This window comes from Mercenaria mercenaria, chromosome 8 (genome assembly GCF_021730395.1).
Source record: "Mercenaria mercenaria strain notata chromosome 8, MADL_Memer_1, whole genome shotgun sequence".
Lineage (NCBI taxonomy): Eukaryota > Metazoa > Mollusca > Bivalvia > Venerida > Veneridae > Mercenaria > Mercenaria mercenaria.
In genome coordinates this window covers 45,958,581-46,025,995 of record NC_069368.1, presented here as the reverse complement: position 1 = coordinate 46,025,995, position 67,415 = coordinate 45,958,581, and the positions used below count along the sequence as shown (strand labels likewise).

Here is a 67,415-nt window from a genome sequence, read left to right as displayed (position 1 = left end):
ATTTATGCCTTAAGTTTTACTTTCTAATTATATAATAATAATAATGATTATATATTATCACGAATTGTCAAGCCAGTCGGATTTATCAAACACTTGGTGCTCTTGATAGATGGGTATCATAAATAATGGAAAAGCGCCAGTTTTTGGACCATATCATTAGGCTACCAATGCCGTGGGTGTACTGATATATTTTACTTTCCCTTATATATCATCTCGACGATCATGCTTGTAAATTTCTTTTAATCAAATATCTTCTGTCATGCAATTTTGTAATATAACATCGGAAGAAAGAGCAAAGTGTCTGCGCCCCCTTTTAAAATTCGATCACGCCCTGGCTTAGTGCACGGCTTCCGCGTACACCGCTACAATACCAGAATGATACCCACGATTCGTCGGACAGATAAGAATCTAGCCACAGTGGTAGCAGCTGCTTTAAAGGTAGGATTAATTGAATATAACGTATAATTTTGTTCAGTTATTTTTTTTTCTCATTAATTGTTCTTCATTTGTTTTAGTAAATGTCAGAACGGATCATGACTGTTCGCCCAAAGAACACATCTTTGCGCATTCGGAGTTTATTTGCCTACAAAGAATACATCTTTGTGCACTTGGAGTTTGTTTGCCTACAAAGAATACATCTTTGTGTATTTGGAGTTTGTTTGCCTACAAAGAATAGACTTTGTGTATTTGGGGCTTATTTGCATACACAGAATACATCTTTGTGCATTTGCTTATAGAAAGATAATTTTCAAAACTGTGTTGGAACCGAATATGGCTGACTACCCTACTGTGTTCCTTCTTTGTGTCTGTTACTTCTTTGTTGTTATTGCTTTCGTTTGTGTTAATGTGTACATGTGCCGTATATACCGTTTCATGTGTCTTTATTTCCACGTAGAGTGCTGTGTGTGCGACTGCGTCCTTTGAATGTGCATTTATCTGTTGGTCTTTTGTCCTTGTTTTTTTTTAAACAAAATAACACTATTGATTAGGTGGAAGATGATGGGGTTTTTTTTGTATTGATGTGTCCGACGTTTGACTCTGCGAGTAGCTGTCTTTTGTAGGACAGGGCAATCGTTCTCCCCTCTCCCCCACCCTCCCCGCATTAATGGACGATTAAGGTAGTTATGCAATAGTTATGCACGTTTGATAAATCGAAAGTAATGATGTAAAGTCATTTATCCGGAAGACATACATTAAAGCCTAAGGTCGGTTTACAAAAAGCAAAATATTTTTATGATTTAATGATAACCTGTGAGTAAAAGATTGGAACGGCACCGTTCCTATCTTTCTGGAAAGAAAATAAGATAATATCATGATAACCGTCTACATTACATACTACCAATTCAATTCCTTCTTTATTTCATATTTTGAGACTTTATTTCCATTACTTTAGAGCATTTCAATGATATGAAAACAATATATGGTCATTTAGTATGACATGTCTTCTTATAAAAAAAGAGAAAACTATTGACATGTTATGTGCTACATATAAGAAAAATAATCTGTTCTGAAAAACATCACCCTCTAAAAATGCTTCCATGAAAATAGCCGTTTAACAATTACGCGAATGTAGAAATTTTCTCAAAGAATGAAACTAATACCTGGAAATTCACAATGAAAATGGTCTAGATCTTTTCTCAATACAATTAGCAATAAAACTAGGCCAAAATATAACTGCCACATCCCCATATGACTCATTATACCAGATTTCATCAACAGCTTAGAACTACATTTTGGTCTACTGCACATGTTACACTGAGTAGTCACTTCCTGTTTGGTATTATCAGTCCTTCAAATGCCATTTGGACAAGTTATGCATAGCCAAGGGTGCCGTAACTGACATCTGTAACAGACAATACTTCTTTCTTAGCTACATAAAATCTGAATTTCTTTACAGTAATGACGTAGCAAAACCTCAAAACGAAATTACTTTATTGGACAAATGATAAAAAAAATGCAAATGATTCATAAGTGTTTTGGAAAAAAATATTGCATATAAAAACTTTTAAAATAAACAGAGTAACATCAAGTGGCATAAAATTAAACGTGTTACAAATACATATAAATAAGGTGCTCAAAAGAACATTAGAAAACACTGAAGTGATCTCAAACTATAAATTTATGTAAAATGAGACGACCCAAAGTAGGATTGTGTCGTATTTTGGAATAAAATGTGCCAAACAACTACAGTTAAATGAGCTGTGCCATGGGAAAACCAACATAGTGGGTATGCGACTAGCATGGATCCAGACCAGACTGCGCGGATCCATGCTGTTCGCTAATAGTTTCTCCAATTCCAATAGGCTTTAAAAGCGAACAGCATGGGGCCTGACCAGACTGCGCGGATGCGCAGGCTGGTCTGGATCCATGCTGGTCGCAAACCCACTGTGTTGGTTTTCTCATGGCGCGGCTCAAATCATGTTGTTCCGCTGCGCATCCTTACAAGCTCGGCGACTGTAGGAATGAGTTAACCGTTCTTCTATTCATCTGCCCCTCATCGCTGACATTCAGCAAGTTTGAACCTTTCATTGAATAAATTTGAATGCTTTAAAGTCTAACGGTTGATGCAGATTTTGAGTGGAGTCTTTCAACGAGTATTTACAAGGAAGATATGGTGTTTATTTTTAGTTCTTAATATAATGTTTTCTGACCTTGTTGCCCAGCCCATTTGCTTTTTTTTCTGTATTCAAATACATTCAGATATAATTTAAACATATATTAGGAGGAGTTCTTGCCATCAAACGTACAGTTTTGCGTAATGAACGCACCCCTTTCCGTGAATGAATAATTGTTGAATTTATGCCGTGGGTGTAATTTACTTTTACTTAAAGGTGGTCAGTCACATGTAAGCAGAATTTTTGACATTTTTTGGTTTAGAGATTTATTTAAAAAACAAAAAAGCCACAGTATAGTGTTAAATCCCTGTTATAAATGTATGTTTTATATTTCTGTTATAAATATTATAAGTGTTTCTATTAATTTATTTGCAGTATAATTACCAGTTTTACAAATGCATTTCGTTTCCAATCTCGCGCAACCAAGATAAGAAAAGGGAGGTAATAATAACCTTTCAAACTTTCATTTGTAATGATTTTCAGTTAAATATGCAATTGTGGATGCTAATCTTTAACAGAGTGAATACAGTAGGCCTTATATTTCTATCAATCCTTAGACAAAGTGTTTTTTTTTCAAATTTATAATGATGCTAAAATAACTCTATCTTGGTTGGGCAACCAGAATAAGAAAGTCAAAACACCCCAAGTGAAATTTTAAGTTGCATTTAGTACAAAGTGAACGTAAATAAGAGAAAGAGGTCACATGTTAACATTTCGAATAAAAACATCACTTGACCAAAATCGGAACAACTTCCTTTAAAGAAAAAGTACTGATTTCAAATCCAGGAATAAAACTCCTACAGTATTCCTGTTATTGATACTATACGTATGTTTAAGCTTTTATTGTAGCCAAACAGGAAAAAAAATCACATTGCGGTGTTGGATACACACCTCAACATGCAGTTTGATTTCCCTTCTAGCAACTCCGTTACTAGTATTCTGAAAGATTACAGAATTTAGTCATTTATTTATGAGAACGGAACTCGGAATACGATCATTTAAATGTAAGTGTTTCTTTGAAGATGGAAGGAAAAAAACTGACTCTGAAATAATTCGTATACTATATAGGTTGGAGCAGATGTTTGGTAGAATAATTATGTTGAATTTCATTTACTCGAGAGTCTGAATATTATTTTCATTTATTTTTTGCTGGTATGCTAGATGTACTAACTTTTGCTCTAGTGTCATAGAAACTTTTGCCATGTTCAAGACTGAACATCATGACACTGCATAATTCTGTAGGCTGGAAAAGTGCTTGCACATGACAGTGGCATAATTCTGGTGGCTGGAAAAGTGCTTGCACATGACAATGGTATAATTCTGGTGGCTGGAAAAGTGCTTGCATAACAATTATAAAGTCATTTAAGTGAAGTTAGAACGAACGTGCAAATAATTACATAGCCTATTAGACACCGACACTTGAAACAACAGGTAAATAAAACAAAAAGTCATTGAATCATATAACATATATCATAATATTAAAGAGAGGTGTATAAATTACAACGTTAGATTTACAAGTATATATATGTTCGTGTGGAGTTGAATATTTTCGTGTTGCAGTAAAACTACATCAAGATATGTCTTTTATTCCACCATAAGATGAGAAATATAAATACAATTTACATACAATGAACAAATGCATATGTAAACACCAATAAGAACAAATACATACAACACAGATATAAACAAAAAAATATTTTTATAGTTATTTGACAATTTCCCCTGAATAGATGGACCTACACAGACACCCTATGTGGAAAAGCGAAAAGTTAAGGGAATCTTTAGGCCTGTAGAGTTACGCATTACTCTATTATTCTAATGTAGAAAAAATCTATGTCGAAAGCGAAAGGCATAGAGGGTCTGTATGGACTGTCATAATTATAACATGTAGTAAAAAAATATCACATGGTCTCTCATATATCTCTTATTGTTTCTTAGTATCCCTCATATCACACCCCCCCACCCTCCCCCAACACACACACACACACACACACACACCCACACACGCACACACACACATACGCAAGAAAAGAATGGAAACAATTACATTGCTTACATTCCTCACACTAACTTATATCTCATAATTATATTCTTAGATTCCGTTATACGCCCGCTATCTCCCCCACCCCCCTCCGTTTATCCCCACTCCCTTTACATGTCTCGAACTAACTTATATCTTAAGCACCCCACCCCTAGGCACTTCTCATTACTACACCCACTCCTGCAAAAAATACGTTTCTCGCACTTATATCATTTAATAATGATATCTTAGTAGACATTTTCGAATAGTCGAGTAGTCGGGGGCCCTGTCCTTCCATTTGTATTATTTTCAGTTTGTGTCCAATGAAAAAAAAAAGAAAAATTTCAGCCTTCGCTATTAATGTTAAACGTGCAGATGATATGTCGTACCAGATTTCAAGAGCTCTCTTTATTTTATTAAGATAAATAAAAAGCTTTTTGCATTGTCAACAGTAAATATTTCAAAGTAAATACAAGTAAGCACATGATGTCGTTAGAAGCAGTTGAAGTAGTTTGAACACATTCGACTTACAAGTAACAATGGATAACACGAAATGTACTGAATGTCAACAAACAGAACGGATATAACATCGAATGTAGACAGACCTTGGCTACCATAGTATATGGTGAACCTTTCTAAACATATATTTTCTTCCGCTTAAGTAGAGTTCTAGGGACCCGCCTACAAATGTAAAATATCATTTAAGCAACTATGAATGTTAAACATCATTTAGTCAACAATGAATGAAAAATATCTATAAATGAGAGCACTTTGAAGTATTTAGATATTGAATAAGAAGACTCGCCTACGAATGTAAAATATCATTTAGGCTACTATGAATGTTAAATATCATTTAGTCAACAATGAATGTAAAATATCTATAAATGAGGGCACTCTGAAGTATTAAGATACTGAATAAAAGACTCGCCTACGAATGTAAAATATCATTTAGGCAACTATGAATGTTAAATATTTCATTTAGTCAACTATGAATGTAAAATATCTATGAATGAGAACATTTTGAAGTATTAAGATACTGAATAAAATGACCAATAATCAAATTTGATATATAATTATATTCATATTCAACAACAACGTAATGCCAGCCAGAAAATCTTCGATAAGCTGTGGAACGTAGGTATAAACTGTTGTAAATTTCCCTTTTATAATACGAATGGGGCTCGGACACAATTTGCAGACCTGAAAAAATGCAAGAAAAAGTTTTCTTATATAACTTTTTTCGAAGTACTTATCCTATCCTTTTGCCAGTTTATTGCCGCTTTTTTATTATAGAAAGTGAAAAATTTATGACTCAATTATCAAGAGCAGGTACTTCGGAAGAAATTTTTTTTTTTGTAAAATAAACAAGGAAGTCTTGTGAATGTTTTAATTTTTAACTTGTAAATGTTTTAATGTTTAGCTTACCTGAGCGCAAAGTGCTCAACGTGAGCTATTTTATGTTGTGTCCCCATCGTCTGTCGCCGTACTTTTGTCAACAATTTGATTGTTTATACTTCTATAGGACATACTTTTGGCCTAACCTTAATGAAACTTGGTCAGAATGTTGTCCTCAAGAAATTCTCGAAAGAATTTGTTACTTGGGCATCTGGGGTGGGTTGGGAGGGAAACTTTGTCACTAGGTTAGTGTTACACCTTTGTAATTCTCTTGGTGTCACATTTTCTACATCACCTTCGTTGTCACTTTGTCAGAATGTTTATCTCTAATAAATCTAGGCCAGATTCGAAACTAAATTGAGGTGAAAAACAAGGTCACTGGATGAAACATAGAGAAACAACAGTGTAGAAGCCCCATTTTTTCTACCCGATCATCATAAATCTTTGTCAGAATGATTTTCTTTACGAAATAAAGCTCAGACTAAAATGTGTGTAATATGAGGTTTTTTAACTATACAACTAAGAATCATTATAGAAATACCTCAATTTCTTTTTGAGCATAATAAAACCTTGTCTAAATGGTTGTCTAGGCAACGTTCAAATGTAGGATACCTGAGGCAAAAAAACTACTAGTAGGTTAAATAGTAGAAAGAGTGTGTTAACACACCAGAAGCCATATTTTCTGCTTGATCTGGGATGTTTTCTCTATAAAATCTATATCAAGAATTTAACTGGATTATTTAGGTCAAAAACTAAAACAAAATTATGGACAGACCTTGTTAGCACTGAGAAAGCCATATTTTCTACCTGATGAGATTTTGTTAGAATGCTTGCCTGTTCAAAATGTTGAACAAATTTGCAACTGGGTCACATGGGTGAACAACTAGGTCACTATGTCAGACTATTTAAAACTTTGTTAATGATTAACTTGATTTACATAAAACACGGTCAAAATGTTTGTCCCTATGAAATTTAGTTTAAACAATATCACAGAAATGTTCTTCGATGGCCCTATATCAAGTTCGTTCAAATGTTTCAAGTTTGTCGATAATCCAGTTTGTCGAAGACATAGCCAAAAGAGAGGGCAGTCATTTTTGCATATATATGTATATTGTATTTTCTATATGGCTTTTAAAGGTGGATAATCAGATTTTGGCCATGTAACGGATTTGTTCGAAACTTTAGCATCTGATCATTTACACTCATTTCTGTTCACTTAACACTTAATACAAATTAGATTTTCACTGGAGGTATTTTTAAAATTTCATTTTCCTATCCTGGTTGCACAACCAAGAAAGAGTTTTTTTATCATAAGTATAAATTTGATAAACATACTTTGCCTAAGGAAATGTATAAATATTAGACATATTGTAATATATTTGTAAAATATTTGCATTAAAAATTATGTATTTAGATGGAACATTAGAAACGCAAGTTTGAAAAATTATTATTACCTCCCTTGCCTATTTTGGTTGCGCAACCAAGATAGATTGGAAATAAATGAATTCAGAAGCTACACACAGCTTTAAAACTTGCATTTTGGTTCAGATTGTTCAATAGTTGATATGTCTATAAAATGCAAATGTAAAAATAGACATTGTATCGAAATAAAAAGAAATACCCAGCTTTTTAAAGGGGAGTAATTACAAAATTTTATAAAAGTAATAAAATATACATTTCAAATAGGAATCTAACTCTATGTAATCGGTCTTTTTGTTCCTTAAATAATTCTCTACCAGAATATACAAAAAGTAAAAAATGTCATTAAATGTTGATTAAATGTGATTGACATACTAATGTACAAAATGATTTCACAGATATTTTCCATGCTTGTTCAAGCATTTTGTGAAACTCGGGTGAGCGATTTAACGTCACCATGGTCCTCTAGTTACGGCGAGGCAAATATTCCAGTCCGCGAAACGTTTACAAGTATTTTAGATATATCATATCAATAAAGACAGTTTGTCTTTTATTGAAATAAAGACTTTTTATCATGATACCAGTAGTATGAAAAAATTTAGAGAATTTGTGCTAACAAGCATTTTCAGAGGGACGTATTCAGAAAAAAAATCGTCATTTAGACACAATAATTTAAGTGTTTAATTCATTGTAAGAAAATAGTCTACTGACTTGTGTCGCTTTACTTTCCGGAGCTTCATTTGAAGTAACGATGGAAAACACGAGTTTAAACGGAATAAAATTCTTAAAGGTAACGCTAATAATATACGTATAATAAGTTATTTTCTATACGAACAATCTTTTGCTACTTTCCGTATAAGACCTGGATACCCCGTCCATGCTACACTAGATGTCCGGGCACATGACTGGCTCTCGCCATTTATGGTGAGCATTATTTTATAAAGACAAAAATACAGCTGAAAATCGGTATCTCAAATTCCAAGGGATCAAACGTTTTACCTCAAGATAACCGAAATTCGACTTAACAGAACAGACTCAATCAAACAGAGTCTGCTATTAGTTTGCTTGGTTGCATTCTATGCTTCCAAAGGATATTTTTACAGATTCTATTAAAAGTGAAATTTTGTGCAAGTATTTTCGGAATGGGGTATGGAAATGTCTTCGAGATAGCAGGAATTATTTTGATAAGATAATAAAAAGTCCTATCAAAACAGAATATGACCTGACTATTTTGAGAAACATCCCATGTTTGGTGTTAAGCCATTTTACAGCTGGATGCTATTGCTTTCTTCTTAAACTGTGTCTGGTGGTGGTGGCGGCGGCGCGTGCGCTCATGTATGTATAATAAGTGTGTGCATGCGCACAGCGGGTGAGCACATATACACAACACCACAACCAAATGTTACACTAGGTGTTCTATTTTCACAGGAAGGCACACCGTAGCCTTTCATTAACCTTAGAACATTACTTTATTTGCATTTGACTCCTAAAAGATAAAAGGTAAGTGTAGATTTCGCTGAAGCACAGAGCACTCCAAACAGAGCCATAAAGCTATGCATCGCAAAGTAGGCTCACAACAAAAAGAAGCTGTAACGGAAAAATATAGTAGACGGGTTGCTTAAAAAATTCAACAACAAGTACATTTTAGATATATGCAAAATACAAAAAATGGGGGTGGGGTGTTAGTGGAAGGTGGATGTTAGTGGAAGGTTGAGCAAAGATGAATATTCAACATGGAAAGTCAGGTACGCAGTATTTCTACAACGTCGCAGACACGCACGTACAAAAGATAAACAGACAAGTAAGAAAAACAACATCGTGGGGCACCACCAATGACAAACACGCACATATACACATGCACACACACATAAGCAGGAAACAACAACAGTCGGGCACCGTTTAAGGATGGCTGGGTGGGCATGATAACTTACTCATGGTAAAAGGAGAGAGAGATGGCAAATGCAAGGAAGCGGACAACATAAACAACACCAAGTACGAGATAGACAGAAAACAAGTTGAAAAACGGGTACCGCCTTGGAACGGTCAGTAACCTATAAAAAGGAAACTTGGGATTTAAACGTGTTTAGGGCATGCCGACCTCGCACTTGCCCTATTTTCAACAAGTTAGATAAGACAGTGTAAAAAAGTCGCTCCCGCTGAGAAAGGCTCTAACATTAGTGACAAAATACCAGATTATATATAGAATGTTTTACTGACCAAAATGTACATTATACACATTTTGGTCAGTAAAACATTCTAACGCAGTTTAGATATATTTAAAGCTGACAATATACAAGGTTTCTTAGGTCATTATAATTACGTATGATATAATCTGGAATACCGGAACATTTTATACAGTTAGCCTATAAAGGCTATAATCATTATATCAGTAGATGCTAAGTACCAACAAAATGACATACTAAACTTGTTTTCCCTATATTACAGGTAAACATGTAAAAAGGGGTAAATACATGTGAGAGCGGTGCTTCTATGTGATAATTTCTTTTGGAGAAGATAGATAACCGCGGGCTGAAGCCCTCGGGCTATTATTACCTTGTCAATGTCATGAGCACTCGACAGCACCGCTCTCCCATTCATTAACCTACATGTAATACTTGATAGGTAAGAAATTTTATTGAAAGCCCACATGTTATTCTTAATATAGAAACTTGTCTCATAAAATGATTGCGCAACCACTCGTTTTTATTAATATATGACTATATAAGTTTCTTATCTGCTTATATCAAAAGACTCTTAAACGAACCGTTGTGATTGATAATCTACTCTAAAATGAAATTAGAAATTTTGTCCGTATGCAAAGACTTCATAAATGAATTATGACAACTATATTGTCAAATATAGCATACCTCATGACCGATATATGCACGACAAATCATTTTTAACCTTTAGCCTGCTGGAGGCAAGTGATTCTGCTTATGTGACCAGTGCAGACCAAGATCAGCCTGTACATCTGTGCGGGCTGATCATGGTCTGCACTGTTCACTATTCAGTTAGTAAATTTTCAGAGAACACCCCTTTGAATAATAAATGGTACTGCCCAAATTGAATGATGGATCAGTCCATTTTAGAAATATAGCAGGGTAAAGGTTAAAGATAAGTAGCATCGATGCTGTGTATGCTTCACTGTGAACTGCTCTGTATTAGCAAGTACTTCCCTTTTTACAGAATTTGTAAATCATATCGTGCATTTGAGAGTCACTACTACGCATAAGCATATAGCTGCGTACAAGTTTACTGAAAATACAGCTTTGAAATTTTATGTAAATGACCATGATCATTCTTGTTTTGTTTTCGTGTCCTGTAAAGAACCAGGTGCTACTTTACAGAACAATGTAACACTTTGTCTATGAAATAAGAATATCAAATTCAAAAAAGAGTATCAAGTATAAATTGTTTAAATCATTATTTCTTTATAAAACACTCTTCAGTTACAGATAATGATTAAAATATCATTAGCAGGAGTATTGGGGATCATAACTTAAATGAGCCGTGCCATGATAAACCAACATAGTGGGTGTGCGACCAGCATGGATCCAGACCAGCCTGCGCATCCGCGCAGTCTGGTCAGGATCCATGCTGTTCGCTTTTAAAGCCTACTGCAATTAGAGAAACCATTAGCGAACAGCATGGATCCTGACCAGGCTGCGCGGATGCGCAGGCTGGTCTGGATCTATACTGGTCGCAAACCCACTATGTTGATTTTCTCATGGCACGGCTCAAATAACATTCTCCACGGATACAAGATCGCTTTTACAGCAAGTGCAGAGAACAAAATATCATTACATATATTTCAGTCATGGATAAGCTAAATTATAAACAATATTGTGCAAAATGAAATATTCATATTATATACATATGATAAAACAAGGTAGATCTATACTTGTACAAACATAATAAGATTCGGAGTACAATAAATATTTCAGTCGTTGAAAAAAAATGCATTCACACATCTTTATCAGGGCTTCGGGGAAACAATGACACGCTTAACCTTTAGCCTGATGGCGGCAAGTGATTCTGCCTTTGCGAACAGTGCAGACCAAGGTCAGCTTCGCTTTTCAGTCAGTAAATTTTCAGAGTACACCCCTTTGATAAACAAGTGGTACTGCCCAAATTGAATGATAGAACAATCCATTTAAGAAATTTAGCAGGGTAAGGGTTAAAGATGAAATGTTTTACTGATTTCAGAAGAAAGGTGCAACATCCCCGTCTGTCTCATCGGGCTATAATTCAGTTTCATCTGTACCTTCGTTAAATGAAGCAGACGAGATCCAGTCATCTTTGGAAGATAAAAACAATTTCTCAGAAGATTTATCAGCCTCTACTTCGAAACTTGTCCGTAAGCCATCTATTGTTTTAATGTCAGAGAACGGTGCAGTTGATGAACTTGAAGGAGAGAGTCATGACTTTGATGCAACATCGGAAGCAGAAATCAACTCCTCTGGGAAAATACCGTAAGTTTTGTCTATACGACAAATCGAAACATGGAGAAAATAGAAACTAGAAAATATACCACACGTTCTATGTTCTGAAAACGATCTCAAGACGATTCGAGTTCGTTTAAATGTTTTACAGAATAGTAGATTAGATGGTAAGGAGACTCGAACATTATATAATAAACTTTTAACATATATGAAATGATAAACAATATGACAATTATAATTTTAGACTATACTGTAAAGGGTAATACGTTTTAAACATGAGGTCGTCAGCCTAATTGGTTAAATAACATAGCATCCGAACTACGGACCATGGTAAATCAGACGATAATCCACAAGAATACTTTGCTTATTTTCATTTAATTATTAATCCGACTAGTGATTGACCGTTCGTCATACGGCTATTTGACTCAATAATTGACGGTTTATATTCTGCAAACGGTCCATGCGTCAACCGTTGTTTATCGCAAAATATACCCCGTTGTTTATCGCAAAATATACAACGGCGGACTACTTTTTGTTTAACTTATTTATTTATTTTGTTTAATGCCGCACCGACACAATTATAGGTCATACGGCGACTTTCCAGCTTTTATGACGGAGGAAGACCCCAGGTGCCCCCTCCGTGCATTATTTCATCACTAGCGAGCACCTGGGTAGGACCACCGACCTTCCGCAAGCCAGCTGAATGGCTTCCTCACAATAAGAATTCAACGTCCCGAGTGAGGCTCGAACCCACATCGATGAGGGGCAAGTGATTTAAAGTCAGCGACCTTAACCACTCGGCCACGGAGGCCCCTTTTCGTTTAACTGACGGACAAATTGAACCATGTAATAATCATAATATAATGCTATACTTTACAACGTTTAACATTTCAGAGCATTTGACGCGTTTGGAGAAACGAAACGTAAAGGCGCCAAATCTTACAATATTGAGAAAAGGTTTTTACAGATCTGTCGTTTTCTGATGTACTTGGTGATGTTCAGTGTCATCCTTGGTGGTGGTGTCTTAACAAAGCTTAGTGTTCTCTCTCTTGCTTCTAAATACAGACAGGTAAGTATGTGCTAAATCGCTACGCTAATTATGTCATGCTCACCAAAATGTTCATTGACACTCAGCAAAACAATGAGCAGCAAATGATTCGAGGTCCCCGATATACAGCTCTCCTATCTATTATGTCAACAACAGAAGTAATTGTACTACAAATCTTCATGTTTTTTTTTTTTCAAATAAAAAGTTAAGCATCAAAGAGCTTCATTATTGTGAAGTGCTGTACCCTTGCCTTAATATCAAAAAAAAAAAAATGGGAAAGAAAAGAAACCAAAGATGAATAGCCTGATCCCAAGGCTTTAACTCAGTGATAAAACAGATATTTGTTTTTGATGTTCCTTTGAAATTTAAATTATCTGACGTTAACAAAATAAACTTTCTCATAAACTAGAAATATCTAATTTCACACATTTCTTTCAGAGATCAAGAGACGTATCCAAAAACCTAAAAAAAAAAAAAAAAAAAAAAAACAAAAACATTTAAAGAATCAATCCTATCACATGCTCCCCCGTAATTTCTTCATACTGGCAATAGATATACTTGAAATTTCTTTGATAAGAGATGATTAAAAACTGTAAAGAAATATAAAAACTAATTTTTACCATTACATTTTTTTTACAGAGCAAAGGAGAATCTCGAACAAGATATGCTGTGTATTTTGTGACATTGGTTTGTCTCTACCCGTGCTTTACACTGCTGTCATCACTCTTCAAGGTCCTGTTTGGGAGACTTAAATCTCCTTCTAAAGGATTCATTGCCTTAGTAAGTCTAGCTAGAGATGCTCAAAGATTTAATAGCATAAAATGAAGATGATGTTAAATGAACTTTTTGATAAAAAGAAAGAAAATATATTCAAATAAACGTATCTTTTTTTTACATACAACATCTAAAACAGAACTTGAGACAATTCATTTCTCTTTCGAGTAGCGGGACCTTTGTTTTTACCTAAATACAAAGAAAATATCTATTTTTAGACTGCCATAGCCCCTCAGAAGCCCCTGTATTTAACATTCATCATATAGGATTACCTATGCAAATCTTTATTTATAAATTTTCAAACGAGCTACTTTTTGTATGACTTAAATTAAATTTTCTTTGTTGTTTGGTTCCTTTTAAAGGCAGTTTATAAAATGGAAATTTAAATATTGTAGATAATATGTTTTGTAAAATCCTTTTACATTTATACTTCAGCTGATGGTGATAGAAGTTCTGCACACGGTTGGCCTTCTTCTTTTCTTGTTCAAAGTGCTCTCACATCTCGCAGGCATATCTGCTGTCTACGTAATGATGTGTGCGCCGGTGCTCCCGTCGCTGATGTCACTTTTCAGCATTTTAGCGTGCTCGACAGGAAATCACAAGAAAAGAGTTCTGAAGCTTATTTTCTACATGACGATATTCATCTTCCAAGTTGGAGGCTTTGTGCTGTCTTATTTCCTTGGAGTTCTGAATGATCTTGTCGCAAATGAAGTCATTTGGATTGCCCCTTTATCCATTGTGCTTATATCGATCAAATGGTGGGAAAACTTTGTTGAGTTCAAAAGTTCGAAATTTAGTAAATTTGGAATATTGAAAACATTTGAGAGCGATATTCAGAAGCCACGTGATAAAGCCAATGTTTTGACAGTTTCTTGCAAATTGTTGACAGTAGGTTTAATTATTATGTTGGTTGTCTATGAACCTCATCCGTTTTTCAATGTTGACAGTCATGATTTTCCACGAAATAGTACCAGTAAGTCAATGCAGAATGCGAGTTTTCATACCATTGAATCTCAACTTAATACTGGTGATAGCCGTACCCCGGATTGCAATATAAACGGACAAAATGGAAGTTTACCAAATTCGTCGTGCATAGAAACACCAGCTACTTCCAAGGCCAATAGTGTTAATGCAGACTCTTCGAAAAACTGGTTCTTGCAACTATTTGAAGATATAAGAAACTTTATTTATGAACATTCTTTAGTTCTGCAAATAATTGCACTTACATTTGTGGTAAGTTACTGTGCAGCGCTTGCTTGCAAACTGCACATGCAAAGGATAGGATTCTCTTTAGCGACACTATTGGTAAGTCCGCTTACCTTGACATACATACTTCTGAAATGCGGGGACAAGCTGACGTTTGACGTAATTACGTTAGAGTTGACGTACATATGCCCGTCGTGGGAACTGACGTCAGGGACTCATATTGGGCTTGCTGCTGGGCTGTGGATTAGCATGTGTCTCTTAACAATTTACGTGTGGTTCCCAAATTCAGAGCGAATGGCAAAGCTCGAAAGGTAGCACGTATATTCTTTGAGGTTTCGTTTAAAATTAAGTTTAATGCTTAACTCTTAAGTTTGCAAGTCACAAAATAAAACAAAACAGGACAAAATTGTTTACATTGAGTAAACGACAGGAAGTATCAGCATGTCAGAAACATGCCAGATTGTGATATAAACTTTGCTTTCCAGTGTTTTTATTACAGTTGAAACATTGGTATATGTTTTGACCTACCGCTTTTTAATAAATATTTGTTTTTACTCATTTTTTGAACGACCTAAACGTTTGCAGTTTATATCTAAAAATGATTTAAAACACAAAATATTATTATATTTTGATGTTGGCCGATTATACATAAATAATCCTGATAAAGCTTTCCATTGCAGAATGTTTCTACCAGAATTGAAAGACTGTATTTTCGTAGATTATAATTTACTTCTACGGCGGAGAAAAGACGCAAAGAAACTTCACAGGGAAGAAGGAATGAGCGGAAAGGTTGTTCCGAAAGTCTACATATGTGCGACAATGTGGCATGAAAACTGGAAAGAGATGGTGCAGCTGTTAAAATCACTGCTGAGGTAAGCAATCCATAATGGTAATAAAAATGTAAAATGTTCAGGAAATTGTTGCTAGTATTTGATTGTGTGATTACTTTTTCTGTGTGAACATGTGTGTTTATGTGCAAGTGCCCGTCGTGTGCATGTGTTATGGTTTGAGGTTTGAAAGGGCTGCTTTTTGGGACGTTGCTTTACTTGTTTGATATTCGTCATAATAAAACGTGTTTAATGACAATATTTAGTATTTCGTATGTACACAAAACGAATTTTGCCGCCTCACATTTATGAATATATTCTATCAGATTGTAAAGATATTAAATATATTTATTGTACTTACATATAGTGATAACATATCTGGAAAAGCTTATTTAAATATTTATTTAATGTTTTCCATTAGTTTATAGAAAATTAACGGTGGAATATATTTCAAACTGTGAGATTGTCATTTTATAATTTTCACTGATAGGGAACTACTTTATATCTTTAGACCAAATGTATTTTTGTCTGATGCTTTCGGAGTGGAATAAAACTGTTCTTCGGGTAGACATACGTTCTTTATTACGAATTGACATCAGTTACTTTTCTCAAATTTTGTTTGAGGTCGGGAAGCTGTTAACAAACGAGTTAAGGAAAAATATTTAGAACTAACCATCTATGAAATACTCTTTAAAATTCGCTTTAAACACAGTGTAATTAATTAATTAATTACAATTTTAGACGCACCCGCCCGCTTAGCTCAGTAGGTAGAGCGTCGGTCTACGGATCGCGGGGTCGTGAGTTCGATCCTCGGGCTGGGCGTATGTTCTCCGTGACTATTTGATAAACGACATTGTGTCTGAAATCATTAGTCCTCCACCTCTGATTCATGTGGGGAAGTTGACAGTTACTTGCGGAGAACAGGTTTGTATTGGTACACTGGTTAGGTTAACTGCCCGCAGTTACATGACTGAAATACTGTTGAAAACGGCGTTAAACCCAAAACAAACAAACAAACAAACAGTTTTAGACAGACCCCTATCTGAAACATGAAGGTAAAGAGTGCATAAAGTATACATTGTTTTATTTGATAGAATCGACCGACATTGTGCTGTAAGTAGGACAGCGGAAAGGAATTTCGGTGTGGCGATTGAGGATCCAGATAAATTCGAGCCTGAAAGTAAGTGTAGAATAAGCAAATTTTAAATAGATCTACACTATAAGGTGTTATGGTTTGCGAACAGATTCATATTAGCTAGATAAATATTGAGAAAAATTATCTGATTACTTCGTTGATGTATTTACTCCTTGATTGCTATATTTTTAAAATAGTTCATTGCATTTCATCATAATCCTTGCGCAAACTATAAATCATATACAAATAGTGCAGACTCAGATCAGACTTCCTGTATTTGCAAGCTGGTCTTGGTGTACACTAGAATCACAAAAAGACAGGCTGTTCCCCCAACAGCAGTCATTACAGAGTTAATCGAGTAAGATAAGAATTAAGGTTAAATCAAAACCTCTCAAGTTAAAGAGACGACCCTGTCGATTTTTGAAATCTTGATTACATCAAAGTCCAGAACAAAATTGCTGCCTCAATCTAATTTTAAAACTAAAAAAAAAAAACACAAAAAACCCAGAACCATAGCAAGCATGTTAAGATGTGTACCTTAAATTTACATGTAAGTGATTAATCGCACGTAAGTAAGAGATCTCCGTAGCTAAGTGGTTACGGCCGCTGATTTCGAACCATTTGTCCCTTACCGTGATGGATTAGAGACCTGGTTTAGGGTGTAAAATTCTTTCATCTTAGGAAGCCATATTATCTATAATTGTGTCGGTGGGACGTTTAATACAATAAAATTCAAAACGTCAATAGCTTTTGGGTCTGTTATTTGTATTTAGAAATTTGTCTTACTAGAAAAAAAAAACAATCAAATATTAACTAGGTGATGATATATTTGGTTAAAGCGCACATATTCGCAAGCCTGAACTATTATTGCATGCATTATAGAGTTTTGAAGATGTAGTTGTGCTTTTTATTGCTTCCTTTGATCCGCCGGGTTTTATACTGTTTTGGCTTTGGTACATGTAATAAAACTTATTTATTGTATTTGACTCAATAGGACTACAAGACTACCCAAGACTGAGTACTCAATCCCAAGCAAAGTGTGAGTTTTAGTTGTATTGGCTCATCAATATGTTTACGTATTATCTATTTCAGTTCACATAATTTTTGATGATGCTTTCGATGTTGATGACGACAGTAAGCAGTTCGTACCAAACAAATACGTGTTTCAATTCATGGCATGCCTCGATGAAGCAGCGACGTAAGAGTAATTCTTGAAAAACATTTTAGATTTAGTTCTTGTGTATCTTGAAAAATATACTGCCAGATGATTTGTACCCGCCCGTTGCTTATGTTGTGAGAACTTGTGGGTCAGCCATTTTGCCTAATATATGTACAAAGGATTTAGTTACTGTTTAAATATGTTCATATTAGCAATGAAATATGTTTAAACGTTTTCTTTGACTCACAGCCTGTCCGCTTAGCTCAGTAGGAAGAACGCAGATATTTTGAGCGCAGTGTCACGAGTTCGATCACCGAGTGAGGCATATGTTCTCCGTGACGATTTGATAAAAGATCATTTATGCTCCACCTCAAATCTATATGAAAAAGTTGGCGGAGAACAGATGAAGATTGGTTCAGAATCCAAGAAACTGGTTAGGTTAAAAGCCCACCGTTACATAAATGAAATACTTTTGAAAAACGGCAACGAAACCCAAACTAAACAAACAAATCTTGACTGAGCAAATATCTACTTATCAATGAACAGAAATATGCTGAAGATGAAAATGTATTTGTAGAATGAATAGAAAACAAAACATACTGTGGAAGTTGTTCTTTTAATGCTATCAGAATAGTAAAACTTATACTTGTTTCTCTGAGCATTATTATTATCATTATTACTATTATTATTATTATTATTATTATCATTTTTCTTAGATAGTAAATGTATATATTTTCAGAGATATACTTGGCTCAGAAACGAAGAATGAGTGGGATTCCTCCCCACTGAAATCAAATTTACCTTATGGTGGACGTCTGACATGGACGCTGCCCGGAAAAACAAAAATGGTGGTCCACCTGAAAAATAAACTGAAAATACGACACAGAAAAAGATGGTCACAGGTTAAACGCACTCTATTTTGATTCACCTTACATAGCTAATAAAGAATTTACTATAATGAATTTTCTCTGCTGATTAAGGATAAATTTACATAATTATGTTCTTTATGACTACTTTTTTATCTTAGATTTCGAATCACCCGTTTGCAAATACTCAAGAATATATCAAAGAATCATTTGTAGTAGACATCTGTTCAAAGTATAGGAAGCAAATAAAAATATTTTGATAAAGAATTTCAATACAAATTTATTACGAACTTAGATAAATAAAAAACTATCAGACCGTATAATTTTTTCTCCTCATTTTCTTCTCTAATGCGATATGATACACAGCTTGTATATAATTCTCTCCTCTCTATCTCTGTTAAGGCTGCTTGTATAAAACTCTCTCCTCTTTATCTCTGTTAAGGCAGCTTGTATAAAACTCTCTTCTCTCTATCTCTGTTAAGGCTGCTTTCATAAAACTCTCTCCAGACCTCTCTATCTCTGTTAAGGCTGCTTGTATAAAACTCTCTCTTCTCTATCTTGTATAAAACAATTTCCTCTCTATCTCTGTTAAGGCTGCCTGTATAGAACTCTCTCCTCTCTATCTCTGTTAAGGCTGCTTGCATAACTCTCTCTTATCTCTATCTCTGTTAAGGCAGTTTGTGTAAAACTCTCTCCTCTCTATCTTGTATAAAACTCTCTCCTCTCTATCTCTGTTAAGGCTCTGTTTGTATAAAATTCTCTCCTCACTAACTTGTATAAAACTCTCTCCTCTCTGTCTCTGTTAAGGCTGCTTGTATAGAACTCTCTCCTCTCTATCTCTGTTAAGGCTGCGTGTATAAAACTCTCTCCTCCCTATCTCTGTTAAGGCTGCTTGTATAAAACTCTCTCCTCTCTATCTCTGTTAAGGCAGCTTGTATAAAACTCTCTCCTCTCTCTATCTTGTATAAAACACTCTCCTCTCTATCTCTGTTAAGGCTCCTTGTATAGAACTCTCTCCTCTCTATCTCTGTTAAGGCTGCTTGTATAAAACTCTCTCCTCTCTATCTCTGTTAAGGCTGCTTGTATAGAACTCTCTCCTCCATCTCTGTTAAGGCTGCTTGTATAACTCTCTCTTATCTCTATCTCTGTTAAGGCTGCTTGTATAAAACTCTCTCCTCTCTATCTCTGTTAAGGCTGCTTGTATAAAACTCTCTCCTATCTTGTATAAAACTCTCTCCTGTCTATCTCTGTTAAGGCTGCTTGTATAGAACTCTCTCCTCTCTATCTCTGTTAAGGCTGCTTGTATAAAACTCTCTCCTCTCTTACCGCCTCGGTAGCCTAGTGGTAGAGCGTCCGCTTTGTTCGATCCCCGGCCGCGTCATACCAAAATACGTAAAAAATGGTCGCTTGGCGCTTAGCATTAACAATAAAACTGTTGTTAAGGCTGCTTGTAAAAAACTTTCTCCAGACCTCTCTATCTCTGTTATGGCTGCTTGTATAAAACTCTCTCCTCTCTATCTCTGTTAAGGCTGCTTGTATAAAACTCTCTCCTATCTATCTTGTATAAAACTCTCTTCTTTCTATCTCTGTTAAGGCTGCTTGTATAAAACTCTCTCCTCTCTATTTCTGTTAAGGCTGCTTGTATAAAACTCCCCCCTCTCTATATCTATTAACGGTAAGTTCCATAGCTTCTATGTCTATATATTTTTGTTATCACGGTATGGTACATATGGCACACAACTGTCATAGAACACTGTCTTTGATCAGAGGAGATCTATCAGGACTTTTTTTGAATGATCGTCATTGAAGGGAAACTCTTAAAAAGACACATGAGCAATTTTGTTTTTGCCACAAGGAATTCAGAAGTATAGTATCAAAAACAGCATGAAAAATATGAACTCACTAATGAAAGAGGAATATAGAAAGCACATCCTTTCATTTAAAATACTTATTCACTAGTTATAGTAAACACACAAGTCTGATCCTTATCAGTTATTCTATTTGATCAAGGTACTGTCATTTTTATTGAAGGCATTTAGGCATCAATACACTGGCACATTATTTTGACCTTGATTAATTTATTCAGGAAGTCAGCCATTGACACATTTTCTAACGATTTCTTTAAATGTGTATTTGTTTTCAAATTGGATATCAGAATGAAAAGTCAGGCATTTTGGACTTACTATGACACTATTTACGTCAAACTGTAAATATGCATTTATTCAATTTGCATGTACTTTCTTCTTGGTGTGTGTCATAACTGATTACGAAATAACTTTTTTTTTTAATTTGACACATTCAAAAGATCTTCTATTGTGAGTATGAAACACAAACGAAACGTGTAATAGTCTAAGACTGGATTTCACTACAGAGCGCAGTTCTGAAGGTAGAAATTCATTAACGAATGAGTTTACCCCTTAACGCGATATGTTACATAGCTTGAATAAAACTTTCACCTCTCTTTCTTATCTAGACATGTTACAGACTTTTGATTTTCTAACTTTAGCCTAATGCACCTGATAGTATAGATATGCGTTGACCCCTTAAGTTGTATTTTCTAACTTCAGGTTATGTATCTGTACTACTTACTGGGTTTCGAAACATTTCAATATAAATCTAGAGATGAAGTTTTACGTGAAAGAAAGGTGAAAATTGATATAGATCATACTCCAAGGTCGTTTAGAAATGTGCTTCCAGACAAAGATAAAATAAAGGTAAAGTTTGAATTCAAATTTTCTTACATATTTGTACTGAATATCGTGCATTTCAATGCAGAGGTCTAGTCTAGTCAAATTGAAGTGTTCGTGACAACTCTGAGCAACTTTGCTGAAAGGCGTTTATTTCTTTGTAAAATTGTCAGTGTCATACTTTTGTTGCATTATTAAAATCAAGATATTTATACATCAGCTTGAAAACACCTTTATCCTGACGTTAGATGGTGATGTTGACTTCAAACCAAAGTCAGTACTTTTGTTAATAGACAGAATGAAAAAGAATGCCAAAGTTGGAGCTGTGTGTGGACGCATACACCCGATAGGATCAGGTATTATGTCAAAAATACTTTTTGTAATATCACGTCTCTGATTTTATTCTTTATTAATGTCTCACATAGTGTCTCACCTATGAACATAAGCATACTCCATTTAAAACAACACATACTATTTAATACAGCTGTGCATTCAAAAAACTTTGAGGCTAATGCGTTTCCGTAGAAACTATTATAGGTGCAAGTATGATTTTTTCATGGACTTCTATGGGTTTCAATAGCCATGCACATTGCAAATTTCAAATTGGTTTTGTTACAAGCGCTTTAATACAACACACTCGTATACTCTGGGTAAATTTAACATAAGAATGAAGGAAGGTAGGTCTTACATAGAAATGCGAGCGACCAGCCAAGCAGATGCTGCAATAGTTTAAGACTGTTTACGGTGATTCATTCTCATCTAAACCAGTCTTTATAAGTGGGTAAGGGTATTTAATAAGGGCGAATCTAGAGTCCAAGATCTATCCCTTAAAGGGCGCCCTGAAATTTCAACATCTCATAACATTGCAGCTGTAGCAGTCACTGAAGCAGAAGATTCTCGAGTTTCCCAAATAAGTTCATCAATCGGCATTTAATCGGAAAGTGAAATTCTGACTAAATATTTGCATTTACCGAAGGTGTGTGCAAGAAGGGTACCCACACTTTTGTTGCGCAGTTTATCAGTGACTGTATAGTGTAACAAGGACAGACTACTCTATAGCTTTAAGATCATTGATAGCTCGGATGGAACAGTGCCTTTCTGTTAAGGGTGAATATTTTGTGTGACTCGTGTAAACAATATGCTTCTTCCAGGTTTTCTGTATTTTATATTGACTGTCTCAAAATTTTCTAAATTCCTTTTGTACGAATAGAGACAATCTGACATTACAGACATAGCAATAAAGTTACAAAGTCATGCCTAAAAAAGAAAGACTAGATATTGTCAGAAATATGTACGGAAAAAATCATGTATTATTCAAATGAATAAAGAGATGTACATTATTTGCTAATCTGATGTTTGCTCAAATCGCAACATGTATAGTTTGCAGTATTCAGAATATATGACCGGAGAATCTTTACAATGTGAATATGGCGTGTCCAAGTCAATGAATAATTTTAAACAGAAATCAAATTAAGAACAGCACTGCCAATTGTAAAACCTAATAACATAATTATCAAATTCAATTTCAGGTCCTTTGGTATGGTATCAAAAGTTTGAATATGCCGTGGGCCACTGGTTACAGAAAGCGGCCGAGCATGTGTTAGGCTGTGTGTTATGCTGTCCTGGATGTTTTTCATTGTTTCGTGCGAGTGCCTTAATAGACGACAATGTTGTGAAAACTTATACAAAGAAACCAACCAAGGCATTGCATTACATTCAGTTTGAACAAGGTTTGTTATCTAAATATATTGCATTATTTGCTCAATCATTTACTAAGCTAAGCTTTGATGCATTCATTAATTTAACTGGCTTACACTTCTGTCACAACGACATATTCGTAATACCGGAAAGTACATCCACAGAAGTTTAAATCATGAAATGTATTCGTAACATTCCGTGTGCTATTATTCTTCGTCGGTGGTGTCCCTTGTAAACGACTGTACTTACATCGTACGATGTTGATGCTTAATGTTTCTGCAGGTAATAGCACCCAGTACCTTATCAATGATACAAATTTTGTGTTATTTGTGTAAGTTCTTTAATTGAATTTTTCCTGGCGATAAAAGCTGTTTTCGATCTAATTACAAAAATTATTTATGGCTTATCTATGTTACAGGTGAAGACAGATGGCTTTGTACATTGCTTCTGCAACAAGGTTATAAGGTTGATTACTGCGCTGGAGCAGACGCCTATACCTTTGCCCCGGAAACCTTTAATGAATTCTTTATACAAAGACGTCGGTGGTCTCCATCTACAAATGCAAACATCTTTGACCTACTTAAGTCTTGGAATCATACAACTCGACAAAACGCTAATATAAGCCGATTATTTATGGCTTACCAGGCTCTTATGCTTGCAACAAGCTTGCTAGCGCCAGCGACGGTTACTCTGATGATTACAGGCTCATATAGCTCTGTTCTCGGATTTGATTCATGGACGTCATACGTGCTCTCGATTGCTCCAATCATTTTCTTTATTATTGTGTGCATGAAATGTAAACAAGAGACCCAGCTATTCTTTGCAGCCCTGCTCAGTTCAGTCTACACTATTGTTATGATCATAGTTACGATTGGCACCATTCTAAACATAGCCACCGAACAGATTCTGTCACCTAACGTTTTGTTTCTGATTGGTCTAGCAATTATTTTTTCAGCATCAGCGCTGTGGCATCCGAAAGAATTTGGATGTTTGCTGCACGGACTACTGTATTATGTCGCCGTACCTTCAACATTTATTTTTCTTACAATTTACTACATTTGTAATTTGAATGTAGTAACGTGGGGCACAAGAGAAGACAAACAAACGAAAGTTCAAACAAACATCGCTGAGAAAAAGAAAATTAGAAAAATTGAATCTGTGTTAAACTTTATGTCAAAGAAAATATTGAAAAATAAGAAGTTGAAGAAGACCATGGAAGTATATGAAGAAGAACTTGAAAAAGTTAATGTTGAATCGAGTAATTCTGAAGAAGACAAAAAGGAAAATAGTCCAGAGGACAGTACATACTGGATGCGCTTAAGTTCATTCGAAAAGTATAAGACAGAAGAGGACAGCCGAAAAGAGGAACAGTTTTGGAAAAGACTTCTAAGAAAATATTTATTGCCAATAGAAGGCAATAGACAACACGAAGAAAAGATCAAATCGGACCTGCTTTCGCTTCGCAATAACGTCGTTTTTGCTTTCTTTATGATAAATTTCATGTTTTCGATAGCGCTATTGCAGCTGCAAATTAACAGAGAACAGCTAATAGACTTTTATTTCTTCGGAAAGTATGAGCCTGTTTCTGTTATTTTCTTGGCAATATTTTCAGTCCTGCTTGTTCTTCAGTTCATATCAATGATTATACATCGCTGGGGAACATTTCAGCATCTGATTTCCAGCACTCGTATATTGTCCTGCAGACAACTGTCTGCCAAGGAAAAGTTTGAAATTCATTTCCGAGAAGCTAAAGAACATATAGACCACCCTAATACTCACTTTGATAGTGACACTGAGATCGATCAATCAGAAGACAACTGCAATATGTATTCCGATGAAAATGGAGAAGACGAAAGACAAAGAGAAAAGAAAATAGCGAACCTGTATGAAAGAAAGTTCAGTAAAAACTTTGCAAGAACTTTAAAATTAAAATCAAATAGACGACATAGACTTCAGAGTGTAGACTGGAATACGCGGAGGTTTTCTGTATCAAGAAATCCAAGGAAAGAATATGTCAATCGGCTTTACCAAAATCCTGACTTATATTAAAACTAAAATAACTTAACCACATTCAACCTTGTTTGAATATAAAAGAGAAGATAAAATAGATTCAGTGCCAAACAAAATTTAGATTAGACATTGGGAATGGAATTTTGTAGAAAGTTAACAATAATTTTCAAATACATATAAATGTAACTGACCACGTTAGACCTATCGAAACATCTTGTGTCACTTTTACTGTTCAATGACCTTCAAAACAACAGATAATAGTATTTTACACAGGCGTATTCAATCTAACTTTGCAGTTTTACTCAAAGGCTACTATGCTAACTTAAGAATGAATCCCCATTACATAATGTCTGGCTGGATTGCAAATTCTAGTGTAAGATACTTAGCCAAACAATCAAAAAAATTTACTTTAAAGTTAGTATCATGACTGAAGGCAATGCTGTTTAAGCTAATGCGCCAATCGCATTAATAAAATCACTTAAAAGACATCTGTTGTAAAAATTCAACCCGACGTTAAATACGTCATGGGAAGAAACAATTGTACCAACATCATTTACCATTTGTCTGTAATCTATACAACAATAATTTTCATTCTGTTTACTTCAGACGTTCTCTATGCACATCCATCTTGCTAAAAAAGCTGTTGCAGCTTAATTTTAAGTAATTTATTTGAAGTTTGTTAACTGTCCAGAGTTTGATAAAATGATAAAGAATATATTTTCTCTGCTCCGATTCTTACTTGGCTTTTGCGCAAATTGGACCTGCTTTCGCTTCGCAAAAACGTCGATACAATACGATAAAAGGTATACTAGATCGTTTATGTTGATAAGTCAGAAAACAGTTTTGTCCATAAGGTTTGTAATTCTCTTTGGTGAGTAATTGTTTTAACATCATTAAATTATTGCTATAATTATGATAACAATATTATACGAATCTCAGTATATTGCCTTCTGAAAAATGTTAAATTCAGAACACTGTAATCTTTTTACAGATTACTCCGTCGCCGAGTGGCTTCTCCTAACCGCTGACGGTTCGATGTAGAATTATTTTATTCGAGGAAGCCATTGAGCTAACTTACTGATAGGTGCCTGTGCGTTCCGGAAGTGCAACTGTGAACTATTCACAACATAAAGCTGGAAAGACGCTTTATGATCTATAACTTTGTCGGTATGACAAATATAATGAAACAAAAGATCTTCTTTTAAATACTTTTACATAAAATGGAACATGATATTCCTTTATCAATCTTACGTGTGAGTACATTACTCAACGCAAATGTATAGAAACATTTTGTATCTATTATCTAGGTGCACAATGTGTTAGAACCTTTATTGCGCTGTAAATTAACTACCGTGTTATCAGTATTCCTTGCATGTCACTACAAAGCAATGATTTCACAAATAGATCATTATTTCATCATTTCTTCCAGTCAGTGCTTTCCGCTCAGCTTGGTAAAGTGACAATATACATGCTACAACAAAAGATGGTACATTGTTCCCAGTCTTGCATTTTCTACTGATACCTGTGAGATAAAACAAATAAACTTGTGATTAAATATATATTTGAAATTCAAAAGACTAGACTGCAAAGTTTTCATTCACGCTGAGATTTACATGGAGTTTCATTTCATCTCGAGTTTAAGCTTATAAAAAAGATATGAAAAAACCTTCCTTTCATAAAACATTGTAGGAATTATGATAGAAAGCTTAAAGGATTTATTTTCTTGCTTAATGCATTTATATTAAAGTACGATTCCTCTTTTCTAAACAAAACCTCAACATTAAGAACAATATAGATTTTATCAATTGCACACATCATAACCAATTGCCAAAGACATTACTAAATTCAAAAAGTTAAGTTTATAAAACCTATATTGGCATTATATTTCTTTGGACAATAGCGTTCGGGGTCAATATCTCAAACCATTTCGTGCGGGGGCAGCATTCTTTGAATGTGACTTTTGTACTTTTTTGTCGTATTGTTCTATTAAACAAACAAGAGCGATAAAAGAATCTTTCGAAGCAGTAACGTAACAAAAATATGCTTTGCTCAAACATGTAATACTAACTGAAAATTATTTTTGCCAAAGCATGTGCCATGCATGCTATTCAAAAAATCGGCTTTCATCCTCTGTGTTTGCAGTTGGAGAATAAAGGGAGACAATATAACTGTGTACGTAATTACCTATGCATGGATTATCAGTCTTATAATAGCAATACATAAAGCACTGCAATTTCAGAGACGCAATACACGAAATAACATTAAGGTTATCGCGGTTAATTGTGTGACGAATACGAATAGTCGGTCAGTAACCCCAAACTGTCTGTCTTCCCTCTGGGGTCTATTGCACTTTCATTATATGGGGAAACCAAACTGAATAATCTAGATGAACTGTTGAATGAGTACTGGGTAATTTTCAAACACTTTAGACTTTTACATGTATGTATAAAATGTTCAACCATTTTTACGGAATATTTCTTGTTTGATAATTATGTTTTGAGTTTTATCAATAAACTTATATAGATTGCTTTATGTGTTCTCATCATCTCCAGGAGGGCGAACTGATGGATGTTATACTAAGTGCTTCCTTAAAAAGAAAGAGTATTCTTCTTGGATCGAAATCAACTAAGTAAGAATAGTATCCCTTAACATCAAGGTTTACTTCAATAACGAACTAGTTAAAGCTAGTATCCCCACTTTGTTATCCGAAAATTGTGAAGATACAACAGTTTCCCCCCGACCAACATTTATTTGAAAATTCTGGCCATATCCTTATATAATGTTATCAAAATCGTCATAATATCTGAGTCAAGATTGATAACCAATCAGTTTGGACCAATGAATCCCGATATTTATATCTCTGGACTTTCTCTTATTGCTCTATTTCTGAAAAGCATTTAGATTTGTGATTTTTGCTCATCAGGTTTCTGTTTTTCTTCCCCGTTTCCCTTTTATATTCAAATATATTAAGATGAACATTGTCATGTTCTATATATGATCACTTGACAATTTTCGCTAACTTCGGAATATGTTGGGGGTAAAGAGTGGTGGATTGTGCAAAATAACCGCTTGAAATTCTCCAGTGGTGTTTCGTCACTGACCTTTCCAATGTGGTGTCGATATATGCTCTTTTATTTGTTTTATTTTGTATCCGCTCTCTGTGTCTTACCATGTCTATCTATTTGCATTCTCATTTATTTAATGATGTACACTTGTTGACTGCTTCATGCAACGTGGCCGTTCCTGTTTAAGTTGTGTTTACATTTTTTGATTGTTTTGAATTTCTGTAACTTTGAAACATGATGGATGAGCACCACTGTACCGTTTGACGCTTTGTCCCTGTTTTAATTTGAACAACTTCCAACTAAAAAACCTATGCTTAGATATTGCCGCAGAATATACCTCACAGTCACTAGCTGTCCTTTACTCTTACAATGACAAGAGTGTAGGCCAGTATAAAATTAGTTGTGTGTCTTAATTTATGTGTTGGTTTCTAATTTAACATAACTTTTCAACATTTCTATTAACATGAAAATATAAGGTTAACATTATGTATGTATACGCATTCTAGCGAATGCACATCATGGAAAGCAAGTGCAACTTTCCCACTAAATTACGTATAAACTAGCTCTTGTTACACAATACATTCCGAAAATGTGTCGCTCTTAATAATAACGAACGCAATGGAGTTATTGTAGATAATGTATATAGCACTGTTCCAATGAAACACAAGTTTCAAAAAGTATATGTATGTCATGGCACCGAACAGACTGACGATTCCTCGAACATTTGTAAGTTATATTTCAAACAATTCATTAACACTAAGGATAAAGATGTTGTGTGGTGCATGTCTTGGCAAAATAAAAGTGGGAAACCACAGGTCGCCCAACACAACATAAACGACAATGTTGCAGGCTCTGTTTGACTGAGCCTGTTCATGGACGGTAACATGTTGTAATACGCAAACCTTACCACTATGTGATGCATTTTGGATATACAATTTCTAACTGAAGATTTTTATGAACGATAAGAATAAGACACAAAAAAGACAATAAAACTGTTTGGAAAAACATAAGAAATATTCCGCAAGTCTAAAAATAGTCTTTTGTTTTAACCCAATTATAAATCGTATTTTTGACAAGTCAGTTTTCTTTGCGCTGATCTTGTCACAAGTATTTCGATTGCGGAAAAACGGATATGACAATATTTTTCCCTGCAATCTTTTACCCAGCATTAGCTCTAAATAATTAAAATATTCTCAATAACATGTTAAGCAAGTTTAAAAGCGATTCGTGATGCAAACGGCACCGGGACGATTCGATTAAAAGGTACAATTTTTCCAGTGCACAACATTGGTAATGTACGTGACGTCTTTTCAAAGAAAACATGAAGAAAACATGTGACGTGTAAATATTGCAGACAATGAATCACATATATATTTTTGAGCCAACACAGTCCACATAAAACATGTGTCTCTAGGTATGTGACAGTTGCAAGAATCAGACACTGATGCATTTTCTGTCAGTGTCTTAACAAATGACTTATTACCGATAACAAATATATGTTTTAAAAAGCATATTATGTTTTCGCCGTTCATGGTAGTATGCGCCACCCCACATTTTTCAACAGACTGTTGTAAAATTTTCACAGATTACAACTGTCGATATTTCTAAGATATTTTTCTCTTAATTTCTCTGCTGTATATCTTCAAACAAAACAAATAACGTCGACTTTTCAAGACAACGCATAATGACAAACCTGATTTAAATTAATTCAAATTTAGATTTTTTTCCTTTGCTGGATATAGTGAAATGATGAAAAGAAGTAAGTTTTTATTTCATACAATTCATTCATTAGACGAATGTTTCCGATTAGGTGCTCTCCTATACAGGACATAACGCACAATTACAGTATGCGAGTGCGCCTCTGCGGCCGAGTGGTTAAAGCCACTGACATCGACTCACTTGCCATTCACCAATGTAGCGTTGAATTCTTCATGTTAGGAAGTCATCCGGCTGGCTTACGGAAGGTTGGTATTTCTATCCAGATGCCCGCTCGTGATGACATAGCTTGAATGTCACCTGTGTCGGCGCGACGCTGAACCAACGAATGTTTCTCATTGCAGAGTTGGTGCAGCCGTTCTGCGCTTGCGCGGAATTATTATCAAATGGAACGCACGGCAAAAATACTCATTTTTTTTGCATGTCCGCACGCATTTAGGGTATAATGTGCACAATATATTGACTAAAGGTTAGGGTTAGAATCACCATGGTTACAAAATATATACATTTAAGGTATTTTTGTTCAAATTTAGTTAATCCGGTATATACCGGAGTCTGTAATATATCACGGGCGCACCAACTCTGTATTTAGTCACAGCCTAAACCAACAATCTCAGTTACAAGGACTGAGAATACTCAGTGTTCACACTGGCATTTAAATTGGGGGTGAAGACTGAGTTTTTCTTGCACTTTAGCATCCCCTTACTAAGTGATATATAACAGCTGTCTCCAAAACTGAGGTGCAAAGTACCATTCTGAGGGTGAAAAAAACCCATTTAGAGGTTTCTGGGATCACTGAATACTAATACATTAATGCATGACACAGTAAAATAAATCGATAACACGATTCGATTAAATCTTTTATTTCAGAAACTGGACTGAGAAAACAGAAGTCACATAAAACTTTTGCCGATTAAGGACACTCTTTATGACTTTTAAAGCAATTGACCTTTAAAGCAATAAAAAGACTACAAATTCGACAGGATGATACGGGACAAAAATATTTCAATAAACAGAAGTAAGAACAAATCAAGCGGCAAACAAACAAAAATTTGATTTAGGCCTAACCGAGTGTTTGTAGTGAAATGTGCACGCACACTTAGTAAGCTTCAAAGACATGTACCGAGGTCACGGAGGGCAAACAGGTGTTTGAAGGGACTGACAAGTAAACGACTGCAAATTGGCAAAGTCTGTTCTTCTCTTTTACGCGCAGTAAGTAGTTTGAACACCCCGGCTGGGAATATGATCCGTCACTTGTTTATTTGTCCTACCTTTTGTTTGTTTACAATTAAACCATATATTGTGTTCTAGTATGTGCCAGTTTTTTACGGTTTCATTTGGAGAAGCCTTGTTTCTAGGAATGTAGATATTACTGTTATATTTTGTCATTTGTATTCTACAGACATTTGTTTTCATTGCAAAATATTTGTATCATTATGTATACTTTTCTGCCAAATATAATGAAGAATGGTTGCACCAAAATGTTTCTATAAACTTATTTGTTAAAGAATAGTTTCAGACACTTGCCAATATCGGACATTTTAGACACCAAATACCAGACGTTTGAATGCCTCATATTCGGGGGCATTAAGGTTGATTATAAAAATAACTAGACTAAACAGCAATATTTTCATATCCTAATTAATAGTCTGCACTGCATGCAAGATAATAGACACAGTGACATTGGAATTAAATCCGGGGTTGCTGCGTTTAATAACGTAAGATTACGCGTGGCACGTTTTAATACTAAACCAGCAAAGCATGTAGGTTATCAGAACTGGGGACTAGACGCACTTCGGTCAAACCAAAGGTGCTAAAATGTTATCGTCTGTCCTTAAATGATCCTCTGCAAGTTGCAATCATTGGTTAAATTGTGCAAATAGCAAAAACTCGTCGAGACTACAAAAGCTAAATGCAAGATAAATCAGCGGTTATTTAAGTTCCGAAGTGAGATTCACTGGACAATCGGCCAATTAACATATTGATTTTAGTGGCATTTGGAAGATAGTAGTATTCTCAGCCGTCAAAAATTGAATTTAAGGTAAGCTCCTTTTCTTGTTTTGTAATGTTTAGAGTAAAATTTGATAGACTTGAATAGATGTAAGGCTGAATATAAATCAGTATTTTAGCTCGGGCTGATGAAAAGTAAATATTTAAAAACACGTTAATTTGTCACAGAATAAGTTACATGTTAAATGACAATGCCAAACATATGCACCACATTGTAAGCAGTACTCATTTTAGGTTCGGAACCTTCAATAAAATATTCATGGTACATTGTATATCATTTGCCCACTGTAACGTTATTTCGAACAAGGTCGGATCCTGCGGGGTTCTCTAATACACATTTGGCTTACTACCTAGTATGGCGTGAACTCCTATATTGAATTTAGATACAGAAAATGAAAAATGAAACAAGGAGTAAAGATACAATTTATTTCCAATCGAGACAGTTATGAAAGGTGTCCATTTACGGATCCTTCCTAATAAAGGCACAGCTGTAATGCTAAAGCTAGATTTTTTTGTTTTGTTTTTTTCATTTCAGACAAAATGTCTTTTCAAAGTGTAGTTGCAGTTTTAATACTAGCATTTATGATAGGTAAGTTTGTTTGTAGCTTCTTTATATATAAAATAAGAAAATTAATAAATAATAAAAAAAACATCATTTGAATTTTTACTTTTTGTAACTTTGGCAGGATTATGTACTATTGAATTCAATGAAAAGTGACGAAATCATAGACGTATTGGCTGGTGTACTACAATATGCTGATAAGACGTGTTCCTGTGCTTCCTTCTGTTCCTTTGATAAACTTTGACATTGCATGTTATATGCACTCGAATATCGTGGCAAAAGTGGACATCGTTGATACAAAAATAGATTTGTCGAGTGAAGTTTTATTTAACTCTTACTCCAGATCGTACGACACAAAAAAGGGAAGACAATTACGGTGCTGTACCTCTCAAGGACGCTTTAAAACTTAGTTACGGACATACTATATACCTTAATTGTCTTCCCTTTTTCTGTTGTCGTATGATCTGAAGTCCAGTGCCTTTAATATAAAACATATTTGATAATGAAAAACATCTATTTTTAGATGCAGGTCAAGGTCAGACTTCAGTCCCGCCTATGATTGTTCCTCCTATGTTGACCACACCTGTTACTCAACTTACAAGTAAGTATATGGCCAACATAAAAATAGTGATTCATTATGTTTTGATGTTGGATACTATTAAAATATGTTAAGGTGATGAACCCATATAACAGTTGGTGTTTTCCGTCTGATCACGTGCTCTCCATATGCGATTCGGCATTCTTCGGTTGTTTTGGAAAACATTTTTTTCAGTTATGTCAAACAACATACGATCATATGTAATGCTACGAAATTCGTCGTGTAACTTTACACTCTTTGATGTTTTCATCTCTGTTAAATATTGACATATTTCAATAAAAATTGAATACACTATTTTATCTATACATGTAACAAATACAGTAACAATAAGATAACCTGAAAATAGAAAAAAATACAAAGAGAGTATTCTTGCGCTTGTCGCTATATTGCAAAGAGTGACATCTGGGGCCAACCTCATATGTCAAGTGATTGAACACGCCCGTATTCGGACATAGGATGATATTACACAAATGTACATTTATTGGTTATTAGATTTGTATCAAGAAACACATGCACAAGTTGTGCATGTCGATAGATCAAGCGGCGTGAGGAGTGCATTAATCCTCGGAAAAACAAGTGCACATTTCTCCATTCAAAGCAAATACTCTTTTTTCTTGCACATACATTTTAGCACACTTTGTTCGTTGGCTGAGTTAAATTGAAAAATGTCGACGTGGAATCCATAAATGTGTTGTTGTTAGCGACGCTACATACCTTTTTTAAACTAACTGCAATGAAATGAAAATTTCATAGGGATTTACAGATTTATATCAATTTTGTGACTTTAAATTTAATGGTTACCTGCTACGTCTTAACCATTTAGACACATCCACATTAAATATTATGTGCATTTTTTATTGAAAGTGGTCAATCTTTTGCAGTAATAACAACAAAAGACCAAGTGTGAATTTAGATTGTTTTAATTCATCACAATTTCAGACTGCAATGGGAGCCAGTTCGACATAGTTTTTGTCTTAGATTCGTCTGGCAGTGTAGGTGAAGAAAACTTTAAGATTGTAAAAAGCTTTGTGAAGTCTGTCGTCGGGAACCTGAATATTGGACAAGACAACACCAGGGTTGGCATAATTACCTTTAGCAGATACCCAGTCATAAGACTGCATCTTGATGATTACACTGATAAAGAGGCATTGCTTAAAGCAATTGATGTAGTGCCTTACATAGCTGGTAAATATATTATAATTATTTCATGAATCCTTATAAAAATCACCGTTTCATAGTTTGTGCTATATCACCGATCTGTATTCAAAACATGATAATTGGACTTAGTAAGACAAACAGTTGAAAATAAAACTGCAAATTAATTTTTGATGTCATGTAATAAAACACTTATTGAATGGCTAGCCGGTCAATAGAGGAAACTATAAGTATATTTTATCATTACATAGTTTCGTATATAAATCTTTTCATATTTTTGTGCTTGACCGGTTTATTCAGTATGCAGAACTAAAGTCAAAACCTGAGAAAATCTTAAAAAGCAATATATTTCTTATGTTATGTTTTATGGCATTTGGACCTCAGGCAAATAGCTTTGACTTTTGACCAGAAAGTCATTAACATATAATTTAGCGCATTTTTTATTGACACAGAGAGTATAATTATCACACTGTTTCGATTACATGTTTCTTTCATATATGTGTACCAAAACAATATTTACAAGGCCGAAATTAAAGCTATTTGGTTTGCATACCTTAGCAGTTCATTGAAATGGTTCTGATCCCGGAAGTTGCAAGGTACAATATCCAAGGCATTGTTTATTTTCACTGTGTGAATTGAGAAAGGAAAATGACAAAAAGCGGTTTAAGAAATTTTATGTAACAATAACTAATGAATAAAAATTAAGCAGGAGCTGTTTGTAAAGCACATGCACATTGACATGCTCACATGACGGCCCATCAAAGAAGACAATATCACAAGATATGAGCCGTGCCATGAGAAAACCAACATAGTGGGTTTGCGACCAGCATGGATCCAGACCAGCCTGCGCATCCGCGCAGTCTGGTCAGGCTCAATGCTGTTCGCTAACAGTTTCTTCGTTTCCAATAGGCTTTAAAAGCGAACAGCATGGAGCCTGACCAGACTGCGCAGATGCACAGGCTGGTCTGGATCTATGCTGGTCGCAAACCCACTATGTTGGTTTTCTCATGGGAGGGCTCATATTAAGTATGCTGTCACCTTGAGTTTGACCTTAAGAGGACACAAGCCATTCAACACATATGCCAAACTAGCCTTAATACTACATCTTCCTCGGAAGATTTGTTCTTTATGAACAGAGAGGCAACAAATCAAGTACATAGTCCAAAACGACATTTAATATTTGAACACAGTCCTACAACAGTACAATTTTTAAAGTTTTCTTTGAATAATACACGAATGTTTTAGACTATCAACACTTTAATTATTTTTTTTTATTAAATTACTTGTACAAAAACAGGTTTCCCTCATCTTTCAGAATTTCGCTTTCTTATATTTATGAACCAACAATCTGAATCACAAATCACTTATCCAGATGTGGTAATTCCAGTATTTTGTATTACCCCTCCCCTCTCTATTACATTTTTGAGAGTTGTAAATACATCATAACAGTATTGTAAATGACTGCTATCCTAAAAATAAGCTAATAAATTAATTATTTAGAAGCTATCACCCAAATGCACTTCAGCCCGAAAAATGTAAACGATATGCAAACCTAGCCGCTTAACTGAGCAACCCTACAAAGTTTGGCTGAAATCCCACCAGTATTTTCAGAGGAGTAGTCCGCGCAAACCAACGTAAATTAGTTAATCATAGTTAATATTCAAAATTAATTTAGGTATAACGGAGACACACAGTGCCCTCTATCTTCTCAAAGACGAAGGGTTTCGGGGATCAAGGCCAGATGTTCCCAATATAGCCGTGGTTGTTACAGATGGGAAGTCATTCCACACCAACCTCACAACAGTTGCTTCAGAGGAACTGCAGGCTCAAGGTATGATGAATATTTAAAAAGATTTTCATTTATCGAAATATAGAAGATCATTTATTTCATTTAATCAGTAACTGTAAATAAAAAGTAAAACAAAAAATATTTAGTAAGAAGTTAGGTTTAACATTTATTGTAAAAACACTTGTGCAGTTCGTAAAATGTAAATGTTGTGTACCGCTTAACCATGTCAATAAAAGACAAATGAGCCGTGCCATGGGAAATCCAATCCAACATAGTGGGTTTGCGACCAGCATGGATCCAGACCAGCCTGTGCATCCGCGAAGTCTGGTCAGAATCCATGCTGTTCGCTTTTAAAGCCTATTGGAATTAGAGAGACTGATAGCGAACAGCATGGATCCTGACCAGACTGCGTGGATGCGCAGGCTGGTCTGGATCTATGCTGGTCGCAAACCCACTATGTTGGTTTTCTCATGGCACGGCTCAAATAAAGGTTATTTTAACTGCTTTTTGATAATATGCATCATAGATAAGAAATAAAACACGGATTTAACAAGTCGTGATATTTCATAGTCGTTGTCGTCCGGTTCAGACATTTTTATACTAGGGTGTCCATCTGAAACCATCTCCTTCAAACATCGTTTAATGCCAGCATGAAATATGTATTGAACCAAATAAGAAACGCCACTCAGTTTAATCACGGCGGATGCCTCCCCGCTTTATTTTTTTTTTCAAACAAGTTTTGATTTTCAATTCATTCCATTTAGATACCTTTATTACTAAATTATAAACTATTATTCAACAAAATCGAAGGCGGCAATATTTTGTCAGCTTTTGTCAAACTGAGCAGAGGGAAATTTGCCCTGAATACAATCGAATGTACTATGGTGACATAAGCACAAATTGTAAAGCATGCCAAATACAGATAGAAAAAATATATTGTTATATACGTTATGAATTTTACTTTTGGTATTATTAAATACAGACAGATTAAGGTATTGATATTATTGATAAATTGTAATATTGACAAGACACTAATCACAATATATTTCAAGACCCACGATGCACTATCAAGCACAAGATGGCTTCTAGTTTTACTTGGTTGCATTCTGTGCTTCTAAAGGATCTCTTTACAGATTTTATTACTGACATGTACGTTATCAGCTAATAAATTCAACTGCAGCTTTTGATGCTGATCTAGCATTGCTGTATAAATACTTACGTAACATTCTTTCTATGTTTCAAATTCTTTTGAACCAGGGGTTGTTATGTTTGGAATTGGAATTGGCGGTAATGTCAACCTGAATGAGCTGAGTTCTATTGCATCCAGTCCAAACAATCAATATGTATATACTGTGACAAATTTTGCTTCCCTTACCAACATTGTGAACTCATTATCTTCAAAAACTTGTGACGGTAAGTTACTTTAAACTCTGTTTAAAATACATGTTCATGTCGAAAAACATACACCTTGCTGATTCCAAACAGACGGAGGAAAATAACAATCTTTTTTTATCTCTTAAAGGTCCAATACTAAGGTAAGTGAACATTTTAATTTCTTTTAAAAAGCACAGAAACTATTTCATTTTATTGGAAAATGAAAGTTGGTAAGTAGAAATTCAAAATAAATCGCAGTATATGTACAATTATTTTTCTATGAAGTATGAAGAAAGTTAAAAAGACCTGGGTGTCATTCTGTCGATTCATTGAAATTTCAACATAATACACATACATTTCTTTGAGTTCCAAAGACCTTCTGTAAATTTTGACCTGCCAATCTTCATTATTTAGTGTCTTGCAGAAGTCTATTCACTGGCTATGAAAAAAATTGCCAACTCACTTTCCCTTAGTAATGGACATTTAAAGTCATTCAAAATGGTACAGCTAAGCAGATGATAATTTCATTTCAAAAGTAAAAGGCTGTTATTAATATCTTACTAAGCGCATGATTTTCACGTGAAATGATTGATTTCAAATCCCTTCAATTTCAGTGACGTCAGTTGCGAACACCACTCCTGTTCCAGTGTCAACCCTACGTAAGTTGTTTACGCATTTAACTACCCCATAGCAAATCGAACTATAAACGCATTTCAAAATATACAAACATTGATAAAAAGATAAAACATCTTGTCTGATAGTTACAAATTTGGACTCAAATCTTTCCATTTTTCGTGGTTTTCATATATGTATGAACTGCATATAGAAAAAAGTTCATGTATTATATATTTAGAATTGTGTTGTACTGTTTATACTTCTTATGTTAACATGGTAAATATGTACTTTTACACAAACACCTTCATTTCTTGTCTCTTTGCAGAACCCACGTACATTAACGCGACTACAAACAACACCTTTGGTAAGTTAAAGAAGTATGTGCACATTTTAAGGAGAAGGTCCATTTCTATTCAGTGTCTCGACGTAAGAAATTACCTACTGCTTTAGTATTTTACTTTTGCAAATTTTTTATTTAAGATAAATAATACCTGACAGAAGCATGATTGAATAAATGTGTATTTTTTCATGAATCTATATTTGCTATCTTCCATAGACAGAGTATAATTATAAATGAGTTTGAAAGGTCACTCGACCTTCCTAGATCCCTAAAGACAACAAATGGGTCTTTGGTGATTTTTATCTTGAGATCCTGCCAGTAAATGATATTATTCCAAAAATGAAGCACAACAGTAATTACTAACAAACAAACCAACGACAAGTTACTTGGAGTCTTTATGATCAAGTTTTCAACAACCCCATCTGGAATGATAACATTTTTTATTTATCTTAACAAACAAGCTGGCACTATCCATCAACGTTTATGCCCAAAAATGACATCCAGTCTAATATTAGAAGCTATATCCAATCATTACAATTGCTAGACAATAAAGTCAATGTATTTCCCAATTAAAAGCTCGGACAAGCTGCACTCTAAATTTCAAATTCAAATAATCTTGGAAAAACAAGCACCTTAAAACAATTTCACAAGTATCACAATGATTTTCGCAAGTTAGAAAAATGGGAAAAGCTGTGGGGCAAAGCATAGGCAGGTTAAAATACACAAACTTGAAATTGTCATGCGAAGTGCAATCAGATCGGTCAAAAATGATTTCAAACACAATTGCAAAACTATCACGTTTTATGAGATATAACGTGATCTTGTAGCTATCTCCTTTCCCAAAGACGTAAAGGCCTAGCAGGTTGTATATACACATCCTCTTAGACGCCGATAAGTCCATGTCATTTCAATTGTTTTTCAACTGCTCCATTTTCCTCATTACAAAACTTGTAGAACAGGTTATAGGTTATCCCCCAACATTGCAAAACAGCCAGTCTATGGGTCATTAAGCAGGCAGTGACATAGCTATTGCATTATTTGTTATTTTATTTTCATTTTAAATATTTTAACAACCCTGCTAATTTCCAGATTCTCAATGTCGCTAAAAGAACTGCCTCTAACATTTTATAAGTTTGTTTCCTACTAATTATTTGGCCGTATCAAAAGACACATAGATCTAACACGACGAAGACGTTTTTCGTCCTGTGGAATAATTTCACATGGTAATTGACTCTGCCTTCTTGAAATTATTCCGTTCCACGTGTAACCGTTTCGAAGATTTACGATGAATTGAAGCAAGCCTTCACTCTGTACTAGTTCCATTCCATACTTTGTATAAAATAATATATTTCCTTCAACAAATAACATGATCGAATTCTGGACTGGAGCAGACTTGAACGGGAATACGCTATGCTTAAATATGTAAAGATATTTAGTTACACGTAATCAAACATCGCACCTAAGTGTTTCGAAATGAAAAAGAAGTTCAATGGAAAAAACTAAAAAAGTCAAAAGACAAAGTATATTCCGATACATTTAATCTATGTTTCCTTGTTATTGATTTAGATGACTGTAACCGTACCGTGGCCGACATTGTGTTTATACTAGATTCCTCCGGAAGTTTGGGAATTAACAACTTTGCGAGTGTAAAACAGTTTGTGATCAACATGGTCAACTATCTCGATATAGGTGTCAACTATACTAAGGTCATTCCGTCTTTCTGTTATTATCTTATTACAATTATATAGACATTGTAGCATGGACAATGCATCGCCACCTTTAAGATTTAGGCAAAGTGCTATACTTTGTTTTTGTTGGGTTGAACGTCGCACCGACACAGTTAAAGTCATATGCTGACTTTCAATCTTTGATTGTGGAGGACGAACCCAGGTGCACATCCGTTTTCATTACGAGCGGGCACCTGGGTAGAACCACCGGCCTTCCATAAGTCAGCTTGATCGCTTCCTCACATGAAGAATTCAACGCCCCTGGTGAGGATCGAACCCACATCGGCCAGGTGCAAGTGATTTGAAGCCGGCGACCTTAACCACTCGGTCACGGAAGCCTTGCTATACTTTGAGTTTAGTGCGTTTCACATTAAATTAGATTGAAATCCGTTATCGACCAAGATAACGTACTAACCTTTAAATTGGTGATAATAACATATTAGTATATTGTGTGTATTTCACTTTTCATACGTAATTCCGATTGATTGGAGTGATACCGTCTATTTTGTCTAAATCTAGGTCGGCGTGATCACTTACAGCAACTACCCAACAAGACGAATCACACTTGACAGCTACTACGACAAGCTAGACCTTATAAATGCCATAAATCTAATCCCATACTATCCTGGTAAGATACTCTATGCTTAGCACTAACAAGTTCGTATCTCATAAAAGACTCCGTCTTAAGTTACTAAGCAGACACGATCGTATTTTAAGTGGAGTAAGAATTTTTGCCGAATTATCAGTAACTTTATCACTGTACAACGGACAGATAATAATATTTACTGATGCATGAACATTGACGTATAGAAAATAACAGGCTGCAGTCGTAGGGAGGTTGAAATTGACGGAAGGAGCTAAATAATTGTTAGTTATATTCGTCTTTTAAATCATATCACCAGCATAGAACAAGATGTTCTGTATCTGATTTCATAAGAATTGATTTCGAAGCAAAAGTAAACCCATACCCATTGTACTTACAAATTTATAATCCCTTCCCAATCCCTAGTAATATTTGAACGAAACATTTCGGCTACCCTGCTAGATAAAACTTAGACAAAATTAATGATCTTCCTTATTTCCTTATTTTTCCGAAAAAAACCCCCAAAAACTAAAGATTAAAAACAATTTCGTATCACCATAAAAAGGTAATATCCCCCCTCTCCTACCCCGTGTTTTATTTTCATAATATTTTATACTTATACCTTGTTTAAACACTTAAAAGTAGGCTGAGAGTATGTTTGATTGATAATCAACTTAGAAAACCTATATCATGTCAACTTGATGATTTTCAGAGACTGCAGTATAACGTTTTGCAATGGTATTTACAAGTATTATTTATGTATTATCTCATTCGTTGAGTCTTTTGAATTCAATTTGTAGACGACAGTTTTTTTATTCAGGAAACACGGAGACGGATAAGGCGCTTGACCTCTTACGCTTGGAAGGTTTTGAAGGTGAAAGAACAGATGCGCCTAATATCGCCATCGTCGTGACCGATGGTTTATCAACGAATCCGGACCTTACAAGAATTGCTGCATCTAGACTCAAGAAATCTGGGTCTACCGTTTTCTCTGTTGGTAAGATCAAATCCGGACGTTATAAATTTGCTACAGCTAGACTCAAGTAATCAGGGTCTCCCGTGTTCTCTATTTGAGCTGCACCATGAGAAAACCAGCATAGTGCATTTGCGATCAGCATGGATCCAGACCAGCCTGCGCATCCGCGCAGTCTGGTCAGGATACATACTATTTGCTAACGGTTTCTCTAATTGCAATAGGGTTTGAAAGCGAACAGTCTGGATCCATGCTGGTCACAAATGCACTATGTTGGTTTTTTCATGGATCGGCTCACATTTTGTTTGATTCAACCAAATCCGGACATTAGATAATGTGCAGTATCAAGACTGAAAAAGATAAAACAATGTTGCTTTCACTACTGTCAAGGCGTTTAAAAACCACTTAAATACTGTTTTGCATGACAAAGTTATAGACCGGACAAGAAAAAAATCCTATTGACTTTTGATCTCCAAGTGTGACATTGACCTTTAAGCTAGGGTTCTGGGTTTAAACTCCCCAGTGGTGGTTTTGCCACTGACCGTTCCAAGGCGGTGCCCCACTGTGTTCCTGTATTTGTTTGTTTTGTCATTTTGTGTTCATTTTTGTGTGTGGTATGCGAGAGTTGTTCGTGTGTGTCTTTGGGGAGGCTGCGTTTTTTGAACGTGGCTTTCCCTGTTGGATATTCTTCCTTGTTGTTGTTTTGCTTTTTTGCACATGACACGTCATCTCATTATGGGGAACATTTATGCCAAGTAATATTGTAATCCCTTGATGGATGACAGAGTTATTTACCGGACAGGAAAAAACCCTGTTGACCTTTGACCTCCATTTGTGACATTGACCTTTGAGCTAGGGTCCGGGTTTTGCGCATAACATGTTGTCTTATCATGGGGAATATTTGTGCCAAGTAATATTAAAATCCCTTCTTGAATGACAGAGTTATGGACCGGACACGAAATTGCGGACGGACAGACGGAATGACGAAGGAAAAGTGAATTCCTATAGTCCCCGAAACTGGTTTTCAACCAGTAGGGGACTAATCATGTACTTGTAAGAAATGATGAAAAAGGAGGATTATATCAACGAATGTCCAACATTCTGTTCCACAAGAAATTTTTATCAGTACAGATCTTTAATGCCAGGGTATTTTATATATGTAGCAACACAATTTAACACATATTCATATATTCATAATGTCATGAGTGTATTTAACATTTAAAGCATAAAAAGTGTATAACTGAACTCACAAATATTTCCCTGCTGACAATGAAAAATATTCTGGATTTAAGCGATATGAAATTATCAGTTTTGAGCAGTTTTGAATACTGAAAACATTTCAGCATAATTGTTATAAATATTCATAAAAGAACTATAAACATATTTTAAAAATCATTTAAGATATACAGTGTATACCAGATAAGTAAACAAATCAGATAAAAGTTTTATGATTATTTTATAATATCTGATTTATTGAAACTAGATCGATCGATGGCACACAAAAAATCATAGACCTCATATATCAAAAAGAATATTTATCAAATATAAGTTATTAAAACTGTAAGCATATAGCCTTGTAACACACTAAATAAAATCCAAAAAGTAACTCTCTAACATTACCTTGAGTTCTTGGCTAATATGATTAGCTACATTTCCATTAACAGGAATAGGACAAGATGTTATTGACAGGAATGAGTTGAACTACATTTCTAGCGACCCAGACAACGAGTATGTGTTCTTTGTGGCCAACTTCTCAGACCTGTCCAGTATAGAAAATAGCGTTGCGACAACAACTTGTTTAGGTAAGTATTCATTGATGTGCTATAAGTAAGGCAAACAAACAACATGTAAGTACACTGAAAACTTAAGAAATAAGTTTAACTTGGTAAATTATCAATACTCAAGTTTTATCATTCAATTCAGATCAGTCTGCAGTGACATGTTCAGCAAAATGAGGTAATATTCTATAGTTACGCACGAGAAGGCATAAATTCTTTCACCTTGGTGTTTAAAATAGATATTTTACAAATCGACGTGTTTACATAAAAAAGCTTGGCAGGTATGGATTACTATAAACTGTCACACAGTATACATTACATAAATACGTTACAGCGATGATTATATACAAATGTATGAAGATACAAACAATAACAAACGGAAATAAATGGTATAGTCAGGTGGAAATGTTATTTTGTCAAGAAGTTATAAAATTGTTTCTTCCTCTCTGTACGTGCTGTCGGTCTCCCTGAAAGCATCTGGAACGTAAAATGTCATATTGGAGTCACTGCCACGTTTAACGATCAAATCTATAGTGTCATCTCGAGTTAAAGTCTCATTTTCTGCCAAATCCTCTGTGGCATCTTCATCTTTCTTACTTACTTCTGTAAAATTGTTCATTTCTTTAGGGTCTGTTTCGTTGAGCTCAGTAAGTGTGTCATTTGGGAATGTCTTGGATTCCAGTTCTGTTCCAGTCGTTTGACCCAAAATAACATCTGCAAAGTACCAGGACTCTGAATATTTTTGCACGGCGTCCGCAAACATATTTTTCCAGTTAAGATTTGATGTGTCCACAGTGTAGTCTAATGATTTAAAAAGAAACTTCTTTAGTATTAATGGGAAAAAGCCTGTTGCTAACGCGGCAATAGCTTGACCTGCTGAAGAAATATCATTGGCTTGACCAAAAGCAAATATTATAATGAAGACAAAGACGAGAAATAAAATAATCCAGAGAAAATTTGTAAAAGCCTTAAAATAGAGCAGATGTACTAGACCTGGGCACTGAAAGTGATTAAGTTGTCCCATCTTAAATAGAAACGACGTTGGTATGTAAGGAATGTCTGATTTATCTAAGAATAGAACCAACCGGGAGACTTTCCACTTAAGAAATCCTTCCGATCCGGAAACAAGGCACATTCGTTCGGGGACATCTATCTTAGCCGGTACTCTGAAAGCGGTATTTTCTTGCTCCTCGCTAGACTTCGATGCTTCATCCGTCATTTTCTCACCTACCATACTTTGAACTTCACCATTAATTGCTGTACAGTAAGCTGCGTATCGATTATGGACACCCTTAAAGCTTTCATTCCCGTAGATAGCTATTAGCAAAATCAAAGAAACATACTTCAGAATCCTACTTGGATCTAGAATAAATCCCACTAAAGCATATACCGTACACTCAACGTAAAAGGAAATACATTCGATTAACAGAATTAGGAAAAGCCACATTGTGATAAACGTCATTATGAGCGCTATAAAATGGATAAATTTGTTTAATCTGCTATTTTCCTCATTTTCATTCACCACAATAATGGAACCAAATTTCTTTTCCATCCACGTGTTGAGCTTTCCTGGTACTTGTTGATCACTGCTTCTAAAAATATTTGGGTTAATAACCTTTGCAGTGTAGAAAATCAGATTAATGAGGAGTCGCAGTGATAAATTTAGTATGGGTATAACTTCCATCAGCACAGCTAGGAGATAGAGCGGTAGTATGATCAACCATAAAGGCAGTACAAGGCATCCTATAATCCCAAATCTTTTCAATGGGCGTAACATGTGCGAAGCCATTAAGCCACAGGCATCAGTTGTCGATTTATCCTTTGTATCACGAAAACACTTTCGAACTGTAAACTTAAGTTTTTCTTTTATTGAACCTGGCATTACTATGTAAACAAGCATTTCCACTCCAAACAGAATATGTATCACCATGAACAAGTTATGTGTCGGAGAAAGATATGTTACCAAATTTCCCGGATATGGTATATTTAAATCATACTTGTTGTATAGTCCTTTCTGGAATTCAATTTCTTTTTCTTCGATTGAATAGTAAAACCAGATTCTTAGGAGCCACGGTATTGTAAAGAAAAATGCTGCAATTAACATCATAATGCCACTCAGACATTGGTACCACCGGAAGATAATGTTGCATGGTAACATAACCCACATATCCTGCATGCAGCAATCCCCTACCGAATCAATATCATACCGCAATTTACACCGCACCAAGAAGTCTCTCAAAAATCCCAATAATGTGACGGGTGCGTTTCCTTCGGATACAATTTTACTATCCTTTACACAGACGTCTACGCCTTTTACGGAAAGGTTGTGGACTTTCTCTTGTTCAAGCGTTTCTAACTGCATTTTGAATTTCCTTAGGTGTGTGAAATCCTGAACTTCGGCTTTTATAAAATCAGTCTCAACATTTGATGACTCTGATACCACTTTAACCCTCAACTTAAATGATTTGTCAACTTCTGCTGTGTAAATATATGTCTGGAATATACTATTGGCTTTATACATGAAGTCAGGCAAGTGCAAAGGACTGTATAGAATAATAACGATCTGTAGAATGATAATAGATACAAACAGTAGCTGTATCCATGTAGTTTGGGTCAATTCAGAGCACTGAAGCTCATTCTCGGCGTTCAATGAACAGCAGACGTAAGCCAGACAACCATCATTTGCTTCCTCTTTTCCAACTTGTGTATTACATATCTCCGATCCTGATGGCAAAGAAGAACCACTATCTCCAAAACTGGTCATAAACTGATTTCTGAGAATATTTTCAAGTTCTTCTGCTGATTTGTTTTTGAGGCAATTTTTTGGACTTTGATTCAGTACAACCTCGTAAGTTGCAACAGACTCTCCGAGTGTGTACAACGACATCGCATCGAAATATTCTTTAAGCATTAGTAAGGATTCTCCAGTCACACTTGTAGAAATCACCCAGCGGGTGAATCGATCCTCTGTCATTAGAAACGTGTCATTCTCTCCCTTGATGGAAACTCTTATTTTAACAAGTTGCTTCGCATCGTTAGCCAGTCCAGCTATTGTCTTTCCAGCATCCGTTACGGCCGGTACTAATAAACAAGGCGGTTCGGTATTTCCGTATTGCACGGGTTTATCCGTACTACACAACACACTGAAAAAGTGGCATGAAATAAAGAATGCCAGAATCCAAGCAGCCATTTCTGTTTCGTATACGCGATAAATCCGTGTAATGAGATAAACAACGTAGTTGCACTACTATTATCAATACCACGGAAATATCCCCTTGATTTTATAGTTTCACATCTTATTCAAGCTGAAGTGTTTGTCTGCTTCTGTACTTCCTGTTGTTTATGAAAATATTAGCTTATACAGCTCATGTTACGATCAATAACTTTAACGAGACACAACGTTAGTGAATAACTAGTGCTATTCGCATATTCGCATATTCGCTACAACGTAACGCTTCACTTGTAATCTTAACCAATATCTTACATGCAACAGTATGCTGCTGTGTATAACCTTCTCACTACAAGTATTTTTGTTGTGGTAGCGTTTATGAAACGATATTTTATAATATACATTAGTCTAAAACACTCCCCAGTTTATGTACAGTTTGTGAAAGTTTATTCGTTAAACGTTTACGCATGAAATACCCAATAAACTAATAAGATTTATTGATGTTAATATGCAACTGTAAACACTGCTAGCTTTACAGCTACATATGTTATGAATCATTATTAGAGATATTTTTAGCTAAAAATGTAATACGTCGATGCGGAGTGCAGATCGAACAACAGGTATGTTCTCAAATTGTGTATTACACAGAATGTAATTATACAGTATGAATTTTCGATCTAAAGTATCATAAAAGAAAGCGACGATACTAGATTATAAATTTTATTTATATTCGTTTCACTAGTTTAACCTTTAGCCTGATGGTGGCAAGAGATTCTGCCTTTGCGACCAGTGCAGACCAAGATCAGCCTGCAGACCAAGATCATGGTCTGCACTGTTCGCTATTCAGTCAGTAAAATTTCGGTGAGCATCCCTCTAAGTAATAAGTGGTACTTCCCATATTGAATGATGGACCAGTCCATTTTAGAAATTTAGCAGGCTAAGGGTTAGAAATTTTCAATCTCATTCTTCTTTCTCAGAATTGCTCACTAACAGCATTCTTTAATTATCTTTAATCTTATATTACTATGTGTATGTTTAAAATATTATTCAAATACCGAATGTCTTCGTTAGTACGAGACCTAGAGACTTGAGCGATAAGCGATACTAATCGTTGCATATCTCGCAATTACTACGCGTTAATTGTTATATATCTCGCATTACCGCGCTTACCTATGATTTACTTATAAATGTTATATCGTAAATATTTTATCTAGCAAATACAGTATTACTTATGACGTACATATCTCGCATTACAGTTACAGTGGAATCCCGCTATTAAGACCGCCAATGGTTCTTACATAAAATGGTCTTAATAGCAGGATTGTCTTATTAGTGGAGCGACCTAAGAGGGTGGGCATATGTCCTAAACATGCATATCATAGTGATCAATAAACTCTTTCATCGGTTTGAAAGACATGCAGTTAAAAACAAGTAATAAACACATTCATAAAATGGTTGCATTAATTTTTAATATCTCGCATCACAGCACTTACTTTAACTTACTAAATTATTGTTATATCTCTCACAAATATATCATAACCTATGACTTACTTATTGTTATATATTTCACTAATACATCATTACCTATGACTTACTTATTGTTTTATGTTTCATTAATACATCATTACCTGTGACTTACTTATTGTTATATATTTCACTAATACATCATTACCTGTGACTTACTTATTGTTATATATCTCATTAGTACATCATAACCTATGACTTTCTCATTGTTATATATCTCACTAATACATCATTACCCATTTACTTATTGCCAGGGGCCTCCGTGGCCGAGTGGTTAAGGTCGCTGACTTCAAAGCACATGCCCCTCATCGATGTGGGATCGAGCCTCACTCGGGGCGTTGAATTCTTCATGTGAGGAAGCCATCCAGCTGGCTTACGGAAGGTCGGTGGTTCTACCCAGGTGCCCGCTCGTGATGAAATAATGCACGGAGGGGCACCTGGGGTCTTCCTCCACTATTAAAGCTGGAAAGTCGCCATATGACCTATCATGTGTCGGTGCGACGTTAAATAATATAAAAAACAACAATAAAATAAAATAAAAAAAATAAAATAAAATTACTTATTGCTAAATTTGTCGCAATTACAGTTCCACTAATGACTACAACGGTGAGAACAGTACCAACTACCCCTGTCAGCACTGACTGGGTCACGCCGTCAACTATGAAACCAACATTGACACTAGCCCCAGGGTAAATAAACACAGCTTTTGCTTTTAGTACAGTTACTGACAATACAATGTTCTATAGTTTTTTGTTATTTATGTTTGTGGAATTTATCATAGACGGCTCTTCGGGGGCCGAGTGCAAAACTATAGTATCTTAGTATAGCGTCTACATTTATATACAGTTTTAAATGTTTCGCGATCAGATAATTATGTGCTAGAATTAGTTAATAGTTCGTATATGTCCCAGCTGATGTTATTATAAACATACTGCCTTAATTCATTTGATAATTTGGAGTGAGGATTGACAGTGAGCAATCAGAACTAGCTAAACAGAAAATTTATTCAAGTGCAATATAAAACAGCCGCTGAAATTTAGTGTTTTACTCTACTTTATTCTTTTCTATATATATATATTTCAGTACAATAAAGCCCGAAATAACCACACCATGTGAGTATACAAATTTAAAGCTTTTTACGTCTGCATTCTATGAAATATATGCATATAATTATTTAGTTCGCATATACATAATTACTCATTTCATTATGACATTAAGAAAACGTGTCAGTTTTACAAAGCCTTTTTATGTTATGCTGTTGTAGTACATACAAAAGAATAGCTGGAATATTTTCCAGTAAGATACAATAATTTATAAGAATTCCTTTGCTAATCCTAAATAATATCATCATAAATATGTGTAACTGTAATTTGTGTACTAACTGATCTTCTTACTTTTGATCTCTTTTCCAGCATGTATTGCCAAAGTTGCTGACCTCGTTTTCGTTGTTGATTCATCTGGCAGTGTTGGGCCAGAAAACTTTTTGAAGATGAAAGAATTTATGAAGCAGACCATCAAAGTATTTGATATTGGAGATGATTTTACACGTGTTGCTGTTATTACGTTTAGTTCTAACGCCAAGCTAGAATTTGAACTAAACACCTACAACAGCAGTCAAGACGTCCTTAAAGCTGTTGATAACATTGCCTACACACAAGGCGGAACTAACACGGGTAGCTAAATATATAGACTTATATCCTTAGCTACCTAGGGCATATAGGAGCATTTCACTTTTAAAGAAAAGTTAGGCCCCAATAATAGCAATGTCTGTATCTGTCCATTCAGCCTATGGACATTTATATATAGTAAGACGTAATTAGAAGATCCTTTGGAAGCACTGAATACAAATAGCAGATTCGATTTGATTGAGTCGGTTCATAGACAGATAACTGAAAGTGCAACATCCCTCAAACACCCATAGCTCTGGCTTAATCGGAATTCGATTATACAGATATTCAATGGACTCCGTGATTCCAAAGCCCCAGAAAACATAACAATACTGAATCCAAAACAGAGGTTTCGTGACTGTTTGATGTAGAAATAATTACCGTGTTAATGTTAACTTTACTTGTATCTTAATAATTAAGAAAACATACTATTTATTTCGGTTATATATAGATATATATTTCATAATAACTTGTTTTTACAGGTGAGGCTTTGGAACTTTTAAGATTGCAAGGATTTAACAACGAACGAGCCAGTGATCCGAACATTGCTATTGTAATTACTGACGGTTATTCTAAAGACAAATTTGCTACACGACAACAGGTAGCTTTATTGGCTTCAACATCGTAAGATTTTAAAATATGGTTGTTAAATGGACGTGAATTTATTTAATTGTCTTTCTGGATTTGTCACCGGTGCTTACTTGTTCTTATGCTACTAACAGTAATATCTCCTCTGCCTTTCAGCTAAGGAGTTAGTTTACAGAAACTTACTTTAAGTCGACCTGGAAACAAGTTTTACAACTTGTATTAATCCCACTCGACACTTCTTTCGTTATGGTATTTAAACGTCACGAGGGTATAAAAGAAGGGAAGCTTGTTTCTGTTTTAATATTTTTAATGGTGAAAGCCAAGCAAGGGAGTTTCTGGTACCAGTTTTTCACGTTTTTGGTATGGTCGTCTAGGCGCAATTTAGACTGAACACTGAAAATTAAGCTACCGAATACAAATATTTGCAGTGACATTCCAAATGTATGCATGATTTGTGAAAGTTCGTTTCGGGTTTACAAGATTCATGTTTGCACCAAATTCATTTCAGGCAATGCTTGCGAAACGAGACTCAAACATTACAATAATAGCAATTGGTGTAGGAAATGGCACAGATGTAAATGAATTGACAGACATAGCAACAGTAGACAAAAACAGCAATCAAAGTCTTGTATACGAGGTCGGAGATTTTGAAGCTTTGCAGACACTTGACAATGTTGTCGCTACCGTTACTTGTGGATGTGAGTATATTAGATTATCTATATAAGGAATAGTTTTTGTTTGTTTTAGGAATGCAATTTAACTATAATTGTTCTTGTATTACTAACTTGTGAATTTAAATTTGACCGTTTGACTCCGTTTTCAAACTGTTGATCTACTCCCTGGAACGCGTAAAATACAGAGAAACGAATGCCTTAGACACGGTGTTGACGAGGAATCCAAACAAATAAAGAAAACATGTAAAGTATATGAATGAAAAAAAATGGGTACAACAAAGCGATATTATTCGATAACCATACGGTTCTCGCTTTTCAGTATTAGATGTGTTGTTGTAAAAACCGTCACGCCGATTCAAACAGGTCTAGAATATCTGATTCTTTTCTTTATTTTAAGTGGTCATAGCACGACGTACTACGGAGCCGCCTGTACAGACTACACCAACTACAATCGAGCCAGATGGAAACTGTACCGATGCCGTAGAGAATTGTGACGAATACGGTGACGACATTTGTTACGATTACAAACCATGGGCTATGGCTCACTGCCAACGGCATTGTGGCTTCTGTGCCGGTAAGTTGCATACTGCCATACAGTGTACGTCTCAAAATGGTCAGTCGGAGATTACTATATACGGGTAGAGTTAGTGAAGAATACGGTGACGATACAAACCATGGGCTATGGCGCACTGCCAACGGCATTGCGGCTTCTGTACAAGCAAGCTGCAAATAACCATACAGTCACGTCTCAAAATGGTCAGTCGGAGATTACTATATACGGGTAGAGTTAGTGTCATATTGTTTAGATGTGTTGCATATCGCCTTGAAGTGACACTTCATTCCTTGTAATTGTAAAAGTTTTAAGTTGGTATGCCATAAATGGTATCTCATATTGTCACATATTGCTATTATATAAGTCGGTATGACATTGTGTCGCTTTTAATCCATATTAACTGGTATATAACCATTAGCCATTTCAAAATCAAACCGGATATACGATTAACTTAAAAAAGGACACAATCGTCATGTTAAAAAATATTTTTCGGCTACCTTTGCTCTAATGATTCTACTTCATATTCGCAAAGTGAAATTGTTCAACTAATGATACACCATTAAAATTAAGTTGATCGAGTGTTTTAAAATGTGTTGAACGAGATCCATGCTGTAACTCAGCTCCCCTAGTAACCAAATCCCTGAACTATGATCTCCTACAAACTTAAATGTTGCTTCGTTTTGTCGTCGTCAAGAGGCTCGTTTGTTATGTGCAGAAGCATTATGGCCTGATTTAACCTTTGCAGGTCCTGCGACAACGCCTGCACCATGTGAGAATCGTTTGAATAATTGTCCGGAATATGGAACATACATCTGTACGTCCGTGTCTCTGGTAAAGTGGACCAAACACAACTGCCCTAAATATTGCGGATTCTGTGGTAAGGCATGTTTATATTTTAGAACTATTAAAACCCTAGCCCATCTAGCTACAAATATATTCAGTAGAATAGATATAGCATTTTCATATATGTCTTTTGTGAATGACTTGTAAATTTGTAACTATTTTCGTAACATGTTAATGCAACCTGTCCGGAAGTTAATAGTTTTATAAAAAAATGGTATTTCTGTTCTAGGGGGAGGTCCTATCCCAACTGAGCCAACAACAACCGTAGCAGCAATGGTGGCAACCGGAGGTATATCATGTAATAGAAAATTGACAGCATTTTAAAACTTTTTCCTTTACCCTGCCAAATTTGTAAAATGGACTGGTCTATCATTCAGTTTGGGTAGTACCACTTCTTATTCAAAGACGTGTTCACTGAAAATTTACTGACTGAATTGTGAACAGTGCAGACCATGATCGACAGACACATCTTGGTCTGCACAGGTCGCAATGCAAATATCCGGCGTATCAAGTTACAGTCACAACACCTGATTGATAAGGATTAGTTTGAAATGTTTTTGTTCACATTTTAAATTTTCTCAGCATGTACGTTTGACAAGTTTTGCATACTCACTTGTTTTTGGATTCCGCTCTTGTAACATAAATGCTTTGAAACTTTCTGCTTTTGGTATTGCAGCACCCAAGTGTGAAAATACATTATCAAACTGTGATGAGTATGGTGGAGTTGAAATGTGCCATAAACAATCGTACGAGGCCTGGGCTAAAGCTCACTGTGCAGAATTCTGTGGCTTCTGTTCCAAATATGCAACATACAAAGGTCCAACATTATCAAATAATGAAACGTAAGTATACTTTTACAAAAAAAGAGACTTCACAAGGGAGACATGCAACAAACATTTTGCAAACACACCAATTATAGTCAACGGTAAAAAGAGTTGTTAGTTTAAGATTGAAGTAGTTGCGCGAAATATACTGGGTTAGTTTGAAATTGTAGTTTTGCACGCCCCCAATTTTTCCATTTAAGCGAATTAAATGTTTGTGCGTTTATCACATTTACGATACGATACATTTGTAGTTCTTGTACATTTTGGATTAAACTAAAGGTTCTAATATAGTACTGAACCTACAAACGTTTTACTGTTTAATTCCACGAATTATACTCAAATAAATAAATAATTCAGTAAGAAAATAAATTCTTATTTTTTAAATATCCTAAAATCAAATCAAAAATTCATTTTTGAACAGATTTTAAATCAACGCAGTTTTATCAGAAAGGGAAAGTTTAAAATACCCATACATATTGAATAGAACGTTGTAAGTACTGCAGTCATTTTGGGATTTCATGATTTTGTGACTTTTGATTTTAGGGAAAGCTTATTTTAACCGTAACGTTTGAAGGAATTTACGTCCGATTATTATGGGTTTTTATGTTTCCTTAGTTTCATAACATGTAAGCTTTACATACCGAATCCAATTTTCATTCAAATTCATCAATATGCGAGTTTACTGACCTAGATATGCAAAAATTAAGTACAGTGTACATCATTTTGCGTTGCCTAAAACATTTACCATTTGTTTTAGCTGTCCTGACTGGAATCTGCCGGTTGCGTGTAAAATGGGACCTTTCGATGGAAGCTGCTGTCCCATGCCAATCTGTCCTGATGGATACAAACTAACTGCAAAGTCACCGATGGAGTTCTGATTCCTACACATACATACACCGATTCATACACATTCATAAAAACTAACAACTTCCGAAAGTCATTTAGAACGTTTTGATTGAATGAATAGTGTTTTATTCTTTATAAGATGTAACCCTTTGTTAATACAAGTTTTGAATATTCAGTATTTTCTTTTGTACATTTCAATCAGTGTAATGAAGTGCTTGCCCGGCGAGATCTTGCTACTGATAGGAAATGAAAATGAGAAAAGTCATGCAGCTTTAATGTTGAATATTTCTGTACACAAGAATGGAACGCGCTAATTAGACACGAGAGGTTCTTTCAGCAGCCCCCTCCCCCACTCACCCCGCCCCGATACTGTTACACAATTAACGCTCTCCTCGAGTCTGTCTAATCTAATTCTTGCTTATATTGCCTCAAGAGTGTTTCCTTTACATTGTACTTTGTTTATTTTCTGTGGCTATGAATTGGAAATATCTACATTTCCACTTTAAGTTATAATCCATACTGCAACAATTGCATGTACATAGTTTCAAAAATGTTCAGTTCATAAAAGGACAAAACAAACACTTACGTCCTTATTCTAGGGCGTAGATTTAATCCTACAGTAAAGCGTCGGCAGTGATGAAACTTTCATCAGAAATTTCCTCCACTATTTTGGCTTTTCGAGTGTTACCGCGAGTGGAGATATTGCCCTCAATATTTCCTACAATCGCGTCAGATTTGTGACAGTACCGTTTGTTGAGCCTGCTAGGAAGCAAGCTACCATTTAGCCTTACTCATTTGGCTTATCGGAATGACTTATTTTATGATCCGATATTTTATAGTTGTCATCCCTCTAAGCCTTACCCGTATCTGCATTTTACTGTTGGGAAAAATAAAAAAAGGCATCAAATACTGATCTGTGACAGTCAGAAGTTTCATGCTGTCCAGAAACTATATAAATAATTGTTCCTTCTCTAAGGAACACTTAGAATCTGTAAGTCTCACTTGACTGAGCAAGTGACCTCGAAAGCTGTTGTCATTACAAGCTGGCCAATCAAACTCCGTGACCTTAGAAATAACCTCTGACGTTAAAATTATTCTTTCCTAATTGAGGCAACTCTCTGGCTGAACGCGATCTGCGGATTACACATTACTAAACCCGAGGATGGAAAAGTGGAGTTGTTGAAACAGGCCAAACATCTCATTTGTCACAAAGGTTAACATACATCGTTACCTTCGAATGCATGTTTAATATGAGAAAACAAACCCCATTGCGACCTTCTCATTGTGCGCAACAAATTCATGAATCTAATGCCGGGATGTCACATTCACGAGATTTAGTACAGATACTTCTAAATTACAGCCATGAGTTACTTGATCAATGACCACTAGGTTAGTTGTGTGCGAGGTCGTAGACTAATATGAATTAAGGCACTGCCTAGCATGGGGATTTATCTTTTATATATCTACTTACGAAGAAATAATCAACACTCAAAAGAAAATGAAACTTCGCTCTAAACAGTAAAGTTTACATTTAGTGCCATCATACCTTTTACAGCGAATATCATACTTTGCAAAATTTATGGGAAGCCGTGACGGTGACGTCATTCACCGCGTTCTCGCACTGGCTTTAGGATTTTTTGTTTGTTTGTTTGCAATCCACGTAGAAACTTGACAGCCTTTACACTTCCTTACTGTTTCAAAAGTGTTTTTCAGTTGCATGTACAGTTTTCATTACGAAAAAAAAATCATGTTGGTGCGGTTTACGAATTTCTGTGACTGATTCGGGGTGCTCGGATGTTCTTGCAGACAACCAGTCTGCGTTTTGTACATAAACCGGAACCGGAAAACATCGAAAAAATTGACTCAGTATATCCAGACAACAAAGACGAATAACTATATACGGACGTTACCGTCTCGGGGCTTTTCATCCCCTATTAGCACATCAAATCACTAGTACATTAGGAACCCATAATATATCTAGCAAAAAAATAATGACAGCTTTGAAGGGTGAACATTTTACTTCCAAGAAGTCGGGCAAAAAGTAACTGATTAAAATCAAATACTTCCGTATAATATCCATTTTACTTGTTAGAAAAAAAACCAACAAGTTCCGTAAAATCTCCACTAGTAGTCCGCTACTGTCATAGTCTGCTTTCATCTCTATGAACTTCTCAAAAATTCTACACGCATGTACGATTTTCAAATAACACGTGGACATTTTTGGACTGAGTTTAAGAGTTTAAATCGGGTCAATGTGCCAGTGTTTCTTAATTGCCGTATTTACTCAACTAAAAGTGGTAACGGATTTACTTTGTTGTTGGATTTAATAGGTTACGGCGGAAATAGTTACGGCGGAAATAGCGGACTTGACATTTTTTTCAGGCAATAGAAAACAACATACATCTTTTTAAAAATTTTAGATATTTTTTTGTATTTTGGTGCAGAAATATACAACCCTTGGTGCAAAATGTAATGCCCACGGGGCGCTTTAACGGCAGGTACGGAATGTCAATAAGGTAGAACAGTCTTATTATTGCTTCAAGTCATAGGGTTCCACACACTGATGACCAATATTTAAAAAACAGACATTGCAACCAAAATTTTACAAGATGATCATTATATATTTATATAGATGTGCCCTAGAAGGAACTTTTGCTATGCTTTAACTTGTTGTACTCAAGAGTTGAATATCGTTATATGGTCGATATCCCTCTCCGAGTACAAACCAAAAAAGGTTCAAACTGTAGTGGCAAAGTTTTCTTCTTTGCGTATGTAATGCCCAACGAAATCCGTTGGGCAAGAATCACGTCAAAATACAGTGACGGATAAAATAAAGAAATACATACATAGAAAGCGTTTAATGTTTCCTTTCCAATGATGTATACATTATCGAGATTCCTTTAAAGCGAATAATCCACACATTGTGATTTGTAATTTTTAGAATAATTTATCACCGGAAAGCAAAAGTCCGTCATGGTTTTATATATTTACATGAAAATTAAAGGTTGATCAGTTTCTAATTTCCAGAATTACGGGAACATTCGAGTTTTCGCAGTTTTTCTCATGCTTTTTTATAAACCGTTGCAACGCTTTATTTTGTAAACATTGATAAATATAGAACGAGTTACGTGGGCATCAATAGCGCGCACATGTAGCTGGCACACCATAACAAAATGGCTACCCACAGTAAGAATTCTGGGTAAATAAATTGGGTATTTAACGGCGAATTTTCTAATATACGGTCTTGCATGCGATAGGATATTTTCAACAGCTTACAGAAAAAGTGTCAGGGAATGTGACACCATTTGTTATATATTTAAATTTATTTCAAATGTATGTAATTCAAAGTGCGTACTTTGAGGATGGATATGGTGTAATAAACAAAATTTTATACGTATGGTATCAAGAGAAAAAATGCCGTTAGCGACCATGATAAACAACAGACACATCTTATGCCAGGGAATATGGCACCACTTATTGTACATCATGTTAAAAGTGTTTATATTGAAAGATCTAACGTTTTCATCCCATACACAGGAACCTGTACTTAATACATTTGAAAGACAGAATTAGCACCTTTAAAATGATGTATAACAAGTGTCGTCATATTTCATGAAAGATGGTCTGTATGCTGTTCAATAGCACTCCAAACGGCGTTTGCCAAAAAGACAAGACTTAAGCCGAAAGATTGAATGAAATACCCATTTTATCCCCAAAACATGAGCCTAAATTCGATCGAAAGACAATGTAGATACCTCTAAAATGATGTATGGTAAGTGGTGTCACATTCCCTGAAGGAGGGTCTGTCCGATCTTCAAAAGTGCTACCACCGACGATCTCCCAGAAGACGTAACATAGAAGACTGAATGATCTACCATACCATACCCAAGATCGCACTTAGACCTTAATGCATTTGAAAGGAGATATAAATGCATTTAAAATTATGTATGGCAAATGATGTCACATTCCCTGAGAAAATATCTGTGGACTGTTAAATGTACTCAGAACGGCCTTCCTTCCTCAATACTTAAAAATCTACGCTATTCATTCCAAAGATAGAAAAGATAGTCTGAATGCATCTGAAAGACAATATAAATACTTCTAAATGATATAATGTAGTTTGTGTCACATTCCCTGAAAAAGGGTCTGTGGGATGTTTAAAAGTGTTCAAAACGGCTTTCTCCAAGAAGACTTAAGGTGAAAGATAAACATGATGTACCTAATTCACCCGCAAGATATGCACATGAGCCTCAATGCGTCTAGTCTGCAAGACAAAATAAATATCTGTTAAAATGGTGTATGACAAACGGTGTCACATTCCCTGGAAGAGGGTCTGTCGACTGCTCAAAATGCTCCGAACGACGTTTTTTCAAAGAATGACTATGGTACAAGATTCCTTTTCATACTCAAGACAGGAATTTCAGCGTAAATGCGTTTGAAAGAAAATGTAAATACCTTCAAGATGATTTATGAAAAATGGTGTCACATTCCTTAGGATCTGTAGGATATTCAAAATGCATTGAACGGCTTTTTCTTCATAATTCTAACGGTAGAGGATTGCATGATCTACCTTATTCATTCCAAAATAAGAACCTGAGCTTTAATGCATTTCAAAGACAGTTCTCCAATAAAAAATAATAGGCAAGGGCAGATTTCTCGGAAGCACAGAGCACCACAAACACAGCCTAAGAGCCACGTACTTGCAAAGTAGGCCCACAACAAAAAGAATCCGTAACGGAAAAACATTATAGACTGGTTGCTTCAAATATCCAACAAGTACATATTGATTTATGCAAAATGTAGAAAAGGGGGAATAGGGGGTAGAAAGAGACGGAGGCGAGGTTAAGGGGAAAGTGGAACAAGGATGAATATTCAAAAGGGAATGCTACGTTCCTTAATAATCACAGGAAGACCCTCATGTACAAAAGACACACACATATACACCCAAATAACTAACTTACATAGATAAACAAACAAGTAAGATGTAACAAAACTGTACGGCATCGCCCAAGACACACAGACACACAAGCACACGAACGCACACACATAAGCAGGGAAAAAAAAACAACAATTGGGCACCGCCTTAGGATTCCCGCAGCCAAAATTAAGGTGGACACGATAACTTATTCATAGTAAAAGAGGAGGGGATGCAAAGCAAGAGAGCGCAAAAGCAAGGAGAAAGGGGACGCGATCGTAGGGGGAATGAGGAGAAAGAGGAAAGAAACGCTAACAACAAACAAGACAACATACGCAACACAAAGTTGGAAATAGGGTCACCGCCTTGGAACGGTCGTAACCTATATAATGGAAACTGGGGGTTTAAACGCGTTTAGGGCTAGCCAACCTCGCACTTACCGTATTTTCAACAAGTTAGACAACACAATGTAAATAAAATCATTTCCCGCTAAGAAAGTCTCACATTAGTGAAAAATTACCAGATCATATTAAGTTAAGCATAAACATATGGTAAATCTAAGGTATAAATACAGCAATGTACTCAACAACTTGTCTGAAGTCAGAGCACCAAGAGCCTAACTTTTAAGAGCTTACTGTGGAAGATTTAATGATATGCCTAATTTATCCCCACAAAAGCACTTTGAGCGTAAACGCATTTTAAAGGAGATACTTATACCTTTAAAATGATGTATGGCAAGTGGTGTCACATGCCCTGAAAGAAGTGTCTATGGAATGTTCAAAATGCTTCAAACGGCATTCCTCTCTTAATACTTACGGTAGAAGATTGAATAATCTACGTATTACATTTCCAAGATAAGAACTTGAGCATTAATGTATTTGAAAAACAGTATAAATATCTTTATATCTTTCAAATGAGGTGTAACAAGCGGTGTCACATTACCTAAAAGAGGGTCTGTGTTCTGTTCAAAAGTGTTCCGAACGGCCTTCTGCAAGAAGACCTAAAGAAGAAGATTGAATAATATACCCTGTTCATCCCCAAGATATGAGTTTGGGCCTAAATGCGTCTGAAAGACAATATAAATACCTGATAAATAACATGTACAATGAGTGTTGTCATATTTCCTGGCATAAGATATGTGTGTTGTTTATCATGGTCGCTAACGGCATTTCTGCCTTGATACCATACGTCCAAAATTGTTTATCACATCCTATCCATCCTGAATGTATGTGTATGTGTGTATGTGTTCGGGTTTAACGTCTTTGCCAATAACTTTTCAGTCATATAATTGACGGTGTCTACTTGTAGCAGTGAGCACAATGCCCAACTTTATAGTGCTGCCTCACTGGAATATCGCGTCGTAGACAAGTGACATGATATCCCACCCAGTCACATTATACTGACACCGGGCTGACCAGTCCTAGCACTATCCTCCTAATGCTGAGCGCCAAGCGAGGAAGCTACTAGTACTATGTTTTACGTTTTTGGTTTGACGCGGCCAGGGATCGAACCCACGACCTCCCGCTCTCGAAGCGGGCGCTCTACCACTAGGCTACCGGGGCGGTCTACATCCTCAATGTAAGCACTTTGAAATACATGTATTTATAAACATTAAAATTACTTTAAAATCCATGTATAATCAGTGGTGTCACATTCCCTGACAGTTTGTCTATAAGCTGTTGAAAATACCCTAACGATGATTTACATCGCATGCAAGATCGTATATTAGAAGATTCGCCGTTAAATACACAATTTCTTTACCCAGAATTCTATCTGTCATTTTGTTACTGTTTCCCAGATACGTGTGCGCTATATTGATTATCATAACGATGGTATTTCTCTCACTGTTACGTGATATTGCTAGGTGTCCCTGAACGGAATTCCGTTTTTGGGAAGCGAAACCTTCCCAAAGTCGCCAAACTACGTATACCGACATTGGTAAAATTGTAGTTAAAAATGCCGTTACTGCTTTTCTCCATACATACGCTAAAAAGTAGTCCAGTACTTCTATGAAATCCAAAGGTCTGAGTTAACAGATCGTTACCATTTATTCAGCATATGCAATAAATGTGAACACTTATGATTTGTAAATGAAAAATATGACAGGGATTATAAAAACAAGGAAGAATATCCAACAGGGAAAGCCACGTTCCAAAAACGCAGCCTCTCCAAAGGCACACACGAACAACACACCCACACACACGCGCGCGCGCGCGTGCGCAATGAACACACAATGACAAAACAAACAAATACAGGAACACAGTGGGGCAACGCCTTTGAACGGTCAGTGGCAAAACCACCATTGGGGGGTTTAAACCGGTTTATGGTGCACCTAACCTCACTCTTACCCCCACCATATTCCAAAGTAACAAGACAGTGTAAATAAAAGTAATCCCCGCCAGGTGAAACCCTAACATACGTAAAGGCAACAGAAGACATGTAATGTAAAACACAAAATGCTCTTGTATATATATATATAAAAATGCAATCCATAAGAATATATATATATATAAAAATGCAATCCATAAGAACCTAAAACGCATGTACTCAATGCCTTTGCAGAAGACAGAGCAACAAGGGAAACACCCCTAAGCCCCCGACGAAACAGGCCAGAAGACAGAAATCATAATAGCTCAGTCCTGGTGGGATTTAAGAGCTACTAATCATAGAGTTCTCCACCTGTTCCGTCAGACAAAATCAAAGAGGAAAGCGTAGCGTTCATTTGTAAAAGTCTTGTAAAGAACTTTGTCTACGAGTTGTACTACTTTACGACGTAAATATTTATCACGTGACCAAAACCAAGAACACATGGTTCCGGTTCAGCGCTACCTTTCTCCATAAATGCGCCGAAAAACTGGTTCAATACTTACATGGAATTAAAAGATCTGAGGGTAAACAGACCGATGCAATTTATTTTAGATATGCAGTAAATGTGAACACTAATTAATTTTTAAATAAATGAAAATGTGGTTTTGATCGGATACACTTGTAAATTTTATAAATGTATTGATTTTTGTCTACGCGTTGAACTACTTTTATCCCGTAGTAAATATTTGTCATGTGACCAAGGCGAATGACACACGGAAAACTATATTAATCCGCTAAAAATGTTAGTCGTCGGTAGCACCAATTTTTATAACGTGAAAATCACGGATATTGTTTTTTATTAAGTATTTGCAGAAAATAGTAGTCACTCATAATTAAAAATGCAATGCAATATTACTGATATAATGCTAGTTTTGCCAACCCTCTTGTGGTATTTTGTGGATTTTTGATGCTGGTCTGGCCAAATTATTTTCAAGTGCGCACACAATATTATTAAGCGAATCAGTTGGATTTCATGTAGAAAATATTGGGCCTTCAACATACTGATTTTTAATCTCACATTGTTTGTTGTTTTTTTTTTTTTGGTAAGATTTTTAAAAATTTGTTACACAGTTTTGTAAGATTTTTAAAAATTTTTTACACAGGTTTGTAAGATTTAAAATCAAATGTTACACAGTTTTAAAAAAATAATATTTAACATTTTCTCTGTCTGTTCTCTTTGTTTTATGCATTGACATCACACTTTGGAAGATCCTGCCATGATTGTCTGTCGAACCTGCTTTCAGTCTAGTCCGTGGAGAACAGGTTTGTACTGGTACAGACTCCAGGAACACTGGTTAGGTTTAATGCCCACCGCTACATAACTGAAATACTGTTGAAAACTGATGTTAAACCCACAACGAACAAAAACGAATATTTTGAAGTAATTGGCTGAGGCCTTTAATTTTGTTGTATGTAACCATCGAATTTAGTAGTAATGATTGTGTAGTAGAATGTATGACAGGAGTGACTAGTTCGTGCTCTGTATATTGTACAGGTACAAGAGTACCCCCATACCTTGGTGGAAAGGCCATTAGAGTTGGCAGAGCCAGTAACTAGTGTCATACTAACCCTGTTTTATTGTTGTATATTTCTGTATCACAACACATTCTGCTTTCTATACAAAGTTATGTTTTATTAGATAAATTAAATACATTTGTATAAGACTTTTATCATTTTTCTTTAATTCACATACAGTAGCCATATAAATATTTATTATAATTTTCACATTATCATAACAAGTATGTTCTTAAGCTTTATATAAGAATGATATTCTGTTATTTCATTTTTAGCCTGCTGGCGGTAAGTTATTTTGCTTTTGCGGCCAGTTCAGACCAAGATCGGCTGATCATGGTCTGCACTGTTCGCTATTCAGTCAGTAAATTTTCAGTGAACACCCCTTTGAATAATAAGTGGAATTGCCCAATCTGAATGATGGACCAGTCCATTTTAGAAACTTAGCAGGGTAAAGGTTAAAATACATGTATTGTTTTGGTCATAGTCACATATGCATACTGGAACTACATTCACCATGATATAATAGTCACCTTCCAGGGAAATGTTTATTACAAAAGGTTGTATGCAATACCTAGCTTTTTCTTATTTTGTCTAATTCTACATTTCTCATAATAGAGGCTAAGCGTATGTTTAAAAATACAGTTTTGTCTAAACCAGTCTGTTACATTTATTCTTAGCAGTTATTTAATGTATCATATTTCTTAAAAGAGCTTAAGTTTTATGTGATGTTTATTTATAATTCAGTAATTTATACTTTAAAACCGAACAGGTGCTGCATAATTAATTCACTGAATTATTGAACTACCTCAATTTATACTGATGTAACTTTTTTAAAAAAATGTTTGTATATGTTAGTCGCTCCAAAGTGTTCATCAAAATCTATATTTGTATATGTTTTATATATTCACAGCGTTTCTTTTTTACTTATGTAAAGATTATGTAGTGACATACGTTATGAAAAATTCTGCTAAAGTTTTACTGTTTAAGCAATCTGTTATTTTAATAGGCTACATATAAATGTTCACCTTTACATGCAAAAAGTTACGTCACAAAGAAATGTTTTCGTTATATTCTGCATCTTCCGAAATCTACTTACATTAACTTCTAATGGAACTGTTGATTTGTTGTCCACCTTCGGAATTTATTCTCTCATTTTAGCCAGGGCTGTCTGTAGTATCAGGTAACTGCTCCAGAATTTAACTAAATGAGCCGTGCCATGAGAAAACCAACATAGTGGGTGTGCGACCAGCATGGATCCAGACCAGCCTGCGCATCCGCGCAGTCTGGTCAGGATCCATGCTGTTCGCTAACAGTTTCTCCAATTCCAATAGGCTTTAAAAGCGAACAGCATGGAGCCTGACCAGACTGCGCGGATGCGCAGGCTGGTCTGGATCCATGCTGGTCGCAAACCTACTATGTTGGTTTTCCCATGGCACGGCTCAAATAGTTTTCAGATTTAGTTTATAGTACTACTTAAACGTATTCTCAAAATTATCAGTTCTTTAATGATTCTACATTTTAGCTAAACTTTTTTAGTGTTTTGGTGAAATTTCTCATCTTGTTATGCAATGACTTGACAAGTTTTCAGATTCATTTCATTATGCTTAATGATAACCAAAATTAAAACATTTGCAATCATTATCTCTTTATTAAATCCAGTAAAAACATTTGCAGTAAGTATCATTATCTCTGTATCTATAAGCCCCATAGCTTTTTATATTAATTTCTATGTTTCTTCTGTGGTCTAGGTCCAGCTCCAGTTATACAGCGAACTGACCTTGGACAGCCACCCTCAACCAATCCATCATCATAGAATGGCAACATCAGTCGTGTTAGTTCTCATCACTCAAGTTTAAATCTGTCAGAGACTGCGTCAAACGTGTCTGGTCTTAGGTCTACTAGATCACAACGAATACGAGGAGCCTCCAATAATTTCCACCTTCGCCAAATGGAAATGCGTGAAAACCATGCTGTTGTATTCAGCTGATAGTAAGTAAATCTACCAGACTGTCTTTGTTTGGGGTTTACAGCGATTTTGAACTGAGGTCTGAAATTATTCAGGAATTTAAAAAAAAACGGATAAGGGCTTGACTCGTGCAGATAGTGCCAGTTATCTATTCCCGTTGCCAAACTTAACAGATGTGACAAGTGATTGCGGTAAAAACATTGTATGTTTGTCTGGACTGGTGTTTGCTGGGAAGGCAGCAGTATTACGTATATATTAAATTTGTTACGTGTTTGCTTGACTTATGATATTTAAACTTTCATCTATGCAAGTATTGGGCCATGGTATTTCTTTTCTCAGCAGGAGTGGAAGAATAGACATTTCATTGAGTTTCAGGGATACAAATCAGAGTAAATTGTTTTGGACCATAGAAGAGGATCATGTTAAAGTAGAAAAAACATTTTAAAGAAATTATAACATGAATTGTTTAATCCAGGGATGTATTGTAAATGTGGGTGTATGTTAAACAGGCTTTTATGTTGAATGTTTATTCTTCAGTTTTCGATTATTGAAGATTTAGAAGGGTTACAATGGTTGGTTGGGGCTAGAAATTTCATATACATGTATCCACATAATGGTAATTTAAGGAAGCCCATAAAGTTATGTTTTTAAAGAGACATGTTTTCACTGCAGATTTTGACATATTGATGACAGTATTCGCTTATATTGTTAGTACATATTCTGTGATATTTTTGGGAAAAACATACTCAGTTAATTTAAGATACATACTACTTATCAATTAACTGTAGGCGTATAGGTGTATATACCTACTAACTCCAAATGTAATATTTCCAAAAAATGTGAGGTACCATGAATTTGACTGTGCCCTACAAATACTGATGTGACCAAGAGATGTTATGGGTTTGTCTATGATATATTATATTAGGTAGTGAAATAAGAGGAGAAGGAGGAACTACAGGTCATACGCTGGTATAAATTAAACTAAATTTTATATATAATAATAATAATAATTTGATATATATTAGGGGAAAAAGATGGATATCTGTTATGGTTATGCATTAGTTAAACCATCGATCAAATATATTCTGTTGATATCCAAACACTTTAGGTAAAACAACTTATTATAATACTTCGCAAATGACTGAAGGTTAGTAACAGATTTGTGTTTCTCCGGCAGACAAGTTTGTAGTGTCTTCACTCCTGATGTATTGAATTCATGGAAGATGGGACAATAGGGACACATGGATATAAATCTGGATAGACCTGTAGTGACATTGCATATTATCACCCACATTAATCAGTTGTGAGCAAGACATCATACATAATGCATACTAACAGGAGCTTTCTTAGGGTTAATATGAATGTTGTATGATTTTTATCTCTGTGATTTTAAAGTACCTCAGCTGTAATAAATTTGTGTTGTTATGTTATTTTTATATTTATACGTTGATCATAGCTATGTCACAAAAAAAGCATTATTTATTTTGTTAAGTTTGAAGTTTGATTGCAAATTACATAAAATAAGAGAGTGGTTTTAAGGTATATGTGTACTGATATATATTCAGGGTGATGAAATTCAAAGTACATGTATTTGCAATTTGAAATATATGTCTTCTGTTTGTTTGTTTTGGGTTTAACGCCGTTTTCCAACAGTATTTCAATCATGCAACGGCGGGCAGTTAAGGAGGTAGGTTACCTTGTTACAAGGGTAAATTCAAATTAGTTGAACCGCAGCAACGTTTTGTATTTCGTGTAATATGAAGTTTTAACTGCTAAAATCTCAGTTTCGTTTGTCTCTGTCCCTTCAAGTTCAATTTTTATCCAGGTTTGAAGAGCATGACCCTCCAAAGGTATTTCATATTGAAAGAAGAAGGAAAATACGGATATTTAACACTTTTCAGTGTATTTTAGTTTCATTGATATCCGTAGAAGTCAGCATAATCTATAATTTTACTAGTATGCACATTAGCTTTCTAATATTAGCTTAAAATGTATATGTCGCGGGCCTCATGTTTCCATGGTAACGCATTTTCTCTCATTTTTAAACAACTATGTATAAAAATAGGGGTTTTCGACGGCTTCAGTGCCATTTTGTTAATGACTAACATGGAATATTTGGGTAATATTATTAGCAAAATACCAAGCACTATACATGGTACCCTGTTTTTCTTAAAGTTTAAAGTAACCATGGCAACAGAGATGTTTAAAATGGCTTATATCTTGCTTTTTGTTGTAATTTCTTATAAAATAATATTGAATAAGATTATCTTTCTAGTTGATGTAGCTTTAAAACATATTATTTCTAACGTAAGTTATATTTTCGTGTTATCTGCATTTATTCAAACAAATTTCTAAGCTTAGAATACTTACAGCAGTAC

The 67,415-nt window shown here is 35.3% G+C and overlaps 2 protein-coding genes across 3 annotated transcripts; both read left to right on the top strand.

Annotated features, from left to right (window-relative positions):
- Positions 1 to 300: 300 nt before the first annotated feature.
- On the top strand, positions 301 to 27,828 carry LOC123566433 (chitin synthase-like). Of its 2 annotated transcripts, none has more exons than XM_053549876.1 (13): positions 301 to 438; positions 11,656 to 11,921; positions 12,786 to 12,960; positions 13,579 to 13,719; positions 14,149 to 15,230; positions 15,600 to 15,791; positions 16,841 to 16,926; positions 17,974 to 18,079; positions 18,780 to 18,942; positions 21,474 to 21,620; positions 21,814 to 21,949; positions 23,123 to 23,323; positions 23,710 to 27,828. In XM_053549876.1, the coding sequence occupies exons 1-13, from the start codon at positions 376 to 378 to the stop codon at positions 25,338 to 25,340; spliced, it is 4,389 nt and encodes a 1,462-aa protein (XP_053405851.1). In that variant the 5' UTR covers positions 301 to 375; the 3' UTR covers positions 25,341 to 27,828. The 2 variants fall into 2 exon arrangements, with proteins under 2 accessions (XP_053405851.1, XP_053405852.1); XM_053549877.1 differs by lacking the exon at positions 301 to 438 and adding an exon at positions 7,941 to 8,239.
- A 4,105-nt stretch (positions 27,829 to 31,933) lies between these two features.
- Positions 31,934 to 54,449, top strand: LOC123565755 (collagen alpha-1(XII) chain-like). The gene is made up of 22 exons (XM_053549875.1): positions 31,934 to 32,123; positions 32,628 to 32,681; positions 33,178 to 33,255; positions 34,192 to 34,437; positions 36,083 to 36,238; positions 37,454 to 37,609; positions 38,185 to 38,229; positions 38,511 to 38,549; positions 40,092 to 40,231; positions 40,772 to 40,880; positions 41,656 to 41,832; positions 43,473 to 43,610; positions 48,866 to 48,968; positions 49,363 to 49,391; positions 49,692 to 49,952; positions 50,429 to 50,547; positions 51,043 to 51,232; positions 51,606 to 51,782; positions 52,507 to 52,638; positions 52,834 to 52,893; positions 53,281 to 53,446; positions 54,186 to 54,449. The coding sequence occupies exons 2-22, from the start codon at positions 32,633 to 32,635 to the stop codon at positions 54,304 to 54,306; spliced, it is 2,691 nt and encodes an 896-aa protein (XP_053405850.1). The 5' UTR covers positions 31,934 to 32,123; positions 32,628 to 32,632; the 3' UTR covers positions 54,307 to 54,449.
- Positions 54,450 to 67,415: the final 12,966 nt, after the last annotated feature.

What these genes read in the sequence shown, in the direction of transcription:
- LOC123565755 (XM_053549875.1), top strand. Translation starts at nt 32,633, where the DNA reads ATGTCTTTTCAAAGTGTAGTTGCAGTTTTAATACTAGCATTTATGATA. An exon ending in GACTACAAACAACACCTTTG is followed by an intron (nt 38,550 to 40,091) that starts GTAAGTTAAAGA and finishes TTATTGATTTAG; the next exon opens with ATGACTGTAACCGTACCGTG. An exon ending in GTCTACCGTTTTCTCTGTTG is followed by an intron (nt 41,833 to 43,472) that starts GTAAGATCAAAT and finishes TTCCATTAACAG; the next exon opens with GAATAGGACAAGATGTTATT.
- LOC123566433 (XM_053549876.1), top strand. Translation starts at nt 376, where the DNA reads ATGATACCCACGATTCGTCGGACAGATAAGAATCTAGCCACAGTGGTA. An exon ending in AGATAAATTCGAGCCTGAAA is followed by an intron (nt 16,927 to 17,973) that starts GTAAGTGTAGAA and finishes TATCTATTTCAG; the next exon opens with TTCACATAATTTTTGATGAT. An exon ending in CAGACAAAGATAAAATAAAG is followed by an intron (nt 21,621 to 21,813) that starts GTAAAGTTTGAA and finishes TTTATACATCAG; the next exon opens with CTTGAAAACACCTTTATCCT.